This window comes from Nicotiana tomentosiformis, chromosome 6 (genome assembly GCF_000390325.3).
Source record: "Nicotiana tomentosiformis chromosome 6, ASM39032v3, whole genome shotgun sequence".
NCBI classification, from domain to species: Eukaryota; Viridiplantae; Streptophyta; class Magnoliopsida; order Solanales; family Solanaceae; genus Nicotiana; species Nicotiana tomentosiformis.
The window spans coordinates 125,985,600-126,057,688 of NC_090817.1; the positions used below are offsets into that span (position 1 = coordinate 125,985,600).

A 72,089-nucleotide genomic window follows, 5' to 3' on the forward strand; every position below is an offset into this window, starting at 1 on the left:
CAATTTTGTACAAAAGTGCTCTGATTGATTGAGTTGGCAATTTGCTACGTACAATATGCTCTGATTGGTAGGGCTAGCGGTTTTCTACATTCAACATGCTTTATTAAGTTGAGCAGACAGTTTGCTATATACAATATGCCTCATTTGCGCCAGCATCCTGTTTCCGAGATACCTGCAAGGATTTGAGAGTTTTTAGTTATATAAGGAAAAAATTGATTAAGGAAATAGGGACGATAGTTATGAGAGAGTAGCGGATCTGTCATTGCCCCAGTACGTTCCGACGCTTTTTTATATCCTGTTGGTCCTGCATTCAAAGAAACATTCTTAGCAGGGGGGTGTTGGTTTGTTTCTACCATAGTCTTGGCTTTTCCATGGTGTTGATGAGGTTATGCTATGAAGTTCGGTAGGTGGAGCGAATTATGATATCTTTAGAAAACATTTTGAAAAAATCTTTTGTTTTATGGATAATGTCGTCGTTCCGGATTATGACATGTTTCGGAAGTTCCTCAAACACGAGCGTTGTTTCTTGAAGTCTCTATCATGTTGATGTTGATCCTTCATGATGCTTCTGATGATGTGGCTTCTTACTGCTGCGATTGCGTCCTAATCTGAACCAATGCATTACAAAGGTGTTCCTAGGGTTATGACCGAACCTTTCAGGTTGCCTACATATCCAAAATGGAATCAAGTTTGAACGATGTTCATGGGTAATGATAAAGAAAATATGATGGAGATGACCGAGCTTGACTCGGGTAGCCTATGTATCCAAATTGAATCATGTCAAAACGTAGTTCGATTAACATAGATCCAAAATGATGAGATTGAAAATGAAGTGGCCGAGTCTCACTCAGAGTGCCTATATATCCAAATGGAATCAAGCCAGAACGTAGTTCAATTACAAAAGATGACTGAATCCGTTTAGGATTGCCTCTGTATTCCTTCCAAAGGAAATAAAGTCATGGCATAGTTTCGCGTACATACAAAACGATATTTGGATAAGGGGGGAGAGAGAAAAACTAAACCCTACGTGGGTTGTCTACGTATCCCCCCGTGGGAAGTCTGGTTGAGCGTAGTTCGATTACAGCCAAAACCTAACTCTATTGTCTTCAAACGTAGTAGCTCTTGATTGTATCTAAGTTGATAGGCTTCGTGCTGACTCTTCTGTTCATCTCTGCCAAGACCAGAGCTTCTCCCGACAACACTCGATGAACCATGTAAGGACCTTGCCAATTCTGTGCGAACATTTCTTTGGCTTCTTCTTGGTGAGGGAATATTATCTTCAAAACCAACTGCCTCGGTATAAATTGGTGACGCCTAACCCGTATCCACTCTGCATTGTCTAACTTGGCTTCTCGAATGACTCTTAAAGACGGTATCTCGACCTCTGTAGGTATCACAACTTTAGTGCCATATACCAACATGTATGGCGTTGCCTTAGTGAATGTCCTCATGGTGGTCCGATAACCCAATAAGGCAAAGGATGATTTCTCGTGCCATTGCCTATGATTATCCACTATCTTTTGCAGAATCCTTTTGATGTTTTTGTTGGTTGCTTCAACTGCTCTGTTCATTTGCATTATGTAGGCTGTAGAGTTACGGTGGACAATTCTAAACTTCTCGCAAATTTCCCTCATGAGATCACTGTTGAGGTTGGCTGTGTTGTTAGTGATAATTGACTCGGGTCTCCCAAAACAACAGACTATGTTGTTACAGACAAAATCTGCCACTTCTTTCTTCGTGACGACTTTGTATGTAGAAGCTTCGACCCATTTGGTGAAGTAATCAATTGCTACCAAGATGAAAAGATGCTCGTTTGACGCGGCAGTCTCTATTGGTCCAATCACGTCTATGCCCCAAGCGGCAAATAGCTAAAGCGAACCCATTACATTCAACTCATTGGGCGAAAACCGGATAAGATCCCCGTGGATCAGGCATTGATGACACTTATGCACATAGCGAATATTATCGCTTTTCATGGTCATCCAAAATTATCCAACTCTCAAAATCTTTTTGGCCAAGGAGAAGCCATTCATGTGGGGTCCGCATGTTCCTGCATGTATTTCTTCTAGCAATCTGATTGCTTCCATGGCATCTACACATCTTAACAGACCCAATTCTGGGGGTCCTCCTGTATAGGACTTCCCCGTTGAGGAAAAAGTGATTTTCCAGCATTCTGAGCGGTCGCTTTTGACTATTAGTAGCATTCTCGGGATACTTTTTTGTTTCGAGGAACCTTTTGACATCATAGCACCACAGTTTACCATCTGTCTCTTCGTCTACATTAAAACAATATGCATGTTGATCCCTGATCTCTATCTCAATAAGGTCGATGTAATTCTTATCCGGATGCTAGAGCATGTATGACAAGGTTGCGAGGGCGTCGGCAAACTCGTTCTGAACCCTAGGAATGTGTCTGAACTCAATCTTTGTGAACTTCTTGCATAACTCTTTTACACAGTGAAAGTATGGAAGGATCTTGACTTTCTTGGTAGTTCATTTTCCTTGAACTTGATGTATCAATAGATCAGAATCCCCTATGACCAAAATCTATTTGATGTTCATGTCGATTGCCATCCCGATTCCAAGGATGCATGCTTCGTTCTCGGCCATATTATTGGTGCAAGGGAACCCTATCTTTGCTGATGCCGGGTAATGTTGTCCTGATTCTGAAATGAGTACTAACCCAATTCCTACTCCTTTGAAATTTGCTGCTCCATTGAAGAACATTATCCACCTTATGTATTACTCTATGATATCTTCTCCGGCGAATAACACTTCCTCGTCTAGGAAGTATTTAGTGAGCGGCTCATATTCTATGTCCACTAGATTTTTTGCAAGGTGGTCGGCTAAGGCTTTTCCTTTGATAGCCTTTTGCGTTATGTACACAATGTCAAATTCGCGGAGAAGAATCTGCCATTTGGCTAGTTTTCCTGTAGGCATGGGATTCTGAAGATATACTTGATCGGGTTGAGCTTGGATATTAAATGCGTGGTGTATACTGATATGTAATGCCTCGATTTCTGGGAGCTCCAAGTCAAGGCGTAGCATGTGCGCTCTATCATAGTGTATTTGGCCTCGCATGGTGTGAACTTCTTGCTTAAGTAGTAGGTGGCCTTGTCTTTTCTTCCGGTTTCATCGTGTTGTCCCAACACGCATCCAAATGCATTATCCAAGACCAACAAGTATAACAATACTGGCTTCCCGGGCTCGGGAGGAACCAACATTGGTGGATTTGACAAATATTCCTTAATTCTGTTGAAGGCTTTCTGCCACTCTTCAATCCATTTTGTAGCGGCATCCTTTTTCAGCAGCTTGAAGATGGATCCACAAATTACTGTAGACTGGGCTATGAAATGTTTGGTGTAATTCAGCCTACCTAGGAAAATCATCACATCCTTCTTGCTCTTGGGCGGTGGCAACACTTGAATGGATTTGATCTTTGAAGGATCCACTTCTATCCCTTTTCTGCTTACGATGAATCCTAGCAATTTTCCAGTAAGGACTCAAAATGCGCATTTTGCAGGATTCAGCTACAAACTATACCTCCACAAACATTCGAAAAACTTCTTCAAGTCATCCAAATATTCTGAACTCTTTTAAGACTTGATCATGATGTCATATACATATACCTCGATCTCTTTGTGAATCATACCATGAAGGAGGGTTGTCATGGCCCTCATGTAAGTAGCGTCAGTGTTTTTGAGGCTGAACGGCATTACTCTGTAATAGTAAACTCCCTAAGGCATAGTGAATGTTATCTTTTCTGCATCTTCTTCGTGCATCAGGATCTGATGGTACCCGGCGAAACAGTCCACGAACGACTGCATCTCATAGTTCACGCAGTTGTCGACGAGGAAATGAATATTCTGTAAAGGTGAATCGTCCTTCGGGTTGTCCTTGTTGAGATCTCAATAATCCATAGATATCCTGATTATTCCCATCCTTCTTTGGTACCAGGGCGATATTTGCCAACCATGTGGGGTGATTGGTGACCCTCACTACGTTCGCCTCTATTTGCTTGGTTACTTCTTATTTTATCCCCAAACTCAAGTCAGGTTTGAATTTTCTAAGTTTTTGTTTGACTATGGACTAGCATGATCAGTGGACAATCGATGCGAAACAATATCAGCGCTAAACCCAGGCATGCCATCATACGACCATGTGAACACGTTGATGTTCTATTAGACGATCTCGACCAATTCTTCTTTCTGCTATACTTCTAGATGGATGCGGATTCAGGTTTCTTTTACATCATTTTTGCTTCTTAGGTTGGCCACTTCTATGTATTCAAGGTTAGGCTTTTTCTGGCGTTCCAGTTGTTTGATCTCTTGTGGGAGATTATCTAGCATCATGCTTTCGCCATATTTCTCATAATCTGGATCGCTTTGCTCTAGGGTTTTGTTACATTCATAATCGCAGAATACAAGTTTTTATTGTTTTTATTACTGAAAAGAAAAACTAAGTATAAATGAAGTGATTAATAAATTTGCAAAAATTTAAATTAAGCATTTCTTTTTATTTCATCAAAAGAGGAACGTCTGAGCGTTCAAAGAGGCGAATGGCAAAAAAGTATAGACACGGTTCAAGCCTTAATTGACTGTGTGCTCTTTTCAAATGTTTTACAATTCCACACTACCAAGACTCCCGGTGAACCAAAGACAAGATGGCGGTCCAATTTTTCAAGTCCTCTCCTTGTTCGACATCCTGAATGGTCGGTGTCTTGGTATCTAGTTTATCACAGCATTCCTCGATCATGGTCATGAACAACCTTCCTATTTCATGGACGATGTCGTCCTCTAGCGTTTAGCTCTGACCCGTACTAGAAACATGCTATGGCACAAAAGCCTTCTTCCCGAAGCTACCAGTACAAGTCTTCCCAGTCGGAGGCTGATACCCTATGCTGACTCTACCTTTTTGCCCACTTGGGTCAATTGACTCTGTTATCCCGCCTGATCGGGCTCCCATCCCGGCTCCTGGTGTATATCTATTTTTCATCATTTCTCTTATGGCCATCTTTGATCTATACGGTGACTACATTCCTAGATTTTGCTCGGTCTCTTCTATTTCCATTGTCTACACAATCTCAACTGCATGGAAAGTGACCCCATCTAATCCCTCTATGAACGGGACTGCATGTTCCAGATAAGCTGATTGGCTTCATTCACCGTGGATAATAATCTCTTGACAACCCCATTCGAACTTTATACACTGGTGTAGGGTAGATAGGACTGCCCCTTCCATGTGTATCCAAGGTCTTCATAGCAATATGTTGTATGAAGATGAAATATCCATCACTTGGAATAGTATGGGAAACTCAACTGGTCCATTTTGCAGACCAAATAAATTTCTCCAATGACGACCTTCTTTGACCCGTCAAAATCTCTTTCCCTCACATGAATTTCCTTTACTACTCTCAGATGGATACCCAACTATCGTAGGGTAGAGAGGGGGCATATATTGACTCCTGATCCTTCATCAACAAGTACCCAGGACACCACCTTATCTCCACATTTGACAGTGATACGTAAAGCTTTGTTGTGACCCACGCCTTCTATAGGAAGTTCATGTCTTCGTAAAGTGATCAAATTTGCTTCGACTATTTTCCCAATGGTTGCTGCCATAGCCTCACTGGTGGTGTTATTCGGCATGCTCAGCCCGCTTAACACATTCATAAGGGCGTCTTTATGATAAGCGGAACTTATCAATAAATCCATGATTGATATTTTTGTCGAGTTTTTCTTCAGTTGTTCCTCCATAGAGTATTCTTTGGTTGACATCTTGTTCAAGAATTCTGCGGCCTCTGGATCTGTTATATTCCTTCTTTGAATCTAATCCCTTCCTAGATTCCCTCAGTTTACATCCTTAGGAGCGTAACACCTCCCCGACCTGGTCATTCCATGAGCCACTGCGGAATCCACCGTCTTGGCTTTCCCTTTCTGTTGATATATCAACAGAACTGTCTTGTATTTCAGATCCTCTCCATCCCTGTAAGCTGTGATGGGCTATTGTTGGTAAGTGTGGACCATCACCGTAGGTTTTAACTGTACTATGATCATCAGAGTCTTTCGAGGTGGGACCCTTGTAGCCTTAGTGTTTCCTATTTTGACAATGGTTCCTTTCAAGTCATACTCTTCATCCAAGGTGATCATATTAGTTCCTTCATTCAAGTGATTTAGAAGCAGGTTGCAGTTCACATTGGGCGGAGCTGGGGTTCGTTGAATGGCTCCACTTTTGATCCGTGACTCAATTTTATTTTTCAATCTAAAGCAATCCTCAGTATCATGCCCCGTTATGTTTGAGTGGTACACGCACCGTTTGGTTGCATCAAAGTATTTTGAGGGATACTCAGGAGCCCTTCCTTCTACTAGATATATCAAACCTGCTCTCCTCAGTCCTTCCTTCTAATATGGTTGTGTGTTGTACAGGAGCATAAGCAAATGGGTGTGGGGAATGGGGTATTTGGAGAGTAAGAGGTGTTTCCATGATATGGATTGGACTGGTAATAGGGAATGATTGTTGATACCTCTTTCTTATTCTTCTTTTCGCTGCCTATTGATCCTAATTGGTTTGCTTTGCTAGCTGCTTGCAATGATGCGGCCATAGATTGTTCCTTTTTGGACTTTGTACCTTTCTCTAAAAAGTCTCCCATTTTAACAAGTTCAGGGAATTTTTGTCCCATCATGCCCATCATTTTCTTAAAGTAGATCCCTTCCTAAGACCTGATGAAATACTTAGTCAACTCACTGTCCTCTAATGGGGGTTGTGCTCAGGCTGCCTCTGACCTCCATCGACGTGTATATTCTTGGAATGATTCGGACGACTTCTTCTGCAAGTTTACTAGTGCGAACCAATCGGGAGTAATTTCAGTGTTGAACCGGAAGAAATTTATGAAATCCTCCGCCATATCATGCAACTCCCTCCAGTTTCGGGGATCATGGCGAGTGTACTAAGTAAGTGCTTCCCCTATCATACTCCTTGTGAACAACTTAATCATTAACTTGTTGTTTATTCCTACTCCAACTAGCTTATCACAGTAGGCTCTCGAGTATGCATGGGGATCACATGTCCCATCAAATATATCAAACTTTGGATGTTTGTAACCTATTGGCATGTCCACATTGGGATGGATACACAGATCCTCATAGTCTAGACTTTCGCTCCCTCGAGCGACCTGAAGGTTCTTCATTTGTTTTCTTAATGCTCATAATTGCTCAGACACCGATTCCTCCTTCTTATACTTATCTTTCCTCTCCATTTCAGAATATTGATTGACATTATAAGGCATCATGACCGTGACAGGCACTTTGAAGGTGGGTTCTAAAACACCATACACGGGAGGAGCATATGACTTATGTGTTGTGGTATGTGCCGCGGGTATGTGCTGATTTTTATTAGTGGTGAAGGTGACTCCATCACGAGGAGGGGTGTGAACTATGTTGGTGGTAATTGGTGGGTTTTGTGGCATTTGAATATAATTTGGTATGTAAGGAGTGTATGGAAGGGTTTGGTGGATTTTCATGGGTTACTGGAGATATAATCTGGGTGGTAGGGGCTGAAGTCGGGGTATTGTTGGCTTGGCGAGTAGTGGAAGGAAAGTGGTCGGGGATTGAATCTAGACAAGAAAAACGGGGTGGTTATGAGAGCATCGTCATGGCCAGATGTGCCAATTCCCGAATGTTTTGTACTTCCTCCCTCAATGATTCCATCTCTCGGGCCATCTTGACCACATGTTCGTTATTCCTCGTATCATCCTTCTCTCCCAATCACCTCGGGATATCAGCCATTGCCAGAGCGTGCTCGCTCAGGTTGTTTGCTCCAAACATCTTTCTTTTTTATCTTAAATTGTATGGTGGTCCCGCCAGTTTTGGGTCAACACAAATCAACTTTTCTTTGGGGAATAATAATAAAGTAAGAAAAAAAAAAGAAAAAAAAGAATAGAATCTTGTTTCCGTAGTTGCGCAAGTAATGGGCACACAGAGCAACTAGTTCACGTATATAGGCAAGTGCGTTTTCCTAAACTTCGCGGGACCTCTCTTTGCTAGAGGTAGGCCTAAGTCATGAATATTTGACAAACAATTAGATTTGACACATTGATATCCGAAGCAAATTTTGTTTTTATTGATATTATTTGGATTGTAATAGGCGGGAGAAGAGGTTACATCATTATTTCCAACATTCATAGAATTACATGGGCTAAAGCAAACTTGCCCTTAGGGAAATGAGAGAATTCAGGATAAAGATACAAAGTGGGAAATGGGTGAAATCAACTAACTTCTAGTAACCAACCATGGAATAATTCCCCATATCTTCTACTTCTTCTAGTTCTTCCTCAGGGTCTTCTTCAAATTCTTCTTCATCATCATTGAACTCAGATTCTTCCTCTAGATCTTCCTTCAGTTCTATCTCAGAATAAATCTGGATACACTCAACTACTCGGTCATCATCCTCGGCGGGTGGCAGCATGTGATCAATTGACCCCGGGACCATTTGATTGTGCATGGAGGTAGTCACGAGGTAGTGTGGTAAGATCTTATGATAGATTTGCAAAGTTGCCACTGCATCCTCCAGGCAGGCTATTCCTTCCTGCTTGGTCGGGCTAGCTCATCTTCTACATTGATCCAGATATAATATTCTAGAGTGCACCACGAATTTTTACCCATTGGCATTGTGACTTGATCATTCCACTCCTCCTGAAGCCTCCTTATCCTTGGTATCAGGATCTGCTCGTTGTATTCGTCCTCATAGAGCGCTATTCTCATCTACAGAGGATCATCCTGAATCAACCCAAAATGCCTGAGAACTCGTAGGGGTGAGTATGGCTGGATGCCCTCAAGTCCTATCAACTCGATAAAATACTTCTGAGGAGTCCTTAGGATTGCCCTTCCGCCCAACCATGATAGCTTCCAATTGACCCATTCTCCGCTTAAGTTGGTCAACATCTCTCTCCACTTTTCTTGTCTGTGCGGGGAAACCCAATGCCTCATTCTTTCATTGTGACTTCGAAGTATCTCTGCTAACACCATGGGTACCAAAGTGGCTTGACGGGTACCTCGGAATGTTGCCAAAACCACGTGTAGAAAATTGATATCGTCCTCTTTTTTGTGGGAAAATCAACAGTCCCAACAACGCTAAAGAGTATGTTATGGGTCTGAGACTATCCCACGTTTCTTGATCACACTAAAATTCTCCTAAGCACCATTCATAGCTTTAACGATATTCGAACCTGTCGAACAATTGGTCCAGGCTAATCCATCCATCTTCGATATTTCTCAAACCCTGACTGTTTTCCAGACCAAAAGCATCAAGAAACCTATAACCGGGCATGGTGACTGGTAGTATCGATTTTGCTTCCGGTAAATGGTAGCTCCATGAAACATGTAACTTCTTCTAATATTGGCACTAACTCACAATCAGTGAACCTGAACACTACTTTGGCCGGTCCTAGAACTCTATCAGCAAGCGAGTAAGCACCTTATCATCTCGGATGTTTAGCAAGGTAGTCAGTGCTCCTTGATGTGTCCTGATTTCGTCTCCATGGTCTCAGCAGATATTCTTCCACCATTGCTTCAGCTTGTGTGGTGCCCCAATCACCATATTGATCTAAGAGATGTTTTGCTTGATTTCCATTTCTTGAGTGGGTAGATAAAATGGGTTTGATAAGTGTTTGCTTTTGATCTTAAGTGTCTCGTTGTGATTGGTTCGTCTTTTCACATAAGTTAGGTTGTAGGGTGCATGACCAATTGACATTGGGGTGGCTTTCCTAATTGTGTCTCGATGCCAAGGACCGACTCACCTAAGGTTTATGCAATTTGACCTATGTTTGCTAGAGTAGAGTGTTTCCTAATTTGAATTGGACTGAATACTGTGAGAAGTTATGTCAATATGACCTGACAAATCCATTATGTGAAACTAAAGAATTTTGAAAGAAGGTTCGGAGGTGTATAAAAGACAACCCTCGCGTGCCATTGTATGTGATAGTGTACGACCAAGACTCGATAGGAAAGAGTGTGATGATAGTATATATACAGCGGTAACAAATAGTGATGTTAGCAATAACAGTTTAAAATATGCAGGTAAGCACAATAACGAGCAAGTAAAGCAGGTAGGCATACAATTGCAAATTAAACACAATTAAAGCAGTGTACAAATAATCCTAAATTCCATGTTTAGTCTAAGTCTGCTAAGGTTAGAACCTAAGTATGATATCTTATGTAGAGTCGCCATATTGTTGCACCCTATTTTGCACGAGTCAAAACAAGATTCAACTTGTGGTTTCCTTATTGATGATAAATGAGAGTCTCTACCTAATATTTAAAGATATACTAGGGTACCTATTTAATTACTACGGTCATTTCTTTATTAGTTTTCTAACCGGTGAGATTTTGGGTAAGGGTTCTTGTTCTTCTAAGGGGAAGGTGTTAGGCACCCCTTACAATCTACCTGACGTAACTCCACGGGACTTAGACTAGGTGTAAAAGATTAGTTGTATATACTCTACTTAACTAGTTGTCATGCCCCGACCTCGGGGAGCGCGACCGACGCTCAACCGAGATACCTCGGTCAAGCGAGTCTACTTGATGCCTTTTACCTAACCTTACCCATGAATGATTTAAGAATTAGTCGCAAGAAATATACATGATAAGTGTCAAGTGCTCCACATTCTTTTTCATTACTCAAAGGATATTCATTTTACAAATTCCAAAATATTACAAGTTCATAATTACGAGGGACAACATGTTTGCCAAATACCAACAATTCTATTCCATTACCCAACATCGTACACCACCCACAACATATCTACAGAGCCTCTAAGTACAATAGGAGAGTAGTATAGGAGTGCCGGTGTCAAGGCCCCGGCTATACCTCAAAACACAAAGGGGAATATTCTCAACACCTCAGTCCGGGGATTTACCCCTTAATCACACCTACACCAGCATGTGTAGTTTCAGGGTTAGGTTGTTCCAACCTACCCTTCCTCGGTGACTAACGATACTCCTAAAAATATTTTTGTTTTGCACACAAAGGAAACAAAAATACAAATACATTCACCTCATAACCTTCCAGACCATATATAGCTTCATTAGTACTTTCAACCACTCACAACATCATTATTTCATTGTCTCTCTTTGTTATAGATATGATTCTTCATTCATGGCACGGTACCCGTATCTCATATTCCACACTTTCATGGGTCATCATCATAAACATCAACATATAGAACATGCGGGAAATCATAACTCTAGGTTCATTAGTAATGAAGGCTTTAAACACAATGGATATCTTTCCACAGAAATGGAGCAAGATGAGTAGCAATCGAAGTATAAGTTAAAATCATAAACGAGTGACACACCATTTGTTCCTGAAATATGTTTTCCCTTGTGAGGGCGATACAAAATTTCATCTTATGAGTATGTAAGAACTCAAATCACATTGAAAATACTTATAAAAGAGAGCATGGTTATTTATGACTGAAATATTGGTTCGAATCATAGGTATTAGTTTAAAACAACCGCATTTGAACATGACTTGAGTACATAAGCTTTTAGGCAAATCTATTTTCGTAATCAATTTGGAACAGTTGAATCAAGGCTCATTTCATAATCTTTTACATATCATTTCATTTCATTGGCACTATTAGCCACAAGTATAACTTTCATTCTTGGCACAGTGGCCACACTTTATATCTCCAACTCACTTCTTTCACTATCAAGCATATTTACAGATTATCAACAATAATAGCATTTGAAATCAAGGCCTTAAATATATATATATATATATATATATATATATATATATATATATAATACGAGTCTTAGGCGCATTGAGTTTTCTTTCAAAGTTAAGCATAATAGACTCTCATTTGATACACGAGTTGAAGTCATAACATTTTAATACATAAACCATACTTAACACATTCTCGAAGAGATCATAATAAGGTAGGAGCAATTGCTACACATTTTGAGTGTATGCATCTTTCAACACAATGCTTATTTGGGATAATCGAATTTATTAGGAACAACTCGGGACATAGGAATTAGGAATTTGGGCCAACCATACTTGAAACTTATGGGAACATCATGGAATTCGATTCTAAGAGAGAAATTTAGCCAACATACCTTTCTTGAGATTTCCTTAGATTACTACAACATCCCAATACTTCTAGCAATATCAATCTTTAGGAAGATAGCGAAAATCGGACAATAGTTAGTAGGATTCTCATGACATAAGTCTCTTGGGAATTTTGTCAAACATCTATTATGCAAAATCGACTACGAATCTCTACAATGGTAATCCCTTCCTCCCTTAACCAATTTCAAGAAGAAACTACCCAAAATAGTTCAACAACCCCACATACTACAATCTATTGGCACATGCATGGCCTATCTCCAACCCCACAACATAATTAAACCCATAACCTCTTGCATGGAAGCTTAGAAGAAGGACTTACCAAGATAGATGATGGCCTAGTGAGTGGCTTCCACAATTCATGAAGATTAGGACAATAATGGATGTTTAGAATGGCTAGGGCTTCTCCATCTCTCTCTCTCAAATACTCTCACTTCTCTCTAAAATCGTCAGATATATGCTCCAAAATGATCCCCAAAGGCTTTTAATCAAAATGGGGTTGGGTTATAAAAATAGATAATGGACCCTCCGAACTCAACTCTGCGGTCGCAGAATGGACCGCATAACAGATATGTGGCCCGCAAAATAGACCGCAAAAGTGATGCCAAAAATTGGGTTGGCCTGGATCAGTCTGTAGCCAAATCTATAGTCTATAGACCAGTTATGCGGCCGCGAAATGGACCGTAGAATCCCCCCTCCGAAATTCTTCATGCCAAATCTGCGACGGATGTGTGGACCGCAAAATAGATTTGTGATCGCATAATGGACCACAAAACAACCTTCAAAACCTCAACAATTTTTCTGCTCAACTTCGCGATGATTATGCAGCCGCATAATGGTTCTGCGGTCGCGAAATTAACTGCAGAATTGCCTTCTTCTGCCAAAAATTTCCATCAACTCCTCAGTGCATTCTTCAACCCTAAAGGTCCGTACCGCGGCGAGTAATCACTACCTTCGTACACATCAGTCTACATTGGTACCACAAAACCTTAAATTCCTTGGCAAACTTTTACGGCGTCTAAAGTCCTTCCCCACTTAGGATCATTCGTCCTCGAATGAGGAGTAGAATCCGGCCCAAAATACCTAACATAACATATCTCTTCTCTCACATATCTCAAGCTCCCAAATTTGACTAACTCCCAAATATTTCAGAAATTGCGGCAGAGTTTCCCTTGTAATTCGGCCTATCCACCTGTCACAGAATAACCAAAACCACCCTAACAACACATCCACAACTCAACAAAGCATCACAATATATATCAATAACACTAATCTCAACATTATAGGCATTACATCATCAACAGTGGTATCTTGACATGAACTGTACATATTTAAATCATAACACATAGAAGGTACCTTTTGAATCACAACCATTTAGTTGTACAAACAAGTGATAATATTTTCTTTCCACAACAACATCGACCTTCGAGGTGACCTCCTCGACTCATAGACTTCGCCGTAGCACTTTAACGGAGGCAATCCCAATTTCCGAACTTATCTAATAAGGATGACAATTAGGTACCTCTCATAAGCCAATTACCCATTAACTTCACCTTCAATAGCTTCCACCGGAATGACAGACAAAGGATTCCAACAACATTCTTTGACGTAGACACATGAAACACCGTGTGCATGGAGAACAATGATAGGGAAACATCAAGCTCATAGTTTGACCTATTTCCTTCAAGATTCCATAAGGCCTAATGCGACTACACCTAGTTTACCTTTACTAACAATTCACATAATATCTTCATGGAGAAAATCTTGAGAATAACCCGTTCACTTTCTTCAACTCTAAACCTCTACGTCGAACACCCAAACTAAACCTTTGGCGACCTTCAACAATTATTCTACGATGCGCTAGCATGAATATGACCATAAAGTTTCTTATTCAATATGTTTGATCATGGGATGATGCTTCTTCTTTGACATGTTTTAACCTTCAACCCCCATAGGTTTACTATAAATAGGAACAACGAGGTTTCGAGTTTGAGCTAGAATTATTCTAGAATCTATCAATGTGCTGAGCAGGGGCATTTCAGGAGGTTATATCCTAAGAGATATGAATGTTACTACCAATAATACTAACATGGTTAATCATTGTGATGACATCATTGATTTGAAAAATGAAGCATAGAGTTAACTAGTACACATTGATAATGTGGGAACCATGTACATGATCCTGAGATGTAAAAGAAGTGAGTCATTTTAGACATGTGATATATAGGAAGACTATGAGTTATGAAAGGGACAATAACAATTGTTTTATTCCATATGTGCCTTGTTCGGCAATAGCCAAGTACGTGATACCAATTGCCTTCTTGAGTGTAGGGAAAATTGGTTTAACTCGAAATGAGAAGATTCTTGCACCCTGAATGTGATAGGGGTTTCAAAATACATGAAGTTGCCTTACACTCTTAACAGTATCTTACACAAGGAATCTATCATGGCACCACAAAACCTTAAATTCCTTGGTAAAATTTTACGGGGCTTACACTAATGTTAGAGGTACGACATACTCTATATCTAATTTAGAACCTAATACTTGAAAAGAGGATGGGCGGTTTTTAAAAGGATATAGGTTTATAAATTTCTTGAAAATAATGTTTTATATATATGATTGAAATAGTTTTGGAGTATGGTATATAGTGTTTGCATTTATAAAACTTATAATATGTGGCCAAGTTATAAAGCACTATGTCTTTAAATGAATATGGCTATTTGGGTAACTCAAATAAGGGTATTGTAAATGTGGGTCTAAGATATACCTTGGTTTTCAAACTCATTTTTTACGCTTTGAAGAAATTATTTAAAAGCCTTTGGCTAGGCCGCAACATTTGTTTAATTTGTAAAAAAAGCTCGATTTTAGAATGCCAATTTTTAGATTCCGTTTTTGGTTTAGAATGAGAAGATGGTCATACTTTGCTAAAGCTGTTTGGTTTCAAAAAGATTTCATAAAATTGTTAGTAGAGATTAATTGTATAAAGAGTATAAGATTAACGAATTAATACTATCTACTACTAAGTCTAATGCTTCTTTAATCCTATGTCTTTTAGGGCTTGCCTAGATTATTTACATGATTCAAAAGAAATAAAATAAAGCATTCAATCAAATATGATAAGTGTCATATACATGTGAGAAATAAGAATAGTAAAATTTAATAAAGCAGTAAGGGAAGAGGATAGACTCTGGTATGGGCTTGAAAAGAAGCAGGCCCAGCAAATAGCAGGAATGGGTAGTATCAAGATTCAAACTCCCAAATGCACATGTACAGGACTTGGGCCTGAGTTCTTTGAGAAATCAGCAAGCCCAATCGTAATACATGTTCAAAAAGATATAAGGTCATTAGATATGTTGTTCAATGTGCATAGTTATGCATGAAATAACTAATATGGGCCAACGACAAATTACATAGTTAATAAGCAATATAGAATAGGAAAATTAGTGCGGAGTCACATATGACAAAGTGATTCACAATGAAGCCTTTTGTTGTCATTAAACACTAAACCTAAAGGGAGTAATGAATGTCAATAGATTAGAGGCTAAGGGTAGAATTTCATTCAAGGCCAAAGCACTCCTTGGATCCCTGACACTTCAAAGTTCCTAAGGGTCTTAAGGCACAGGGCAGTGCTTGTGTCAGGGAGAGTAACCTAACCAAGAACTAAACTCTACTCCGAAATACCCCTAATTACTCACACTCACTCTTCCCTATAGGTTTAGGTACCAATGAGGCACTCAATGTAAATCCCCATACCACAGTGATACCACACCATAGGACTATATACATTTCTCATAACAACCAATATAGAGTACTATAAGATCATAAAACAACTAATTCCCATTGTTGTAACCACATTTCTCAGCTAAGTATATCAATAACATGGCATGATAGAAATGATCAAAAGAAATCATGTTCAAGCACACAAGAGGATTGTCAGAATACTGTTAGAAACCCAAACACCCTAAATAACATGTTCTAAGAATAAAGGGAGGACCATAGTTCAAACCTATAGAGTCTCTGGGCATAGAGACATTCTCTTGACAGCCTTCAGTTAGATTAGTCAAAGATTGGTTTTAACTTAAGTCTTAACTTCTATCATACACACAGGTTAACAATTTCAATGGAAACTTCTAAAGAATGTTAACATATATGTAAGTTAGCAGTTTTAGTTAAACTTCTAAGGAGTATTAGGAGACAAATTAATAACTACAATTAGAACTTCTAAAAGGGTATTAATAGAGATACAAAATAACAACTACAATTAGAACTTCTAAAAGGTATTAACAGAGATACAAATTAACATCTACTATTAGAACTTCTAAAGAGTACTAATAGAATCTAAGGCAAACAGTCATGTCTCATTCTAAAAAATGGCATAATCACTTCTTTATAAAAGCTCTCACCTTCATACTAATTTCTTTCGAGGACAAAGCATGTTATGATACTCAAATAGTTGCAATAGAATATTCACTTAAAGTTCACAAACTAAGTCTTGTTCATTCAGGTGAGATTAGTGAAGTTCTAAGGACAACATGCACATGTATATGATTAGGAGAGACAAGCAGAAGTATTTGTAGGAAAAATAAGTGCAGAGTATCCAGGGGAACACCTACAAGATAGATTTAGCAGGGATCATACTATTATAAAGGTGTTAACACAATCAAATTAACAACATTACTTCATGAATTTCAGAAAAGGGGAGTGATTATATTAAGGATCTTGTTAGGCAAAGCAAGTGAGGTATTTCAGATATAATGAAACTTAATGTCTGCATTTCAGCACAACATATGAGTTATCAGAACATAAACATGTCCATAGCATATATTAAGTATAGGGTAACTTTCATGATACACCCAGGAGTGGTACAGGAATCCAACTAGCTTAGGACATGCTTACATAGACAATCATGAGTTTGATCAGATGCTTAATAATAGAAGAGAAAACTGATTTAAAGGTCTTTAACTAGTGTATGACAAACGAGTGCACATTTTTGTTTTAAGTCTAGGTTATTAAGTGAATCATTATAAATGAAAATAACACTCAAGGAAGATTAGTATAATGGTCATAGTTGTACTAATAGAACATCAAGGAAGTCTGAAAATAGATATTAGGAACATTTTAGATGTTCTTTATATGTTTTCAAAGTTAACTAGTAGATATGAAGCATAAGATGTTCATTAAGATTAGCACATAGATCTATTTCAACAATTTAAGGAACTAATAATTCCAGGATCAACTTATCAACCATATATCATTAGCAATGTACAAAAAGAGTCATCTATAGCATTTTATGACTAACATCATTTAGAAAGAGATAATAAAACAAATCATGCTTGTAAATTTAGATGATTAAAAAGTAGAGTTGAGGTTTTACTAACCTCCTTTAGTACAGCAAACCAAACAAGTACTTTAATCTAGCTATTTGGAAAGCCAAAGTGTCAAACCCCAATCAATAAGCAATCTCAGAACCAAAAAAATAGAGAAAGCATAGATTGAATTAGAACTCGAACTTTAATTGAAAATTTTCTAAACGATACTATAGTGTATTAACTTTCTTCCAATATTAGGTGTTGTTAGGCTTGTTAGGTGATATCATTTAAGGCTCCCATTTATAATGGCCATTAAAGCCTTTAGGGTTATATTAGATTCAAGTTAGATAGTGGAGAGTGATGTTTACAAGGTGATGCAAGCACAGGGAAGTGAAAATCAGAGAAACAGAGGGGGAAAATCAATGAGAGTTTTACCTGAGAAGGGGGAATATGACCGTTGATGGCAAAACCCATCGGGTAAAGCCCTAATGTCTAGAGGTCATTGTATTTGACCTCTGGACCTCAAATAATCATGATGAGGTTCTGAGGTATGCTCATGCATCCTCCAATTTAACAGAGCACGAGGGAAATCTGGAGATTCGAAGTTGCATCTTTGAGTCTTAGGGTTTTAGGTTAGGGATTTCAAATTCGTGTGATGAAACAAGAATGAAATCGGATAGGGAAGACAAAGGAGATGATTTCCTGATAGATTCATGACCCTACACGAATTTGTGCAAGGTCTTTTGATTGATTTGAGCATCTGAGGTTGAGAGAAAAGGGAGAGAAAGGAAAAAGGGGGCGACCTAGTCTTTGGGGGAAATGATTAGGGTTTCGCGGATTAGGGGTGGTCTCTAGGTTTAATATAGGGAGATTGGATCTGGGTCATTAATCTCTTAGATCAACGAGCCTAATAATTTGGTATGTAGCATTGTTTTGGGGAATTTTTGTGGTCGTTGGATCCTTGTGATCAAATGTCTAGGATTATATCTCTGGGTATGTTAATTTAAATTGGAAGTGCGGTCAAAGATCGTGGGTCGTTGATCATAGAAACAGACGGACCAGATCAATTTTGTTTTTTTTATGTGTTGGAAACAGGTGATGTGGCAAGATCCGATTAGTTTAAAAGGAATGAAAAGGATTGCCAAGGTGGATTGGAGGGGTTGTTTGGACTGGGTCATTTTTGTATTGGGCAAGAATTGTCATGACCCAAAAGCCAGTCTGTCATGATGACACCTAACCCAACCTGCTAGGTAAGCCAAATAACAATAAAACATAACATAATGATAATAATAAGAGTAAAAATGAAATATCAGAATTTTATACATCTCCCCAAGGACTGGTAGTACTAGTCATGAGCCACTAAGACTTAGATTTTACAACAAAAAAACTGAACTAAAATAATTATAACATCTGTTTGGATTGTACATGAACAAAATGCGAATCTAAAGCTGCCAAGGGGAAGTGATATCCATAACTGGAACGCGGGTACATCTTCAATGCCAGCTCCTGCATGTCATACATAGCAGCAACAACTCCAAGATCCGCACACAAGGTGTAGAAGTATAGTATGAGTACAACCGACCCCATGTACTCAATAAGTATCCTAACTAACCTCGACGAGGTAAAAGAAGCAAGAACTATAGATGATACTCACTAACACCTGTGCAGTTCATAATTTCAACAAGTATAGAATAGATACATGATCAAAATAGGAAATCTCCGGTAAAACCACTTTGATGTTCACAATTCTTTGTTTTAAAATGTTTGTCTCAGTTAATAATCCATCCAGCATAAAAGGAAGATATGCAAGTAAAATCAGGTAAACAGTTGAGGAACTTTCAAGTAAAGATGAAATGCAATAACCAAATATTAGTCTGTTGTAGCGCGCAACACGATCCAATAACCATAAGCTAATAAGGCCTATTGCGGTGAGCAACCCAATCCAATAATAGTAAACAGCTCTCCCAGAGCTCACATAAACCAAAAACTCGTCGGTTTCTCACAATCCGCGTGTACACCATCAAGAGAGAAACATGAGAGGGTGTGTAATGACTCGGTCGGTCGTTTCGAGAGTTATAGCCCCATCTCCCCCATTTCCCCCATTTCTGCTTCTTTTGTGCTTTACAGATGTATTATGTCTTACCAGGTTGGTTGGTTCGGGTCCGGAGTGATTTTGGAGTGAATTGAGACACTTAGTCTATTAATTGAAGCTTAAGTTGGAAAAGTCAACCGGATGTCGACTTGTGGGAAAACGACCTCGGATTTGAATTTTTATGGTTTCATTATCTCTGTTAGGTGATTTTGGACTTAGGAGCGTGTCCAAAATGTGATTTGGAGGTCCGTAGTAGAATTAGGCTTGAATTGGTGAAAGTTGAAATTTTGGCGATTTTGGTCGGCAGTGAAAATTTTGATATTGGGGTCGGATTGGATTTCTAGAAGTTGGAATAGGTTCGTGGTGTTATTTTTGACTTGTATGTAAAATTTGAGGTCAATTGGATATAGTTTGGTAAGTTTCGACGCCGTGTGGAATTCGAAAGTTTAGAAGTTCTTTAGGTTTGAATCCGGGTGTAATTGTTTTATTTTGATGTGGTTTTGAGGGAATCAAAGGTTCGACTAAGTTTGCATCGGGTTATAGGAATTGTTGGTATAATTGGTTGAGGTCCCGAAGGCTTCGGGGTGATTTCAGGTGGTTAACGGTTTGATGGGAGTTGAGGAATTGCAGTTGAAGCTGCTGCTACTGGTATAACCGCACCTGCGCAGTGGGAACTACAAATGTGAGCCCACAGAAGTGAAGGAAGAGCCGAAGATGCGGCTAAGAAGGATCTGGGCAGACGACGCAGGTGCGATGGCATTCCCGCACCTGCGATGGTCGCAGAAACGGATTTAGGACCGTAGGTGCGAGTTTGGACCGCATGTGCGATGTAGCGCAGATGCGGTCACTTAATCGCATGAACAGAGGAAAAGTTTAGGGATTTTTCCGTAGAAGCGGGGCTTTGATCGTAGATGCAGCTCCGCAGATGCAGAAATGGAGCCACAAGTGCGATAAGTCTGGGCAGAACCTATAAATAGAACACTTCGAGATTTTTCACCATTTATATCACTTTTGAGCACAGATTTTGGGGATTTTGAGAGAGATTTCAGAGTAATCACTGAGGTAAGTTCCTTGTGCCTATTTATCTTCAATAATGGTGTTTCTCCACTGTTTTTACACCTAGTTGGAGAGTGTTTGAGGTGAGATTTGGGATATTAGGGCATGGGAATTGGAGAGTGAATTTTGGGGTTTTGGAGGGGCAATTGAGGTCGGATTTTGATAAATTTAGTATGGTTAGACTCGTGAGTGAATGGGCTTTCGGGTTTTGTGACTTTCGTCGGGTTTCAAGACATGGGCCGGGGGGGAGGGTTGAGCCGATTTCGGATTTTGGACTATATTTTAGTAGTTTTCTTGTGAAATTGATCCTTTTAGCCAATATTGATTATCTCGTACTGTTTGTGGCTAGATTCGGGGCATTTGGAAGACGATTCGAGAGGCAAAGGCATTTTGGAGTAGGATTTCTGCGTGGTTGAGGTAAGTAACAGTCTTAAATCTAGTTTTGAGGGAATGAAACCCCGAGAATTGGTATGACATGAATATTTGGAGGTGACGCACATGCTAGGTGACGGGCGTGCGAGCGTGCACCGTGAGGGATTGTGACGTGGTCCATCCCGTGAGACTGTAAAGTCAAATAGCCATTGTTATTACTTATTTTTCCTTGTCTTTGAGAAATTGACTGCCTTTCATGTTATAAACCATGCTTACGCCATATGATATCACTGTTGGGACCTGCAGCGGTCGAAAACTTGTTGAATTGACTGCTAATTGAAGTCTTGTACCCATTCACAGTCTTACTTGTGTGTTATATCTCTGTTCCCTCTCATTTCTTGTTGATAGTTATTGTATTCTCTGTTTGTGCTAATTATTATGATATTCTGTGAGCCCGAGGGGCTGGAGAGTTTAGTGACTGAGATAGGGCCTGAGTGCCGAGCTGTGAGTTGTGAGGTATATGGATCGGGTTGCACGCCGCAACAAGCTTTCGGGCTATATATATATATATATATATATATATAATTGGATCGGGTTGCACACCGCAACAGTATTGGATTGGGTTGCACGCCGCAACAATATTGGATCGGGTTACATGCCACAACAGAGCCTTCGGGCTATATATATATACAATATTAGATCGGTTGCATGCCGCAACAATATTGGATCGGGCTCCACGCCATAGAAATATAGCGCTTGGGCTGAAGGAGCCCCTCTGGAGTTTGTACACCACAAGTGAGCGCATGTACCTATTGAGAGTGTGTATTGAGGGTTGAGAGCCGAGAGTCATGTGCAGACTCAGGTGTGTACAGTTCTGGCGGTCGCTGAGTTCGTGCGCGAGCTAATTATCGGAGACTTATGAGGTAGCTGCCGGCGTCCGCAGTCCTTGTTTCTCCTTTCATATTATCTTTTCTCTCTTGTATTGGCATTTGGCACAGACTGTAGTAGACTCTGTTTCTAGATTGGTTGTCAGATGCTCATGACTCAGTGACACCCCGATGTCGGGCTATTATTCCGCACTTATGTTTTATTTGGGTTTTACCCCGTTTATATGAAAAACTCCCGTTATTTTAAATGTCTTAAATTCATTTCTGTTAAATCTTTTTGAAAGTGTTTTGGAAAGGTCGGCTTGCCTAGTATCACGATAGGTGCCATCACGACGGGTTAGGTTTTGGGTCGTGACAAGTTAGTATCAGAGCCTAGGTTACATAGGTCTCACGCGTCATGAGCGGATTTAGTAGAGTCTTGCGGATCGATAGGGAGACGTCTGTACTTATCTTCGAGAGGCTGCAGAACCCTTAGGAAACTCCACATTTTTGAATTTTTGTCTTGCGAATTTGTTGATTCTAGTAACTAAACATCTGTTGTTTCATTCTCTCACAGATGATGACGACTCGAACTACCGGGCAAGATGGACAGCCACCAGTACCACCAGTCAGGGCCGCAAGAGGCCGAGGTCGCGGTAGAGGCCACGGTAGGAGCAAAGGTGCAGCCCGCACAGCAGCTGGGGCTGTACCTCCAGATCCACCAGTTGTCCCAAATCAGGACCAGATTCCAGTTGTTGATGCATCAGCTCAGGCACCACCTATGCCTATTGTGATTCTAGTCCTTCAGGAGGCCTTAGCTCAGATTCTGACCGCGTGTACCAGTCTTGCTTAGGTGGTCACTGTTCTGGCCGTAGCAGCAACTTCTCTGACCGGGAGAGGCGCTCAGACTCCTGCCGCCCGCACACTAGAGCAGGTGATACAGGTATTCCAGACACGGGGGGTGGGACACCACCAGCCCAGCCGGTTGCAGCTACTCAGGACTATGTGGTTCCTGCTATGCCTGAGGATGAGCAACATAGATTGGAGAGGTTTAGGAAACTCCAGCCTCTTTCTTTCAGTGGTGCAGAGGGAGAGGATGTGTAGGGTTTCTTGGACAGGTGTCAGAGGATACTCCATACAACATGTATTCTGGAGACCAGTGGGGTCTCGTTCACTACCTTTAAGTTCTCTGGGGCTGTATTTAGTTGGTGGGAGGCTTACGAGATGAGTAGGCCGGTCGGCGCAGTACCCCTTACTTGGCAATAGTTCTCTGTTATCTTTCTGGAGAAGTTCGTTCCTCAGTCCTGCAGAGATGAGTTGCGCAGACAGTTTGAGCAGCTTCGTCAGGGTGATATGTCTATGACAAAGTATGTGATGCAGTTCTTGAAGTTGGCCCGTCACGTTATCTGGTTGGTTCCCATGGACAGGGAGAGGATCAAGAGGTTTATAGATGGCCTCACTTATCAGCTGTGATTGCTTATGACCACAGAGAGAGTGTCTGGTGCTACTTTTGATGAGGTTGTCGACATTGCTCGTCAGATTGAGATGGTTCGTAGTAAGGAGAGGGTTGAAAGGGAGGCCAATAGGCCTCATGGACAGGGAGGATTTAGCGGTGCTCATTGTGGGGGTCAGTTCCAGCACGGTAGAGGCCGTCCTTTTAGACATGCCCAGACGGCTCATCTAGGTCACCGTGGTGTATAATCTAGCCATGGTTCTCACAGTTATCAGTAGGGTCGTTCATCTCTCGGTGCCCTCCCAACGCAGAGTTCGTCATGTGCTCCATCGGGTCAGGGTTCGTCTATGCCAGGTCCTTCTGCCAGTTATCCCGATGCTTGGGGCTCCATTCAGTCCCCTGCACTATTACCGCGGAGTTGCTATGAGTGTGGGGAGTTTGGTCATATGAGGAGAATGTGTCCCCGTATAGTGGGAGGTCCAGCTCGGCAGAGGAGCCAGTCTATATCATAAGCACCAGCCCCTCCACCACCCGCTTAGCTAGCCCGGGGTGGAGCCCAGTCAGCTAGGGGTCGCTCGAGAGGGGGAGGCAGATCTGGGGGTGGCCAGGCTTATTTTTATGCCCTCCCTGCCATACCAGATGCCATTGCTTCAGATGCTGTGATTACAGGTATTGTCTTAGTTTACCACATAGATGCCTCTGTATTATTTGACCATGGTTCCACTTATTCATATGTTTCCTCGTATTTCGCTCATTTTCTGGATATGCCCCGTGAGTCTTTAGTTTCATCTGTTTATGTATCTACTCCTGTGGGTGATACTACTATTGTGGATCGCATATATCAGTCATGTATGGTGGCTATTGGGGGTCTGGAGATCAGAGTGGATCTTTTACTGCTCATTATGGTCGATTTTGATGTGATATAGGGTATGTATTGGTTGTCTCCATGTCATGTTGTTCTAGATTGTCACGTGAAGATCACGATGTTAGCGATGTCAGGGTTGCCGAGAGTTGAGTGGAGCGATTCTATAGACTATGTTCCTAGTAGAGTGATTTCATACTTGAAGGCTCGGCGGATGGTTGAGAAGGGTTGTCTATCCCATTTGGCTTTTGTGAGGGATGTTAGTGTAGACACTCCTGCCATTGATTTTGTTCCGGTGGTGCATTATTTTTCGGATGTGTTTCTTGCAGACCAGCCGAGCATGCTGCCACACAGGGATATTGACTTCGGTATTGATTTGGTGCTGGGCACTCAGCCCATTTTTATTCCACCGTATCATATGGCAGCGGTAGAGTTGAAGGAGTTGAAGGAACAGCTTCAGGAACTCATTGATTAGGGGTTTATTAGGCCTAGCGTGTCACTTTAGGGTACACCGATTCTAATTGTAAAAAAGAAAGATGGTTCTATGAGGATGTGCATTGACTACAGGCAGTTGAACAAGGTCACAGTCAAGAACAAGTATCCTTTTCCAGATGGTCGGATGAGTGCGAGGAGAGCTTTTAAAAGCTCAAGACTGCATTGACCACGACTCCAGTTCTAGTTCTGCCATCGGCTTCTGGTTCTTACATAGTGTATTGTGATGCCTCGCGGATAGGAATTAGATGTGTTCCGAGTAGGAGGGTAGAGTGATTGCTTATGCTTCGCGCCAGTTGAAGACCCATGAGAAGAACTATCATGTCCATGATATTAAGTTAGCAGCTATTGTTTACGCCTTAAAGATTTGGCAGCAATATCTGTATGGGGTCTATTGTGAGATTTACATTGATCATCGGAGTTTGCAACATCTGTTCAAACAGAAGGATCTTAACTTGCGTCAGCGGAAATGGTTGGAGCTTCACAAGGACTATGATATCACCATTTTGTACCATCCCGGGAAGGCCAATATGGTGGCCGATGCCTTGAGTCGTCGGGCGGAGAGTTTGGTGAGTTTAGCATATCTTCTAGTAGCAGAGAGACCCTTGGCATTGGATGTTCAGGCCTTAGCTAGCCAGCTTGTTAGATTGGATATTTCGGAGCTGAGTCGGGTATTGGCTTGTGTGGTCTCTAGGTCTTCTCTTTATGATCGTATGAGGGAGCATCAGTATGATGACCCCCATCTGCTCATCCTCCAGGATAGGGTTTGGTGAGGTGATGCTAGAGATGTTACTATTGGTGATGATGGCGTGTTGAGGATGCAGGGCCGGATATGTGTGCCCAACATGGATGGGCTTCGGGAGTTGATTCTTGAGGAGGCCCACAACTCGAGGTATTCCATTCATCCGGGTGCCGCGAAGATGTACCAGGATTTGAGACAGCACTATTGATGGAGGAGGATGAAGAAGGATATAGTTGGGTTTGTGGCTCGTTGTCTCAACTGTCAGCAGCTTAAGTATGAGCATCAAAGACCGGGTGGCTTGCTTCAGAGGTTAGAGATCCCAGAGTGGAAGTGGGAGCGAATCATCATGAATTTCGTAGTTGGTCTCCCACGGACTCCGAGGAAGTTCGATGCTATTTGGGTGATTGTGGATCGGCTGACCAAGTCCGCGCACTTCATTCCAGTTGGTACTACTTACTCTTCAGAGCTGTTAGCTGAGATTTACATCCAAGAGATTGTTCGCCTTCATGGTGTCCCAGTTTCCATCATTTCAGATAGAGGCACACAGTTTACATCGCTATTTTGGAGGGCCGTGCCGCGAGAGTTGGGTACTGAGGTTGAGTTAAGCACAGCCTTTCACCCTCAGACTGACGGACAGTCCAAGCGCACTATCCAGATATTGGAGGACATTTTACGCGCTTGTGTCATTGATTTTGGGGGTTCATGTGATCAGTTTCTGCCGCTCGTGGAGTTTGCATATAACAACAGTTATCAGTCGAGCATTTAGATAGCTCTGTACGAGGCTTTATATGGGAGGCGGTGTAGATCTCGGGTGGGATGGTCTGAGCTGGGTGAGGCTAGGCTCTTGGGTACATACTTGTTCCTGGGTGCATTAGACAAGGTAAAATTGATTCAGGAGCGGCTTCGCACAGCGCAGTCTAGGCAGAAGAGCTATGCTGACAGGAAGGTCCTTGATGTGTCTTTCATGGTCGGGGAGAAGGTTCTGCTAAAGGTATCACCCATGAAGGGTGTTATGAGGTTTGGGAAGAGGAGAAAGTTCAGCCCTCGGTTCATTGGGCCATTTGAGGTATTTCAGAGGATCGAGGAGGTGGCTTACAAGCTTGCCTTGTCACCTAGATTGTCGAGTGTGCATCCAGTATTTCATGTTTCTATGCTCCAAAAGTATATTGACGATCCGTACCATGTTTTGGATTTCAGCACGGTTCAGTTGGATGGTGATATGACTTATAATATGGAGGCGGTGGCGGTGGCCATTTTGGAGCGGCATGTTCGGAAGTTGAGGTTAAAGGATATAGCTTCAGTAAAGGTGCAGTGGAGAGGTCAGCCTGTGGAGGAGGCCTCTTGGGAGACCGAGCAGGAGATGCAAAGCAGATATCCACACCTATTCGAGACTCCAGATATATTCTAGACCCGTTCGAGGACGAACGTTTATTTAAGAGGGGGATGATGTAATGACCCGGCCAGTCGTTTCGAGAGTTATAGCCCTATTTCCCCTATTTCTGCTTCTTTTGTGCTTTATAGTTGTATTATGTCTTACCGGGTTGGTTGGTTCGGGTCCGGAGTGATTTTGGAGTGAATTGAGACACTTAGTCTCTTAATTGGAAACTTAAGTTGGAAAAGTCGACCGGATATCGACTTGTGGGAAAATGACCTCGGATTTGAATTTGCATGGTTTCGTTAGCTTACTTAGGTGATTTTGAACATAGGAGCGCGTCCGTAATGTGATTTGGAGGTCCTTAGTAGAATTAGGCTTGAGGTTAATCGGACGTGGTTTGGTAGGTTTCAGCGTCGTGTGGAATTTGGAAGTTTAGAAGTTCTTTAGGTTTGAATTCGGGTGTAATTTGGTGTTTTGATGTGGTTTTGAGGGAATCAAATGTTTGACTAAGTTCGTATCGGGTTATAGGACTTGTTGGTATAATTCGTTGAGGTCCCGGAGGCCTCTGGGAGATTTCGGGTGGTTACTGGCTTGATGGGAGTTGAGGAATTACAGCTGAAGTTGCTGCTACTAGAGTAACCACACCTACGGAGTGGGAACCGCAGGTGCGAGTCCACAGAAGTGAAGGAGGAGCCGCAGATGCGGCTAAGGACGATTTGGGCAGAGGACGCAGGTGCGATGGCATTCTGGCACCTGCGATGGTCGCTAAAGCGGATTTAGGACCGTGGGTGCGAGTTTGGATCGCAGGTGCGATGTAGTTCCCGCACTTGCGAAGAGCTCAGATGCAGTCACTTGATCGTAGGAGCGGAGGTAGAGTTTAGGGATTTTTCTGCATAAGTGGGGCTTTGCCCGCAGATGCAGAAATGGAGCCGCAGTTGCGAGAAGTCTGGGCAGAACCTATAAATAGAACACTACGAGATTTTTCACCATTTTTATCATTTTTTAGCTCGGATTTTGGGGATTTTGAGAGACATTTCGGAGTAATCACCGAGGTAAGTTCCTTGTGCCTATTTATCTTCAATAATGGTGTTTCCCCACTGATTTTTCACCTAGTTGGTGAGTGTTTGAGGTGAGATTTGGGAGATTAGGGCTTGGGAATTGGAGAGTGAATTTTGGGGTTTTGGAGGGGAAATTGAGGTCGGATTTTGATAAATTTGGTATGGATAGACTCGTGAGTGAATGGGCTTTCGGGTTTTGTGACTTTTGTCGGGTTTCAAGACGTGGGCCCGGGGGGGCGGGTTGATCCAATTTCGGATTTTGGACTATATTTTAGTAGTTTTCTTGTGAAATTGATTCTTTTAGCTAATATTGATTATCTTGTGTTGTTTATGGCTAGATTTGGGGCATCTGGAAGCTGATTCAAGAGGCAAAGGCATTTTGGAGTAGGATTTATGCGCGGTTGAAGTAAGTAATAGTCTTAAATCTGGTTTTGAGGATATGAAACCCCGAGATTTGGTATGATGTGAATATTTGGAGGTGACGCACATGTTAGGTGACGGGTGTGTGAGCGTGCACCGTGAGGGATTGTGACTTGGTCCATCCCGTGAGACTGTAAAGTCGAATAGCCATTGTTATTACTTGTTTTTCCTTGTCTTTGAGCAATTGACTGCCTTTCATGTTAGAAACCATGCTTAGGCCATATGATATCGCTATTATGACCCGCAACGGTCGAATACTTGTTGAATTGACTGCTAATTGTTGTCTTGTACTCCGTCACAGTCTGACTTCTGTGTTATATCTCAGTTCCCTCTCCTTTCTTGTTGATACTTGTTGTATTCTCTGTTTGGGCTACTTATTATGATATTCTGAGAGCCAGAGGGGCTGGACAAGTATAGTGAGTGAGATAGGGCGTGAGTGCTGAGCTGTGAGCTGCGAGCTGTGAGCTATATGGATCAGGTTGCACGCCGCAACAAGCCTTCGGGCTATATATATATATATATATATATATATATATATATATATATTATTGGATCGGGTTGCACGCCACAACAAAGCCTTCGGGCTATATATATATTATTAGATCGGGTTGCACGCCGCAACAATATTGGATCGGATTGCATGTCGTAACAATATTGGATCGGGCTGCACGCCGCGACAATATAGCGCTTGGGTTGAAGGAGCCCCTCCGGAGTCTGTATACCACCAGTGAGTGTAGGTACCTATTGAGAGTGTGTATTGAGGGCTGAAAGCCGAGAGTATGAGTTGTTGAGATGAGTTGAGTGACTGCTGCCTTGAGAGGCTGTACTTTCTTTTATTTATTGTTGCACTTAGTTGTTATCTGTTGTTGTTGTGAAATTTCTGGAAGATTCATATCTGTTTTACTTGAGCTCAAACTGATTTGACTTATACCACCGGATTTGAAAGTATGTTCACTCTTTATTGAAAACTTTTGAAATGAACTGTATTTTTATAGCTCGTCACTGCTTCTCAGTTCCTTATTTAATTATGTTACTTGCTGAGTTGGTTGTACTCATGCTACACCCTGCACTTCATGTGCAGATCCAAGTGTGTACGGTTCTAGCGGTCGCTGAGTTCGTGCGCGAGCTGATTATCGGAGACTTACAAGGTAGTTGCTGGGGTCCGTAGTCCTTCTTTCTCCTTTCGTATTATCTTTTCTCTCTTGTATTGGCATTTGGCACAGACTGTAGTAGACTCTGTTTTTAGATTGGTTGTCATATGCTCATGACTCAATGACACCCCGATGTTGGGCTATTATTCCGCACTTATGTTTTATTTGGGTTTTACCCCGTTTTTATGAAAAACTCCGATTATTTTAAATGTCTTAAATTTATTTTTGTTAATTATTTTTGAAAGTGTTTTGGAAAGGTAGACTTGCCTAGTATCACGATAGGCACCATCACGACGGGCTAGGTTTTCGGTCGTGACAAGTTGGTATCAGAGCCTAGGTTACATAGGTCTCACGAGACATGACCCGGTTTAGTAGAGTCTTGCGGATCGGTACGGAGACGTCTGTACTTATCTTCGAGAGGCTTCAGAACCCTTAGGAAACTCCACATTCTTGAATTCTTGTCGTGCAAATCTGTTGATTCTAGTAACTAAATATTTGTTGTTTCATTCTCTCACAGATAGTGAGGACTCGTACTATCGGGCAGGATGGACACCCACCAGTACCACCAGCCAGGGCCGCGAGAGGCCGAGGTCATGGTAGAGGCCGCGGTAGGCACAGAGGTGCAACCCGCACAACAGCTGGGGCAGTACCTGCATCAGGACCAGATTCCAGTTGTTGATGCATCAGCTCAAGCACCACCTATGACTATTGTGATTCCAGGCCTTCAGGAGGCCTTAGCTCAGATTATGACCATGTGTACCAGTCTTGCTCAGGCGGTCTCTGTTCTGGCCGCAGCAACAACTTCTCAGGCCATGGGAGACGCTCAGACTCCCGCCTCCCGCACACCAAAGCCGGTGGTACATAGATTCTAGACACCAAGGGTACCACCAGCCCAGCCGATTGCAGCTGCTTAGGACTATGTGGTTCCTGCTATGCCTGAGGATGAGAAACATAGATCGGAGAGGTTTAGGAGACTCCAGCCTCCTTCTTTCAGTGGTGCAGAGGGAGAGGATGCATAGGGTTTCTTTGACAGGTGTCAGAGGATACTCCGTACAGCATGTATTCTGGAGACCAGTGGGGTCTCGTTCACTACCTTTCAGTTCTCTGGGGCTGTATTTAGTTGGTGGGAGGCTTACGAGATGCGTAGGCCTGTCGGCGCAGCACCCCTTACTTGGCAATAGTTCTCTGTTATCTTTCTAGAGAAGTTCGTTCCTCAGTCTTGCAGAGATGAGCTACGCAGACAGTTTGAGCAGCTTCGTCAGGGTGATATGTCTGTGACGAAGTATGCGATGCAATTCTTGAAGTTGGCCCGTCACATTATCTGGTTGGTTCCCACGGACAGGGAGAGGATCAAGAGGTTTATAGATGGCCTCACTTATCAGCTGTGATTGCTTATGACCACAGAGAGAGTGTCTGGTGCTACTTTTGATGAGGTTGTCGACATTGCTTGTCAGATTGAGATGGTTCGCAGTAAGGAGAGGGTTGAAAGGGAGGCCAATAGGCCTCATGGACAGGGAGAATTTAGCGGTGCTCTTTGCGGGGGTCAGTTCCAGCACGGTAGAGGCCGTCCTTTTAGACATGCCCAGACGGCTTGTCCAGATCACCGTGGTGTATCATCTAGCCATGGTTCTCATAGTTATCAGCAGGACCATTCATCTCTCGGTGCCCTCCTAACGCAGAGTTCGTCATGTGCTCCATCAGGTCAGGCTTCTTCTATGCCAGGTCCTTCTGCCAGTTATCCTGGTGCTCGGGGCTCCCTTCAGTCCCCTGCACCAGCAACGGGAAGTTGTTATAAGTGTGGGGAGTTTGGTCATATGAGAAGAGAGTGTCCCCGTATAGTGGGAGGTCCAGCTCCGTAGAGGAGCCAGTCTATATCATCAATACCAACCCCTCCACCACCCGCTCAGCCAGCCCGGGGTGGAGCCCAGTCAGGTAGGGGTCGCCCTAGAGGGGGAGGCAGATCAGGAGGTGGCCAGGCTCATTTTTAGGCCCTCCCTGCCAGACCAGATGACATTGATTCAAATGTTGTGATTAGAGGTATTGTCTCAGTTTGCCACAGAAATGCCTCTGTATTATTTGACCCTGGTTTCACTTATTCATATGTTTCCTCGTATTTCGCTCATTTTCTGGATATGCCTCGTGAGTCTTTAGCTTTATCTGTTTATGTATCTACTCCTGTAGGTGATATTATTATTGTGGACCTCTATATCGGTCATGTGTGGTGACTATAGGGGGTTTGGAGATCAGAGTAGACCTTTTGTTGCTCAGTATGGTCGATTTTTATGTGATATTGCTCAGAGGACGCATGTGCAATGGCATTCCCGCACCTACAATGGTCGCTGAAATGGATTTAGGACCGCGGGTGCGAGTTTGGATCACAGGTGCGATGTAGTTCCTGCACCCGCGAAGAGCTGAGATGCAGTCACTTGATCGCAAGAGCAAAGGCAGAGTTTAGGGATTTTTCTGCATAAGCGAGGCTTTGCCCGCAGATGCGAAAATGGATCCGCAAGTGCGAGAAGTCTGGGCAGAACCTATAAATAGAACACTTCGAGGTTTTTCACCATTTTCATCATTTTTGAGCTCGAATTATCGGGATTTTGAGAGAGATTTCAGAGTAATCACCGAGGTAAGTTCCTTATGCCTATTTATCTTCAATAATGGTGTTTCCCCACTGATATTACACCTAGTTGGTGAGTGTTTGAGGTGAGATTTGGGAGATTAGGGCTTGGGAATTGGAGAGTGAATTTTGTTGTTTTGGAGGGGCAATTGAGGTCGGATTTTTATAAATTAGGTATGGTTAGACTCGTGAGTGAATGGGCTTTCGGGTTTTGTAACTTTCATCGGGTTTCGAGATGTGGGCCTAGGGGGCCGGGTTGAGCCGATTTTGGATTTTGGACTATATTTTAGTAGTTTTCATGTGAAAATGATCCTTTTAGCCAATATCGATTATCTCGTACTGTTTGTGGCTAGATTCGGGGCATTTGGAGGCCGATTTGAGAGGCAAAGGCATTTTGGAGTAGAATTTCTGTGCGGTTGAGGTAAATAACTGTCTTAAATCTAGTTTTGAGGGTATGAAACCCCGAGAATTGGTATGATGTTAATATTTGGAGGTGACGCACATGTTAGGTGACGGGCGTGTGAGCCTGTACCGTGAGGGATTGTGACTTGGTCCGTCCCGTGAGACTGTAAAGTCGAATAGCCATTGTTATTACTTGTTTTTCCTTGTCTTTGAGCAATTGACTTTCTTTTATGTTAGAAACTATGCTTAGGCCATATGATATCACTGTTGGGTACCGCAGCGGTCGAAAACTTGTTGAATTGACTGCTAATGGTTGTCTTGTACTCAGTCATAGTCTTATTTGTGTGTGTTATATCTCAGTTCCCTCTCATTTCTTGTTGATACTTGTTGTGTTCTCTGTTTGGGCTAATTATTATGATATTCTGTGAGCCTGAGGGACTGGAGAGGTTAGTGATTTAGATAGGGCCTGAGTGCCGAGCTGCGAGCTGCGAGCTGTGAGGTATATGGATCGGGTTGCACGCCGCAACAAGCCTTCGGGCTATATATATATATATATATATATATATATATATATATATATATATATATATATATATATATATATATATATATATATATATTATTGGATCGGGTTGCACGCCGCAACAATATTGGATCGGGTTGCACGCAGCAACAAAGCCTTCGGCCTATATATATTATTATTGGATCGGGTTGCACACCGCAACAATATTGGATCAGGCTGCACGCCGCAGCAATATAGCGCTTGGGCTGAAGGAGTCCCTCCGGAGTCTGTACACCTCCAGTGAGCATAGGTACCTATTAAGAGTGTGTATTGACGGCTGAGAGCCGAGAGTATGAGCTGTTGAGATGAGTTTAGTGATTGCTGCCTTGAGAGGCTGTACTTGCTTTTATTTGTTGTTGCACTTAGTTGTTATATGTTGTTGTTGTGAAATTTCTGGAAGATTCATATCTGTTTTACTTGAGCTCGAACTGATTTGACTTATACCACCGGATTTGAAAGCATGTTCACTCTTTACTAAAAACTTTTGAAATGAACTATATTTTTATAGCTCGTCACTGCTTCTCAGTTTCTTATTTAATTATGTTACTTGCTGAGTTGGTTGTACTCATGATACACCCTGCACTTCATGTGCAGATCCAGGTGTGTACGGGTCTGGCATTCACCGAGTTTGTGAGCGAGCTGATTATCGGAGACTTATGAGGTAGCTGCCGGTGTCTACAGTCCTTGTTTCTCCTTTCGTATTATCTTTTCTCTCTTGTATTGGCATTTGGCACAGACTATAGTAGACTCTGTTTCTAGATTGGTTGTCAGATGCTCATGACTCAGTGACATCCCGACGTCGGGCTATTATTCTGCACTTATATTTTATTTGGGTTTTACCCCATTTTTATGAAAAACTTCGGTTATTTTAAATGTCTTAAATTTATTTATGTTAATTGTTTTTGAAAGTGTTTTGGATAGGTCGGCTTGCCTAGTATCACGATAGGCGTCATCACGATGGGTTAGGGTTTTGGTCGTGACAGGGTGACTCTAGGGGGATCGATCCATATCCACACGCAAGAACGGCTAATTCAACTTGCTGCCAGCCCGGCATGATCATAGGCTCAATATCATAACTCGCCCGGCGTGGTCACAGTCATAACAGTATAATCCGCCTGGCGTGGTCACAAGAATAACAACACAATCCACCTGGCATTTCACAGGCATAACAACACAATTCGTTCGGCGTGCTCACATGTATAACAATAGAATCCGCCTGGCGTGGTCACATGCATAACAACACAATCCGCCTGGCGTTGTCACAGGCATAACAACATAATACGACCGGCGTAGTCATAGGCATCCAATCAAATCACATTATACAGGAGCAAATAAACAAGTATACATGTATGAAATGAGTGAATAACAAATCACATGCTCATGGACTTATATAAATGACATTCTAAGTGTAGGCATGTGCAAGTGTACTATCATAGGATTATATTTATCAGTCATTCATGGATTGAGCACGTATGTGGCCTCAAACATGGTGCAAATAGTTCACAACAATGTCACAAATGTGCGAAGCATCATAGTTAAAGGTTTAACAGTCAAATTCTAGGCTTATGAGAGCCTGAGCATAACCCGAACATGAATTAATAACCCTAGTGTACGCACATAGGTTCATCCCCACTCATGTGCGTACCCAATAGAACTAGTACCTCAACCGAGTTTAAATAAGATACTTACCTCAAACAAGCCAAATCCAATACCGAGCAAGCCAAACAATATTCTAGAAATGCCATCATGCACGTACCGACCTCCAAACATCTCGAAACTATCCAAAATAACTCAAAAATATCAACTAATGCTAAAGGAAACAAACCCAATCGATAAAGGTCGAATCTTTAATCAAAAGCCCAAAGTCAAGCAAAAAATTAACAAAAGTCAATGTCGGGCCAGCCTTGGATTCCGAATCCAAGCTTACCCGAGTGAAGCCTGAACTAATACAAGCTCACACGAATGAAAACCGACTCAATAGGAGTCTGATAGCTCAACCAATTTGCCAAAACATCGCTCTTGGATGTTCATAACCCAAGAGTCCAACCCACACTAGTTGGGTCCCATATCTCCCGATATACTCCTCCAAAACTCGTCAAATTCAAGTATGTTATTCTCCTAATATAGGAGAACAAAACCCCAAAAGAAATCGAGAAATAAACGCCTCTAACTCATTTTTAGTTTTTAAAATTTAGGACATTACCCTAGGTCAATTTAAAAAATCAAATGGGTTTTCAATTAAAATCATGGATTAAAGCTTAAACCAAGAGAATGAATCAAAGTTAAATACTTAGCTTATCACTACAGGAAAATAGGTCTTTAGCGATGGGAAATTCGGTCGTTAAAACTCCAAATCCAGTCGTTATCAGTCAATTACAATAGGATAAAAACTGGTCATCACCGGTCGTTAGTGCCTCTCTCGTTAAAGGTAAACGACTGGATTTTGATTCCATCGTAAAAACTCTTTTAACGATGGAAAGGAATCCAGTCGTTATACCAAGATTAGCGAGGGGATTTTTCCATCGTTATATGTCGTCCCAGTCGTTAAAAACTTCACTAACAGTAACTAATTTTCAGTCGTTGTTAGTATTTGGCGGCCGAAATTCCATTCGTTAATTGTATGTACTTTCAACGACATACTCTTTAAAAACCAAAATTTCTCTTCGCTAATATGAAATTTTAAGTAATAAATATATTACACGCATTTGAAATCATACAAAGAATGAAGTCAATATTGACATAAAACATCTTTTTTAATTATAGAGAACTAATCAAAGTAGCAATAATATTACATCCACATTGCATGATCCTTGTTTTCAATTCCTTAAAGAAAACAAAAAATTAAAGAGAAAGTAAAATAGTAGTTTGTACAGATGACGACTACAACTCCTAATAAAACAAAATAGATTTCCCTTGTTCTTCAACAATTCTAGCTGCTTCAACTTGCTCGGAACTATCTTTATGGAAAATTCTTCAAACTTCAGGCCCTTTATCTGTTAAAAAAGGTTCATATTAGTTGAGTAAGAAAACAAGATTTAAGATGGGTAAGTTTCTACCACACAGTAAAATATAAAACCACGAAGCGAAGAGCATCTCAAAGTACTATGAACTATCAGTGCTTCTTACAACTACATTACTAAATCCAACATTAAGCGTATCATGAAACGTATTACAAATGCTCGCCAACAGTATAATAGCCACAACATTGGGAGCAAATGATACAATACAAAAAAGTATTACTGTTCCCTCCTTTTTCACAATCATGTTTAGGAAGAACCTTAGAAGAAACTAATTATCTTTAACAAGAAAGAAATGCTTAAGATTGAATTATTGGTTATTTAGGACTTCACAAGTTACTGTATTACATAACCAAAATGATCATGTATTTTTGCCCAGTAATGATCTCCCTCAACATATCAAAGGCTCTTATCGGATAGACAACATGCAGGTAGTCACTTTTGGATATAAGCATAGAATAAACATCTTCGATGAAAGTTGACACTTCAGTTGATAGCCTATCTACTGTATTTTGGTAAGTCTGTTAGATAGGCTTAAAAGTTTTGGGTAGTGTTGACTGGGCTGGTCCAGTCACACTAAAACTAAGGGTAAGGATGTTTAATCCACCTCATTTTTGTACAACTATTTTCTATCAATGGCAGGGTCTCGCCACCATACGGCGATGTTATAATTAAAAACAAAACTTCAACCATGAGAGCAATGTGCAGAAGAAAACTAATAATGAGGCAGAAGCTAAGGCTGTGGTGGAGGCTCTTAGATATTGTATTGAACATGGCTATGTTCTTATTGACTTGCACACATATTCAATAATAGTGAAGAATGCATTAGAAGGAGAGTGGGTTGTTCCTTGGTCTGTAGCAAGAGAAGTGGAGGAGATCAAGCAACTAATGTCAAAATGCAATTTTACAATTTCCCATACACTTAGAGAAGGCAATAGATTGGCAGATCACCTTGCTAATTATGCACTGGATGTTGGCCCTACTGAATAAAGCTGTTTTGGTGAATTGGATATTTAAGGAAGGATGATCGTGAACGATGATAAATCTCAATGTCTATATCTCAGAATTAGAGTTGCTGGAGCTAGGAAAAAGAGGAAAAGAGGGGCACAATGGGGAGCAAAACTACTGAATGTAACAGAGAATCTGAACAATGCTGGGCAGAAAACTTTCTATGCAGTCTTTGGCAATACAATTCAGGCACATTGCATACAAAGTGGGATAAAATATCAATGCATCATGCTATTACACCAAACCAATATGGAATACAGGCAAAGGTTTCAAGGGGAAGCAGAGAGATGACACACAAAAATGATCGCAAATATAGTGTACTGGTTCGTTGTTGTACAGTAAACTTACTGAACAGTATGCAGGGCAAAACTATTTTTTCCTACATATGCAAGAGCTACTGGGAGGAAGAATGGTAGAAAGCTTACGAACCTGTTAAATATTAATTTCAGCTTGTACTTTGTTGACTTGAAGATGGTGCTGATGAAGGTTGATCAACCAGTAAGCTTATAATATGTGCATACTAAGAATCTATGTCGTCCATACGTATTTCTAGTGATTCTTTTACTTTTTTAGTTGCATTCAGCTCGGTCTGTAGTGATTCTTTTTCTTTTCGATGCATTCAGCTCAGCCAGTATTGCAGCCTTTGAGGAGCTACTGCCTTTCAACTCCTTAGTGGTTATACTACCCCCTAATCCAACCACATGACTCTTGTTTTGAGGTCCGAAGCATCTTTCTACTACCTCGATATTCGTAAGAGATGGCTCAGATTGTACCAGTTCTTGTATCTCAGCCTATAAAATACAAGAAAAATTAAAATAATAAAATACATCAAAATAAAATGAAGGATGTAAAATGAAGTTCATCAATAAACATACATATTTTTTACTAGCTTCAGGTTCTACAAGCGTGTCATTTTTCTTGTGAGTCTCAAAGAAGATAGTCGCCATGTTCGGTGGATTACCGTCTTTGCCTCCCTTCACATTTAAATAAACAAGTCAAACAAAGACGAGTTTTTTTTATAGGATTGCACTGTACACTTACCAGTTCGTAAATAATTTCTCTAATCGGCTTCTATCCGTACGATGAGGCATTCTCAACTTAGATCTATTGATCGAGTTTCTAATACTTGTTTCCTATATTAAGAACAAACCATTGAAATCATGAACTGTTACTTAAAATAATAAGAAGTTAAAAGTAGTTATGAAGTCTTACCTCAAAGTTTTCACTTAAAAAATGTTCCTTGACCAACCATTCCTAATTACTCTTGTCTACCTCATCCGGGACATCTTTTAGTGCTTCATGCAATGGCTTATACTTCACATACTTGTGCAATGATCCTCTCCAATTGGTCCATAACTTTCTCATATGATTTAACACATGATCTCTTTGATGATTCATGTCATCACTGTCAAATTTGTCCTAAATATTTTGCAAAATCATTAATCAAGAAAGTAAAAAATTTCATGTAAATTAAAAAAATGGATGCAGTCCACATTATGGCATATTCAATGTTTAGAACACGTACTAGGTTCAGATAAGATCTCTAAGTTTTATCAACGAACCTAACCTCTGTAATAGTTACATTTAGAGAGGAAAACAAATTGTGTATGCACAGAGACAAGAAATGTGACAGAAATCAGGATGCTTTCAAAAGAAAATCCGGAAAATAGAACATCAATAGTAAATGGTGGAGGAATCCCACCACTTGTACAACTACTGTCCTATCCAGATTCAAGAATTCAGGAACATGCAGTGACGACGCTTTTGAACTTATCGATTGACGAGACAAATAAGAGACTTATATCTGAGGAAAAACCTATCCCATCCATAATTGAGATACTGAAGAATGGAAATCTTGGTGCTAAAGAGAACTCTGCCGCAGCATTGTTTAGCTTATCTATGATGGATGAAAATAAACAAACTATAGGTTCATTTAACGGCACCCCACCATTGATAGATTTGTTAATAAATGGGACAATCAGAGGTAAGAAGGATGTAATAACTGCACTCTTCAATCTGTGTTTTATTGAGCAGAATGTGAGCTTGGCGACTAAAGCTGGGATTGTAGCACCGTTGTTTCAATTATTAGAGAACAAAAACTTAGACATGGTTGATGAGGCCCTGTCTATACAGTTACTTATTGCAACACATCAAGATGGAAGGCAAGAAATGGGAAAACTTTCTTTCATTGAAACACTAGTTAATCTGATCAGAGATGGCACTCCAAAGAACAAGGAATTTACAGTGGCTATGCTTCATAGGTTAAGCCTACACAATTCAAATCTTATGCTCGCAGCGCTTTAGTATGGTGTATATGAGCACTTAGTCCAGATTGCTGAGAGTGGGACTGATAGGTGCCAAAGAAAAGTTAAATCTATACTACAGCTTATGAGTAAACCAGAGCAGATTCCATGACAATCCAAGCCAAAATGTACATGTAAGATACAACCATGTAGTCTACCACATACTAGTGATTAGTTGTTCTTGTATACTTTTGTAAGAATTCAATTTTTTTCTTTTTCCCTTCTTGGATAGTTTAGGATAGTAAATTCTGTTTAGTTTATGTTAATACATGATCTCTTTTCCTATTAAAAAAAAAAAAGAAATGTGAGAGTTGACACCTTTTAATGATCCAGACCCTAGTATAAGTATCAATGACATGAAATTACAAGGAATGGGCAGACAACACTGGAAATTCACGACACAACTGCCCAGTTTTTGGATAGAGTTAATCATGTGCGACTGGACTTATTGGCAGGCAAAAGAGGGACTAAAGACTGCATTGAGGAGTCAATCCTCTGTGTATCTCACTAATACTAATTCTCAGCATTGGGGACTCACAAAGAGTTCATCATATTCATGCTGGAACTCATAAGAGTTGAATACCAAACAGTGCTGGCTCGCCTATGAGCATAGTAGCTAGACAGTTGAGGCAATGAAGAATACAGCCATTTGGGACTTTCTAAGGGAGAAACATCTGCACTTAGGGGCATCATACCTTTGTGTCAATAAGACATACAGGGGCATCATACCATTGTGTCAATAAAATACAGCTTAACTCTCACACCAGAAGAATTACTCAAGAGGAACAACTACTGTCCAGGTGCTCGATGATTAGCTATGACATGGGATTTTGGTGCTCAAAAATGGGATCGATGAGTGCATTCTGGACTGAAATCTCAGTGCACTTTATTACCCCCATATACCGAACAAAGTTGGTCTCAGAATTTTGCTCGAACTCACAAGAGATCTGCAGCAAACTATGCAAACTCACTCATGCGCACAACTGCTGGTATAAAGATTTCATATTTTACAGAGCAGTTGCGGTGGATCACAAGGTGCTACAGCTGGTACAATGCATTTGTATTAATCATATACAACACAAAGGATATAATGATCATGGTTTCTTGAGCTCATCACCACAAATCTGGATAATGCAAGATGCAAAAATTGCTCACTACAATCGACGAAGGCTGCCCAGGCAGCGTTACTGTGTAGGGGAATTATTTGAGGATAACACCACTTCCACAGGGCTAGTTTTTAATCATGATGTGTACACAGATGAAGCTCAGGTTGATCGACGATATCTGAGATGTAAAGATAGAAACGACATTTTACTGGAAAATCAAGGCCACACCAAGGCATTAGGCTTTGCGATTGTAATTGATATTCATTATGCGGATGATCATAGGACTCACACACTCAAGGAAGATGCAGATGCTGGTTTGGACATTAATTTAGAAGATTCACTGGATTCATTATGTTCAAAGTTGGGGCAGTAATGGTGATACAGAAAGATCTATTTGAGATTCTTTTTAAAATTCTAACTAGCATCTTAATTAGATAACACTTCATAGTCATAGAAACACACTCTCTAAGTTAGACACAGAGATTCAAGAAGTGATCCTAACAAGGGATGCAGTGAAAGACAACTTATAAATGCAAACCAGCTTATAAATCAAGATTCAGAGGAAACCAACTTACAGAGAAAATGTTCCTTTGTTTTCCAAGTTCAAATGTTATTATTTTGATGTGGTGAAGGTTAGAAATTTCAATTAGTAAGGATAAACCTGTCCCACTTTATGAGCAAACACTTAAACCTGCCCATGTTATGACACTCTTTCCATTTTAGGAAGTTTCAATTTGTTTTATAAAGAAGAAGTTTCAAAATCTGAACTTTGATATGATGCCTTTCCAATCAAACTATTCTTTCAACCATCAGTTAATATTTTTCTTTTACTATCACTAATGCAATGAGTCAAATTAACATCTTAAACAGTGTGTCTAGTCAAATACCATGACATATAATACCATTACATTTCAGGATGGTGAAAATAATTGAATGTAAAATGCAACAGATCATTTGTGGTATTAGCATTGATTAGAACTGCTTTAACAAAAATTTTCAGCCACCATCAGCATATCTACCATAGACCATAAACAGAGTGGGAACCGTAACAGAAATTTCAAGTACTTTCAATTAAAATATTGCTTTATAGTGCTTTAAATGCTTACCGTAACAGCTTGCCACATGTGTTCCAGCTTATCTTCTCCGATGTCCTTCCATGAATGTACTTGCAACGGACACATATTACGATCAAAAACTAGGAGGCATAAGATTATTACTATTATGTGCTAGCTTATTCTGCTCAAAAGATGTTGAGTTGTGATTTTTACTTTCCCCAACAAGATTTCTCTTTCCAACACTTCCTTTTGTCGAGGCCACAGATCTAACGCTTTGCCCGCGTCCCCTTGCTAAAGCACCAGGTTGACTGTAAGTGTCTCGTACATTCTTCGAAGTAGCTCCAACTTTTGAAGATTTTGATTTGAGTAAAGCATAAAATAACTTCCAATCTTATAACAAAAAAAAGAATAATTAAAACTTGAGACCTTGCATCATTTCAGCTTCTTGAGTGAAGGGAATATCTTCTTCCATCATATCAAAACCAGAAGGCATAAGATTATTACTATTATATGCTAGCTTATTCTGCTTAGAAGCCCCTAAGTTGTAATATTTAATCTCTCCATACAGATTTTTATTGCCAACATTTACTTTTGCAGAGCCCAAAGATCTAAAGCTTTGCCCTCGTCCCCTTGCTAAAGACGCAGGTTGAATGTATGCAAGATTTACATTCTTCAAAGCTGCTCCTGTTTCTGCAAATTTTGATTTATGTGAAACATAAAACCAATACCAGTTCAATAAGAAACAAAACAAAAAAAATTAAAACTTAAGAGACCTTGCTTCGCTTCAACGTTTTGAGCGAGGGGAGCATCGTCTTCCACCGAAGCGAAACCAGGGGGCACAAGATTATTAGTATGTGCAAGCTTATTCTGCTCAAAAGTTGTTGAGTTATGATTTTTACTTTCGCCAATCAGAGTTCTCTTTTCAATACTTATTTTTACAGATCCCAAAGATCCAAAGTTGTGTCCTCTTCCCCTTTCTAAAGCACCAGGTTGAATATATGCATGATGTACATTATTTGAAGTTGCTCCCATTTTAGACTTCTGAAATTTTGATGGATTCATGTCAACCTAAAATAAGATAAAAGTATAGAGTAATTGTTAGCTGAGAAAGATAAAAAAATCATTAAGAACAGTAATAAAATTATTTATCCACAAGTAATTTTCCATGCCAATATTATCGATAAAAGAATTAACCGTGTTAAAATTAGAAAATATAGATAAAATACAACAAGGTTGAACTTGTAAAACCACAGATTTAACGAGATATTGCAGCCAATTTTCTTACAACAAATATTCTACTAGTAATAATAAGACAAAAGTATGAGCCTTGAAAGAAGTCTGAGCATGATAAATTTGTAACTAGTGTTGGCATTATTGTAAAAGAAAAATATAAAATGACATTTATAATGAATCAACAGTATGCCAAATTATGCATTATTTTTTTTATAAGGTAGAAATTTTATTCTGAATGTACCACTTGGTACCAAATGAGTACATCAGATTGGAGGAAATATCCATAACAGTCGTTTATATTTTTAATCCTAGCAAGTCTAGAAAATCCATGAACTGATTCATATTAACTATCAGTTCCAGTTATCCTAGAAAAGTAAGAAGCAAGAGGCCGCAGGAAATAAATGTTAACAACATCCACTATAAAGGTTAAAAACCTTCATGAGTTCTTTTCCTTTTTATTTGTGTAGAATTCTCTAAATTCCCCAAATCATCATCCTTTTCTTGCAAAATGTCAAAAGTATCACGATGAAGAACTTTTCTTGCAACATGCCAGCCTTTATTTGAAGGATCATCGACATAAAATACTTGTAATGCTTGGTTTGTTAATACAAATGGCTCATTAGTTTTTAATAATCGCTGAGGATTAACACTCACAAAGCCATATTCATCAATTTTAACTCCCTTTTCTTCGTCATACACATCAAACCATATACATCTAAACAAGATCACTCTTTTTCCTCCAATAAATTGCAATTCAAGAATCTCAGTGAGTTCTCCATAATAATTAATATTTTTATTCTCTTCATCTGTCTCACCAACTACAACCACCCCGCAGTTTTGAGTTCTCAAACCCCTGTCATAGTCTTCCACATGAAACCTATATCCATTAGTAATGTAACCTTTGAGACGTCTCACATATGGCAGGGGACCACGTGACAAAGTGTAACGACTCGGCCGGTCGTTTCGACAGTTATAACCCCATTTTTCCTATTTCTACTTTTTTTTATGTTATTCAGCTATATTATATTATATCGGGTTAGTTGGTTCGGGTCCGAAAGGAACTCGGAGTGAAATGAGACACTTAATCTTATAATTGAAAATGTTGAGTTAGAAAAGTAGACCGGTTATGGACCAATATGTAAACGACATCGGATTTGAATTCTGATGGTTCCGTTAGCTCCGTTAGGTACTTTTGGACTTAGGAGTGCATTCGGGATGTGATTTGGAGGTACGTGGTAGAATTATGCTTGAATTGGCGAAATTGAAAATTTGGCGATTTCTGTCGGCAGTGAAAAATTTGATATCGGAGTCGGAATGGAATTCCGGATGTTGGAGTCGGCTCGTACTGTCACTTGTGACGTGTGTTCAAAATTTGAGATCATTCGGAGGTGGTTTGGTTGGTTTTGGCATAGGTTGCCAAATTTGGAAATTTAGAAGTTCTTAGGCTTGAATCTGAGGGTAATTTAATGATTTGATGTTGTTTTGAGTGATTCGAAAGTTTGACTTAGTTGGTATGTTGATATATGACTTATTGGTATTTTTGGTTGAGGTCCCGAGGGCCTCGGAGTAATTCCGGGTGGTTAACGGATTTGTTCAAGGTGGAAAATACAGCTGGAGCTGCTGTTCTGGTGTGTCCGCACCTGCGGATTGGAAACCGCAGGTGCGATGATCGCAGGTGCGTGGAAGGCTCGCAGATGCGGATATGGTCGCAAATGCGAAGAATGGATCGCACATGTGGGCTCGCAGGTGCGAGGAGACTGCCGCAGGTGCGAAGTCTGGTCAGTTAAGTGGAATGCGCAGGTGTGCACCGGTGTCCGCAGATGCAGAAGCGCAGGTGTGAGAAAGGGTCTGCAGGTGCGGAATTCCTGGGCAAAAACCATAAATAGAACCCTTCACGAATTTTCGTCATTCTTCACAATTTCAACTCGATTTTTGGAGCTTTTGGAGGGGTTTGAAGAGGGAATCAAGGGGATTTCGTTGAGGTAAGTTACTTGAGCCCTAATATTTGTATATATGATGATTTTCCATTATTTTAATCATGGTACTTAGTGAAAATGAGGGGTTAGGGCTTGGAATATTTGGAGAGTAATTTAAGGATTTGAAGGACCAAACAATGTCGGATTTTGATAAATTTGGTATGCTTAAACTCGTGAGTGAATGAGCTTTCTAGTTTTGTGAATTCTGTTGGATTTCGAGACATGGGCCCGGGGGCCGGGTTTGAGCCAATTTCGGGTTTTGGTCTAATTTTGTAGTTTTTCTTGTGGAATTCATTCCATTAGCACGTATTGATGGTATTGTACTGATTGTGAATAGATTCAGAACATTTGGAGGCCGAATTCAGAGGCAAGAGCATTGCGGGTTAGAGATTTGACCGATTTGAGGTAAGTAACGATTGTAAATCTAGTCCTGAGGGTATGCCACCCCGAATTTTGTATCATTCTACTATTTTTAGTGATGCACATGCTAGGTGACGGGCGTGTGGGCGTGCACTGTTGGAGATTCATGACTTGGTCCGTCCCGTAGCAACTGTAAAGTTGCATACTTTGTTGAAACTATATGATACTTATATGTTTTAGAAAGAATTTCTCTAAATTGGGCTGAATGCCATGTTTGGGCCTTGCGCCACTGTTGTTTGGATAATTAGGGGCTGTTTCTTACCATCCTCTAATTGTTTTCGATTAAAAATCTATACTCAGTCATGTTTATACTTGTTTACCGCATAACTCAGTTTTATGACTCTATTTTGATGCATATAAATGTTTTGGGCCGAATGCCCTGTTTTACTGAAATGCCCAAGTGGCTTGAGAGGTTTATGACTGAGTGAGGCCGAGGGCCTAATTTGTGAGGATGAGTGTGGATCGGGGCTGCCCGCCTGCAGCATATTTATGACTGAGTGAGGTCGAGGGCCTGATTTGTGAGGATGAGTGTGGATCGGGGCTGCCCGCCTGCATCATACTTTATTATTATAGAGCTTGGGCTGAAGGAGCCCCTCCGGAATTTGTACACACCCCCAGTGAGTGCAGGTACCTACTGAGTGCGAGTGCCGAGTGTTGAGTGCCGAGTGCTGAGTGACTGGGAGGCATGAGTGATTGTGAGGTATGCCCGAGTGGCAAGAGTGATTGTGAGGTATGCCCGAGTGGCAAGAGTGACTATGAGTTTTGCCCGAGGGGCTATTTATGATTTCATCGTTTTGCTCACCTTTGCATTAAGCCTTTGTTTGAAAAACTATTGGAAAAATATCTTTAAATAATTTTTTACTGGAACCGAGTTAAACGAGATGATTTGATTCAACCACTGATTTTTTAAAGCATGCTGTACTTTACTGAGATTTCATGATATGGACGTTATATGTTTTATTGCTCGTCACTACTACTCAGTCTTTATTTATTGGTGTTACTTACTGAGTTGGTGTACTCACATTACTCACTGCACCTTGTGTGCAGATTCAGGTGTAGCTGGACATGGTAGCGGTTATTGAGTGTTCTGGTTGCAGATTTTCTTGAAGATAGCAAGGTAGCTGTTTGGCTATCGCAGCCCCTGATCTTCTCCCTCTTATCTTCCTCTAGTTGTATTTAGGTATTTCTAGGCTGGGTTAGCCTTGATATTGTTAGACAGATTGTAGTAGATGCTCATGACTAGTGACACCCCGATGTTGGGCTTTTCTTTTCCGCACTTTTGTTTTTCTTTGATTTGAACTCTTTAAATGAAGGTTTTATGTTAAATAATATCGAAATTATCTTGGAAATGAAAATATCGGTTTTGTTTGGAAATGAGTCGGCTTGCCTAGTTCCACGATAGGCGCTATCACGACAGGTTAGGTTTTTGGGTCGTGACAGATTTGTATTAGAGCCTAGGTCACATAGGTCTCGCGAGTCATGAGCGGGTTTAGTAGAGTCTTGTGGATCGGTATGGAGACGTCTGTACTTATCTTCGAGAGGCTGCAGAACTTTTAAGAAACTCCACATTCTTGAATTCTTGTCGTGCGAATTTGTTGATTCTAGTAACTAAACATCTGTTGTTTCATTCTCTCACAGATGGTGAGGACTCGTACTACCGGTCAGGAGGACCAGCCACCAGTACCACCTGCCAGGGCTGCGAGAGGCCGAGGCCGCGGTAGAGGCCGTGGTAGGGCAAAGGTGCAGCCCGTACAGCAGCCGGGGCAATACCTGCAGATCCACTGGTTGTCCCATATCAGGACCAGGTTCGAGTTATTGATACACCAGCTCAGGCACCACATGTGCCTATTGTGATTCCAGGCCTTCAGGAGGCCCTAGCTCATATTCTGACGGCATGTACTGGCCTTGCTCAGGCGGTCTCTATTTCGACGGCCGCAGCCACTTCTCAGGCCAGGGGAGGCACTCAGACTCCCGTCGCTCACACACCCGAGTAGGTTATTCAGGGACTTCAGACACCAGAGGCACCACCAGCCCAGCCGGTTGCTGTTGCTCAGAATTATGTGGTTCTTGCTATGCCTAAGGATGATTAGCGTAAGTCGGAGAGGTTTGGGAAACTTCAGCCACCACCTTTCAGTGGCACAGAGAGAGAGGGTGCTCAGGACTTTTTGGACAGGTGTCAGAGGATACTCCGTACTACTGGTATTTTGGATACTTGTGGGGTCTCATTCACTACCTTTCAGTTTTCTGGGGCTGCACTCAAATGGTGGGAGACTTACGAGAGGCGCAGGCCTGTTGGCGCAGCACCCCTTACTTGGCAGCAGTTCTCCGTGGTCTTTTTGGAGAAGTTCATTCCTCGATCTCGTAGAGAGGAGCTGCACAGACAGTTTGAGCAGCTTCGCCAGGGTGATATGTCTGTAACACAGTATGAGATGCGGTTATCTGAGTTGGCCCGTCATGCGATCTGGTTGGTTCCCACGGACAGGGAAAGGATCATGAGGTTTATTGATGGTCTCACTTATCAGCTACAGTTGCTCATGACCAGAGAGAGGGTTTTGGGTGCTACCTTTGATGAGGTTGTCAACATTGCTCGGCAGATTGAGATAGTTCGCAGTCAGGAGAGGGTTGAGAGGGATGCCAAAAGGCCTCATGGTCAGGGTGGATTCAGCGGTGCTCCTTTTGGGGGTCAGTTCCAGCACGGTAGAGGTCATCATTTCAGACAGGCTCAGTCAGCTCGGCCATTTCATCGGGGTGCATCATCTGGCCATGGTTCTCACAGTTCTCATTAGGGCCACTCATCACTTAGTGCCCTTCCAGTTCAGAGTTCGTCCCGTGCTCCACCTGTTCAAGGCTCTTCCATGCCAGGTTCTTTTACCAGTCATCCTGGTGCTATGGGTTCCCTTCAGTTTCCGCCACAAGCACCAGGGAGTTGTTTTGAGTGTGGGGAGCTTGGGCATATGTGGAGGCAGTGTCCTCGTCGTCATGGAGGTCTATCTCAGCAGATGAGTCAGCCTCCGACTACAGCACCAGTTACCTCACCACCCGCCCAGTTAGCTCGGGGTGGAGGTCAGTCAGCTAGGGGTCGCCCTAGAGGGAGGGGCAGATCAAGGGGTGGTCAGGCCCGTTTCTATGATCTCCCTGCCAGACCAGATGCTATTGCTTCAGATGCTGTGATTATAGGTATTATCTCAGTTTGTCATAGAGATGCCTCGGTATTATTTGATCCTGGTTCCACGTATTCATATGTTTCCTCGTATTTCGCCCATTTTCTGGATATGCCCCGTGAGTCCTTAGTTTCATATGTACATGTATCTACTCCTGTAGGCGATACTATTATTGTGGACCGCGTATATCGATCATGTGTGGTGACTATTGGGGGTCTGGAGACCCGAGTGGATCTATTGTTGCTCAAGTATGGTTGACTTTGATGTGATATTGGGTATGGATTGGTTATCTCCATGTCTTGCTGTTCTAGATTGTCACGCTAAGATGGTGACGTTGACTATGCCGGGAAATCCGAGGGTTGAGTGGAGCGGTTCTGTAGATTATGTACCAAGTAGGGAGATTTCATATTTGAAGGCTCAACACATAGTTGAGAAAGGTTGCCTATCTTATTTGGCTTTTGTGAGGGATGTTAGTGCAGAGACTCCTGTCATTGATTCTATTCCGGTGGTACGTGATTTTCCGGATGTGTTTCCTGCAGACCTGCCGGGCATGCCGCCTAATAGGGATATTGACTTTGGTATTGATTTGGTGCCGGGCACTCAGCCCATTTCTATCCCACCATATCGTATGGCACCGGCGGAGTTGAAGGAATTGAAAGAACAGCTTCAGGAACTCCTTGATAAGGGGTTTATTCGGCCTAGTGTGTCACCTTGGGGTACATCGGTTCTATTTGTGAAGAAGAAGGATGGTTCCATGAGAATGTGTATTAATTACAAGCAGTTGAACAAGGTCACAGTCAAGAACAAGTATCCTTTGCCTCGTATTGATGATTTATTCGACCAGCTTCAGAGAGCGAGGGTGTTCTCCAAGATCGATTTGAGGTCCGGTTGTCACCAGCTGAAGATTCGGGATTCAGATATTCTTAAAACAGCTTTCAGGACCCGATATGGCCATTATGAGTTCTTGTTGATGTCTTTTGGGCTGACCAATGCCCCAGCAAAGTTCATGCATTTGATGAACAGTGTATTTCAGCCCTATTTGGACTCATTCATTGTTGTATTCATTGATGACATCCTGGTGTACTCTCGTGGCCAGGAGGAGCACGCTCAGCATTTGAAGATTGTATTACAAAAATTTAGGGAGGAGAAGCTTTATGCAAAGTTCTCCAAATATGAGTTTTGGCTCAGTTCAGTAGCATTCTTGGGGAACGTGGTGTCCAGTGAGGGTATTCAGGTGGATTCGAAGAAGATAGAGGCAGTGCAGAGTTGGCCCAGACCGTCCTCAGCCACGGAGATTAGGAGCTTTCTTGGTTTGGCGGGTTACTACCGTCGCTTTGTGGAGGGATTTTCATCTATTGCATCGCCCTTGACCAAACTGACCCAAAAGGGTGCTCCATTCAAGTGGTCGGATGAATGTGAGGAGAGCTTTCAGAAGCTCAAGACTACTTTGACCACAACTCCAGTGTTAGTTCTGCCATCAGCTTCAGGTTCTTACACCGTGTATTGTGATGCCTCGAGGATAGGCATTGGTTGTGTTTTGATGCAGACGGGTAGGTGATTGCCTATGCCTCGCGCCTGCTTAAGACCCATGAGAAGAGCTATCATGTCCATGATCTTGAGTTAGCAGCCATTGTTCACGCCTTGAAGATTTGGCGTCATTATTTGTATGGGGTTCATTGTGAGATCTATATAGATCACCAGAGTCTGCAGTATCTGTTAAAGCAGAAGGATCTTAATTTGCGTCATCGGAGATGGTTGGAGATTCTTAAAGACTATGATATCACTATTTTGTACCATCCGGGGAAGGCCAATGTGGTGGCCTATTCTTCGAGTCGTCGGGCAGAGAGTTTGGGGAGTTTAGCATATCTTCCAGCAGCAGAGAGACCTTTGGCATTTAATGTTCAGGCCTTAGTGAGCCAGCTTGTCAGATTAGATATTTCGAAGCCTAGTCGGGTATTGGCTTGTATGGTCTACAGGTCTTCTCTTTATGACCGTATCAAGGGGCGTCAGTATGATGACCCTCACTTGCTCGTTCTTCGGGACGGGGTTCGGAGAGGTGATGCTAGGGATGTGACTATTGGTGATGACGGCATGCTGAGAATGCAGGGTCGGATATGTGTGCCTAATGTGGATGGGCTTCAAGAGTTGATTCTTGAGGAGGCCCATAGCTCGCGGTATTCCATCCATCCGGGTGCCACAAAGATGTACCAGGATTTGAGGCAGCACTATTGGTGGAGGCGGATAAAGAAGGATATAGTTGGGTTTGTGGCTCGGTGTCTCAACTGTCAGCAGGTTAAGTATGAGCATCAGAGACCAGGTGGCTTGCTTCAGAGATTAGAGATCCCAGAGTGGAAGTGGGAGCGGATCACCATGGACTTTGTAGTTGGGCTCCCATGAACTTTGAGGAGGTTCGATGCTATTTGGGTTATTGTGGATCGGTTGACCAAGTCCGCGCACTTTATTCCAGTTGGTACTACTTATTTTTCAGAGCGGTTGGCTAAGATTTACATCCGAGAGATTGTTTGCCTACATGGTGTCCCAGTTTCCATCATTTCATATAGGGGCACTCAGTTCACATCGCAGTTTTGGAGGGCCATGCAACGAGAGTTGGGTACTCAGGTTGAGTTGAGCACAACTTTTCACCCTCAGACGGATGGGCAGTCCGAGCGCACTATTCAGATATTGGAGGACATGTTGCGTGCTTGTGTCATTGACTTTGGGGGTTCATGGGACCAGTTTCTACCACTCGCGGAGTTTGCATATAACAATAGTTATCAATCGAGTATTCAGATGGCTCCGTACGAGGCTTTGTATGGGAGGAGGTGTAGATCTCCGGTTGGATGGTTTGAGCCGGGTGAGGCTAGGCTCTTAGGTATAGACTTGGTTCAGGGAGCATTAGATAAGGTGAAATTGATTCAGGAGCGGCTTCGCACGACGCAGTCTAGGCAGAAGAGCTACGCAGATAGGAAGGTCTGTGATATGTCTTTTATGGTTGGGGAGAAGGTTTTGCTGAAGGTATCACCCATGAAGGGTGTTATGAGGTTTGGGAAGAGGGGCAAGTTGAGCCCCCGGTTCATTGGGCCTTTAGAGGTGCTTCAGAGGATTGGGGAGGTGGCTTATAAGCTTGCCTTGCCACCCAGCTTGCCGAGTGTGCATCCAGTGATTCATGTTTCCATGCTCCAAAAGTATATTGGAGATCCGTCCCATGTTTTGGATTTTAGCACGGTTCAGGTGGAGGGTGATATGACTTAAGATGTGTAGCCGGTGGCTATTTTGGATCTACAGGTTCGAAGGTTAAGGTTAAAGGATATAGCTTCAGTGAAGGTGAAATGGAGAGGTCAGCCTGTGGAGGAGGCCACCTGGGAGACCGAGCGGGAGATGCGGAGCAGATATCCATGCCTATTCGAGACTCCAGGTATGTTTCTAGACCCGTTCGAGGACGAACGGATGTTTAAGAGAGGGAGGATGTAACGACCCGGCCGGTCGTTTTGAGAGTTATAACCCCATTTTTCCCATTTCTACTTATTTTTGTGTTATTCAACTATATTATGTTATATCGGGTTAGTTGGTTCGGGTCCGAAAGGAAATCGGAGTAAAATAATACACTTAGTCTCATAATTGAAAATTTTGAGTTAGAAAAGTGGATCGGATATGGACCTATGTGTAAACGACCTCGGATTTGAATTCTGATGGTTCCGTTAGCTCCGTTAGGTGATTTTGGACTTAGGAGTGCGTCCGGGATATGATTTGGAGGTCTGTGGTAGAATTAGGCTTGAATTGGCGAAATTGGAAATTTGGCAATTTTGGTCGGCAGTGAAAATTTTGATATCAGGGTCGGAATGGAATTTCGGAAGTTGGAGTAGGTTCGTAGTGTCACTTGTGACGTGTGTACAAAATTTGAGGTCATTCGGATGTGGTTTGGTTGGTTTTGGCATCGGTTGCCGAATTTGAAAATTTAGAAGTTCTTAGGCTTGAATCTGAGGGTAATTTGATGATTTGATGTTGTTTTGAGTGATTCGAAGGTTCGACTAAGTTGGTATGTTGATATATGACTTGTAAGTATTTTTGGTTGAGGTACCGAGGGCCTCGGGGTGATTCCGGGTGGTTAACGGATTTGTTGAAGTTGGAAAATGAAGCTGGAGCTGCTGTTCTGGTGTGTCCGCACCTGCGGATTGGGAACCGCAGGTGCGATGATCGCAGGTGCGTGGAAGGCTCGCAGATGCAGATATGGTCGCAGATGCGAAGAATGGATCGCACATGCGGGCTTGCAGGTGCGAGGAGACTGCCATAGGTGGGAAGTCTGGTCAGTTAAGTGGAATGCGCATGTGCGCACCTGTGTTCGCAGAAGCGGAAGCGCAGGTGCGAGAAAGGGTCCGCAGGTGCGGAATTCCTGGGCAGAAATCATAAATAGAACCCTTCGCGAATTTTGGTCATTCTTCACAATTTCAACTCGATTTTTGGAGCTTTTGGAGGGGTTTGAAGAGGGAATCAAGGGGATTTCGTTGAGGTAAGTTACTTGAGCCCTAATACTTGTATATATGGTAATTTCCCATTGTTTTAATCATGGTAATTAGTGAAAATGAGGGGTTAGGACTTGGAATTTTTGGAGAGTAATTTAAGGATTTGAAGGACCAAACGATGTCGGATTTTGATGAATTTAGTATGGTTAGACTCGTGAGTGAATGAGCTTTCTAGTTTTGTGAATTTTGTCGGATTTTGAGACGTGGGCCCGGGGGCCAGGTTTGAGCCAATTTTGGATTTTGGTCTAATTTTGTAGATTTTCTTGTGGAATTCATTCCATTAGCTCGTATTGATGGTATTGTACTGATTGTGAATAGATTCGGAGCATTTGGAGGCTGAGTCTAGAGGCAAGAGCATTGCGGGTTAGAGATTTGACCGGTTTGAGGTAAGTAACGATTGTAAATCTAGTCCTGAGGGTATAAAACCCCGAATTTTGTATCATTCTACTATTTTTAGTGATGCACATGCTAGGTGACGGGCGTGTGGGCATGCACTGTTGGCGATTCGTGACTTGGTCCGTCCCGTAGCAACTGTAAAGTTGCATACTTTGTTGAAACTATATGATACTTATATGTTTTAGAAAGAATTTCTGTAAATTGGGTTGAATGCCATGTTTAGGCCTTGCGCCAATGTTGTTTGGACCCTTAGGGGCTGTTTCTTACCATCCTCTCATTGATTTCGACTGAAAATCTATACTCAGTCATGTTTATACTTGTTTACCGCATAACTCAGTTTTATGACTCTATTTTGATGCATATAAATGTTTTGGGCCGAATGCCCTGTTTTACTGAAATGCCCGAGTGGCTTGAGAGGTTTATTACTGAGTGAGGCCGAGGGCCTAATTTGTGAGGATGAGTGTGGATCGGGGCTGCCCGCATGCAGCATATTTATGACTGAGTGAGGCCGAGGGCTTGATTTGTGAGGATGAGTATGGATCGGGGATGCCCGCCTGCAGCACACTTTATTATTATAGCGCTTGGGCTGAAGGAGCCCCTCCGGAGTCTGTACATACCCCCGGTGAGCGCAGGTACCTATTGAGTGCGAGTGCCGAGTGACTGGGAGGCAATAGTGATTGTGAGGTATGCCCGAGTGGCAAGAGTGATTGTGAGGTATGCCCGAGTGGCAAGAGTGACTGTGAGGTTTGCCCGAGGGGCTGTTTATGATTTCATCGTTTTGCTCACCTTTGCATTGAGCCTTTGTTTGAAAAACTGTTGGAAAAATATCTTTAAATAATTTTTTACTGGAACCCGGTTTAAACGAGATGATTTGATTCAACCACTGATTTTTTAAAGCATGTTGTATTTTACTGAGATTTCATGATATGGACGTTATATGTTTTATTGCTCGTCACTACTGCTCAGTCTTTATTTATTGTTGTTACTTACTGATTTGGCGTACTCACGTTACTCCCTGCACCTTATGTGCAGATTCAGGTGTAGCTGGATACGGTAGCGGTTATTGAGTGTTTTGGTTGCAGATTTTCTTGGAGATAGCAAGGTAGTTGTTTGGCGATCGCAGCCCCTGCTCTTCTCCCTCTTATCTTCCTCTAGTTGTATTTAGCTATTTCCAGGCTGAGTTAGCCTTGATATTGTTAGACAGATTGTAGTAGATGCTCATGACTAGTGACACCCCGATGTCGGACTTTTCTTTTCCGCACTTTTGTTTTTCTTTGATTTGAATTCCTTAAATAAAGGTTTTATGTTAAATAATATCAAAATTATCTTAGAAATAAAAATATCGGTTTTGTTTGGAAATGAGTCGGCTTGCCTAGTTCTACGATAGACGCCATCACGACAGGTTAGGTTTTTGGGTCGTGACACAAAGTGAGCAAATCTTCCATTTTCATACAGTTATTACATTTGTACAATTCTACAACCTATCAAAATCAATTATATAATTTAATTAGCAAATACTATATAAAAAAATTATGTTTAAAAAAATAACAATAGTATATAACTAGTACTAACCTTTTTTTAACCAACTAATGAACTCCCTATCTGAATATTGTTTAGAGGTATCACCTGAAATTTGTAAAAACTCTCTACAAAAAATTAAAGAATAAAATATTATTTTAATTGAAATCATGGATAAAGTATATGTGAATTATTATGTCGAATCAATACTTACTCAAGAAATGGTAGAATTTCATCACAGTTCTTCAAAATATAAATATGTGCTTGCTCTAATTCATCTGGATTAAGTTTTTCTAATTTTCCATCTCGTAATTCCTTTCCAGGTTGACAAAAAATTGTTAAACCTCCATCAGATTCAATAACACCACCATCATAATTCCGCTCAAGGTGATTGAACTTTGTTTCCATTGTATGGAAATACCTTGAGCATAAAGTCAAACATTCAGTTGCCAAATATTCCTCCGCGATAGAACCTTCTGGGCAAGCCCTATTACCAACTAAAGATTTTAAAAAGTATAGCTATCGCTCCACTGGATACATCAATCGATATTGAATAGGTCCAACAATCATAGCTTTATTAGCTAAATGAATCGGCAAGTGCACCATTACATCATAAAACGAAGAAGGGAATACCTTTTCTAACTTGCCCAGAGTTATAGGAATTCGAGCTGCTATCTGTTCTAACTCATCCATTCTTAAAGATTTTGCTCCAAGCAAGTTGAAAAATAAAGATAACTCAATAAGATGTTCACAAACAGATTTGCAAAGCATACCACGTATAGCAAGTGGAAGTAAATATTGTAGAAGAACATGGCAATCATGATTTTTTAGGCCTGAAATTTTGCGATCTTTACAGTTGACACACTGAGATATATTTGATGAATATCCATCTGGGACCTTTAAGTTCTTTAGGAATCTGAAAAATTTGTTCTTCTCTTCAGGAGATAACGTGTAACATGATGTTGGTAGATCATAGTTATCCCCATTTTTAATTGGATGAAATCTTTCCTTATGTTCATTGCTTGAAAATTCAATCGAGATTTTATGGTATCTTTAGGTTTTCATTTGATATTTAAGATTGTCCCCAAAATATTATCACATACATTTTTCTCAATATGCATCACATCTAAATTATATCGCAACAATAGAGTTTTCTAATAGGGAAGATCAAAGAAAATACTCTTTTTATTCCAATTATCACCCCTACTCTCATGTGATTTTTTAGTCTTCTTCTTTGGATCCTTTGTTAGTGGTAAACCATCTAAATCAGCCAATTGATCAAGTATATCCTCATCGGATAAAATTTTGGGTGGTAGTCTTCGCTCCTTAGTGCCATCAAATGACTCTTTATCATTCCTCCATTTGTGATTAAGAGGAAGAAAGCGTCTATGACCCATATAACACTGTTTTCTACCATTTTCTAACCTAATTGAGGGTATTTCTTTATTGCAATATGGGCAAGCCAATTTTCCTTTTGTACTCCATCCAGATAAATTTGCATAAGCCGAAAAGTCATTAATGGTCCATAATAAAGTTGCATGCAACATAAAGTTCTGTCTAGTTGACGCATCAAAGGTCTCCACTCCAGTTTCCCATAATTCCTTTAATTCATCCATCAAAGGCTGAAGATAAACATAAATTGCATCTCCCGGACTTTCAGGACTAGGAATAAGCATCGACAAAATAAAATTTTCTTGCTTCATACATAGCTAAGATGGTAAATTATAAGGAATAAGTACAACATGCCAAATGCTATACGGAGTTCTAAAACTTCCAAATGGTTGAAAACCATCACTAGCAAGTCCAAGACGAACATTACGAGGTTCATCGGCGAAAGATTGGTGAAGTTCATCACACTTTTTCCATGCCATTGAGTCAGTTGGGTGCCTCATTATTCCATCGTCAACTCTTTTGTCATGATGCCATGTCATTAAAGATGATATCTTTGAGGACATAAACAACCTTTGGAGTCTTGGCTTTAAGGGAAAATAACGTAAAATCTTGTGTGCTATCTTTTTCCCACTCTTAAATTTAGTTTATCCACTATGTTTATCCTCTTTCCATCTAGACGCTCCAAAAACTTTGCAAGATTCAAGAAACTTGTCATCCTTCCAATATAACATACAATTATTCTTACACGCATCAATCTTCCTGTAAGAAAATCCAAGATCCTGAATTATCTCCTTTCCCTCATAATATGAATCTGGCAAGTTTGATTCGTTAGGCAATAGATCTTCCTTCAACATCTTCAACAACATTGTAAATGACTCATGACTCCAATACCCAATACCTTTGATATGAAGTAATTTAACCATAGTAGAAAGTTTAGAAACTTTTGAATTTTGGTACAATGGTTGCTCAAAATCCTTTAAAAGCCTATAAAAAATTTTTGCTTCAAGATTTGGTTCTTCCTCAAGAAAATCATCACCATCAGTGTTCGTATTGTCTGCATCAAAATCAGGGTATAAATCTCTTAGGATTCCATGTATTTCATCCTCACCATCAGCTTCTTCAATGTCATCATCTTCTACATCTTCTGGAGTTGATTGTGGCTCGCCTAACTTTTCTCCGTGGTGATACCAAAAAGTATAATTTTTAATTATTCCATATACTATTAAATGTGACTTAACCATCTCATGTGTTTTCGAAGATGTGTTACAACATTTGATACATGGACAGCGTATTACACGCGCTTCACTTAATCTTGTAAAAGCAAAATCCAAAAAGCTGTCCACCCCAAGCTTGTAAGCATTACCAAGTCGGTCATGGACAAGTTCCATCCATTTCTTATCAGGTGCCATAATCTGGTACTTGTGTAATATATATATGTATATATGATTAAAATATACGTATTAGCTAGAAGTAAACATTTATTCTACAAGCCAACAAATAAGCAAATACTTCAACTTGTATGTAGTACAAATGTATACTAAAGCAAAATCGATAATAATTATCGTATCAGCTTTTAAATCCTTAATTCAAATTGAAAAATCTAAAGTAAAAGCAAACAGAGGTTACATATGTGAGCTTTCTAAGTATCACAGCCACGATCAATCATATATTATAGTAAAAGTAGGAAGCTCCTAGCGTCAAACTTGAATTACCAAAATGCCCATAAAAAATTGAATACCCATTTTATCCTCAATCAAAAACATTGTATACTTTATAACAAAATTCTACCATAATAAATTTATAAGCTACTAAACGTTTTTTCATGTGCAACGTAAATAAGCATTGAAAATGAAAATAGTAACAGAACTACGTAGGTAACATTGATTCAAGCAATCTTGAAGGATATATAATTACTACTTATTTATTGTGATTAGTGATGGTAAGTCATATAAAAAGTAATTTTAAACTCTATATAGTAAGGAAATAAAAGATATTGACAGGCTCAGTCTCTTCTCCTCCTCCATTGTTAGAATTACTACGTTCAATGATGACCATCTCCTTTTACAAGTTATCTGAATGTTCTAGGATTGGTCTAGGATTGGTCTATATGGAGTGAAGAAAAGCAAGTAATTAGTGCAAGAGACACTACTGGGGAGCAATATGCGCTATGATTTTGGCGTTGATTCACCACAACCTTTGCACTTCTAAACTAAGTTTCTGTATACAATAGGAAGATCAATGTTCATTTTTATTAACTGAAATTTTCCCCCAGCTTGCTGTATCAGTTTTTAGAGGACTCTTCATAAACAAGATAAGTTTTGGCCCGTCTCTTTAATGAAATGTCTTTTCTATTCAGCAGACAAATAAACCTCAAACCTCAAGAATTCTCTGTTGGACAAAGTGCCTACTCAACATACATCAGTTTCATCGATCAAAGCAGTGCCCCTAATAAGAAGGTATACCCAAAAATAAACTAACTAGATATCTTCTTATCTTCTAACGAAATTCATGTTGCATTTCTTTAGCATCACTACATTTTTTTATTACTGCACTTCTTTAGCATTTTATCCAAGCCAATATTTTTTGTCAATTAGTAAGTTTAGCATCTACTATATAGAGTTCTGAAACAAATATGATTTTACTCTTTTTTCATACAGGCAATGCAGAGTCACATGTAATCAAATGATTCAATTGAATTCGCTACGCCGAAAAATTATACTGTGCAAATAGGAGATAATTTTTTTGTACATATATAAAAGTTTGAATTATGTGTAAATTCGGAATCCCCTTATAAGAATTTCTAGCTGCAACGCGTATAGGACCTCTCTCGCAAACTATAACAGATTAAGAATCCAAAAAGTTTACCTATCGTGCATTGAAATAAGAAGCATAAAATGGCACAGAAAGAAGAAGATGAGAAAAACAACAACTTTGATGGAAAGCAGTTGGTTCTGTGCATTGAAAAATTGCAAGAAATATACTGAAACAGAACAATGATCATATAAATCTGAAAGGCATCGATGTAACTATATATCTGAAAAATATACATGTAATTCTAATAAGAAATCCAATATTTAAAAAGCATAGAGATAACAAAAAGACCCAATTTCACAATAATTACAACTATAAATTTAGCGACTTGAGTTTACCTTGACGAGAAGGAAAATGGAACCCAGCTATTAGCGTTGACACAGATTCACCACAAAGCACACAAATTATAAGCTACGTACAGCAAGAAGACCAAATCTTTTTGTGATTATTTGTTGAGTTTTGCTCTGTATATATATAGTGTTAATCACTTGAGAACTTCGCTGATCGAGTAGCGGGCAGTTGCAGCGAGCGCCCTATTTGTTCGTGATTCTTTGCCTCTTCTTTGCTGAACTTGGTGTACGTGTTTTGGGATAACATTAGAGTGAGAGAATATAGGGTGTTTTTTATTAATTTGGGGGATATGGGCGGACAGTTGGTTGAGGAAAAAAAATGAGGGAATAATTAGCGCTTATTTTTCATTTTATTCAGATTTAACGAGGGGATTGACACAATTTGAAAGACCGGAAATTATTCCCTCGTAAAAAATACAGTAAGAAAAGATTTTAACGACCGGAATAAATATTGGCCGCTATAAGCATATATATAACGACCGGATTAATTTCCTTTCGTAAAGAAGTGGTCGTTAAAGACCTCTTTTTCCTATATGGTTTAGACCGTACCCCATAGAAGAAACTTGAAGAACATCCTTGAATTCCCTCAATCCCAAACTTTCAAGATGAGAAAAACTCCAACAACACTAATAGCCAAAAATACGTTCAATCTCGTTTCTTGTGCCAAACGATTTTGAAACTCGCTTGTGATGCCTTAAGTGGATTTCTTATGAAAGTCCAATCAAGTTAGGCTTTTGAATAACTTGATTTGACCTTATAATGAAGGAAATATGTTGGTTTCAATATTTGAAAATAGTACAAATTTTTAAATATTAATTCACTGGCAATTTGGTAATTAGTCTGAAAAATCTAGCAACCCAATTCTTAGTAAAATGACTATAAATTCCTCATACGATGTAAACACTTGATGATTTCAGTTGCTATAGTTTCAAAATTACGATACGGATATAATAGTTTAGTTGAAACACGAATGAAAGACCGTTTGCTCAATAAGGTAACCTTTATGCTCAAATCGATGTTGAAACACCATATAACCCAAACTTATTCAAAACTCATCGGAATTTAACCAAACTATGTGGACATGTCCAAAATCATCATAAAAATTTATTGGAATAATTAAAACTCGATTTCGAATTCGTTTACCCAAAAGTCAAACCTTGATCAACTCTTCCAACTTAAAGTTTCCAAAATGAGAATCATTCTTCCAAATCAATCCTGAACCGCTCGAAAACCGAAACCAAACATACACGCAAGTCATAATATATAATATAAAGCTACTCAAAGTCTCAACCCACCGAATGGAATGTTGTAGCTCAAAACGACTGGTCGGGTCGTTACAAGAATTAATTTAAATAATGGCCATTTTGTGTTTAATTGAAGAATTGAAAATATAGCCTTTTAACCCCTTTAAAATTAATTTAAATGAATTTAATTATTTTCAATAAACTATAGTAATATTATAATAATCAAATATACTACTAATTATTGCTATTAACTATTTGTAAAATACTTTGTTTTCAAATTGTAACACAAATTTTGAATTATTAACATAGTAATCTAATTAATTAGAAATTAAGGAGTAATTCATTAAAGTAATTATAAAGCCTATGTGATGTATATAGAAGCTATTTTAATAATCTTAAAATAGTAAGCATGATATATTTATAATTATTATAAAATTAAATTAATAACGTCAAACTACTAATACTTAATTAATTTTGTAAAACAATTGACATTATCGATAGAAAATATTTTCAAAAGATTTAGTGCAAATTATTAAGTATAAAATAAATTAATTTTAAAATAGAGAGTTAAAATTGGCCGTCAACAAGTACAATCGACCCAATACAATTAATAAGTAACAACACTAACCTTAGATAGAAAGTATTAACGACCTCAAAACAACAATCCAATACCAATAACTGATAACAGTTCAGAATATAAAGGATAAACCGTAGAAACAGTAGCTCAATATATTAACAAGTTTTGCTTGTCCACGTTTCAGTAATTTAGGTATGCTTTCAAGTATAATAATTAAATACCAATACATCTAAAGCACGTCAAATATCTGGTAGCGTGAGGAAAATGCATATATATGCCTACATGTCAGTATACATGTAAATCAACAGTAACACAGTGGATCAATCAAGAATATTTACACTTAGCACTGTACGGATGCTTGGCAAAACTGCCCATCATCTCGCACATATATGAAACACTATGCCTGCACCCACTGCTGCCATATCAGACTCCGGAGGGGCGGATCTTACCCAAGCGCTAATCATAATCATTTAGCCCAATATTGAGGCCTGGTGCACGTGTCACCCTAAAATAATAACACTTAGCCCAAGGTGGGCCTGGCGTACACGTCACCTCAAAATCAATACCAACCCGTCTCTAAGGCCCAAACTCAGTCATTTACCATTTAAGTCTCAGGTAAACACATTTCAACTACTCAGTTTAACAGAATTACCCTAAGGCGGCATCAACAACATATGAGGAATCAAATAAGAAGTACTGAGACAGAGAAATTATTCACGGATTTAGTATCATGGCTGAGAACATGTGTGTAAATAAGGTACATAACTCAGAGACAACAAGAATAACTCTATCATGTTTTAAACAGTTAGCACATAGCCAAGACATAATGTCTAACATGATTCACCCAGTTCAAATAATCAATCAAGTAGAGGAAACGCGGGGATAATATGATATGATTGCAAAACAAACTCGGTATTAGCCTAAAGGCCTCCCCAACCCATGAACAAATCGGTGCATGCATACACGCCCGTCACCAAGCGCGTACGTCACCCCAATATCCTTCACATAACGTAGTCCTTATGGTTAAATACCATCAAATCCAAGTTTAGATGTGTTACTTACCTCAAAGTGCGCAACTCAATGCTCCAACAAACCCTTGCCTCATGAATCGGTCTCCGAACTATTCAAAGATAGTCACAAACAACTTAATATAGTCAATACAAGCTACAGCCAACACCCTCTCAAAAATCACCCCTAGCCGAGCTCCCAAAGTCCAAATGAGAGATATCACAAAACAATTCGTTTAAATCCTTCTGCCCTGGAATCTCGCATCTGCGGACTCAGCAGCCGCATCTGCGCTTCTGCTTTTGTAGAGAAATCTTCGCTTCTGTGGAGTCCACTAAGTTCTCGACCTAGCCCACCTGCGGTTCCCTCCTCGCACATGCGGGAGCGCTTATGCAATCGCTTCATCACTTTTGTGCTACCGCAACCGCGAAGTCCTTCCGCTTCTGCGATCCCCAGTCCTTCAGTCAAAATCTTCTTTTGTGGAACCTCTTGCGCAGGAGCGCGTCCGCTTATGCGAATTCTCCTCCGCACTTGCGCTCCTAGGCTGCCTTCCCATCTCCTACATATGTGCTTTCATAGCCGCTTCTGTAGCTCCGCACCTGCGGCCAAAACCTCGCAGGTGCAGTTACACCTGAACAGATGTCAACCGAAATTGCATAAGTCCAATTCTCACTCGGATTTCAATCCGAATCAAACTTGAGGACCCCGGTGTCATGCCCCCAATCTGGGGAGGCGTAGCTGGCATCCGATGTCGTATTGGCCCGAGCAAACCACTCTGTAACTCATGATTATTTGACGAAAACTTGAACATACGTAGGTCGAGTTGGATGAATTCATTCTTTCTCTAATTATCATGGGCCAACATGGCCATAATTCATAATGTATAACTGTAAGTGGGCAAACTCAATATAAGCAATCCATCGTACTTAAAATATGAATACACACGGGCCGTCAAGGCCTCTGACATACTGTACACAATGAACCTCTGTCTACAAAGCCTCTAAGAGTATTCGACATCAAATGGGGCATGACACCGGCCTACCCATAGGTTTATAGCAAAACTCTGACACGATGACTTATAGACTCGACTGAACTATGAATGAAATGGAGTCTTACCTGTCACTAAATGCTAACCTCGTCTACTATGAGGGCTCATCAAACTGATTACCTATACCTGAAGGCATGAATGCAGCTTCCACAACAAAAAGGATGTTAGTACGAATAATGTACCGAGTATGTAAGGCAAAACTGAAACATAACAATAAGACAACATTAATGAGAGAGATATAAGAATCAACCTGATTCTCTGAGGTGCCACTGTATATACATACTAATTATACTTAAACACACACACACACACACACATACACACACACACACACACACACACACACACACACATATATATATATATATATATATATATATATATATACACACACATACACACACATAATGTCTCTTTGGGACTATTATCCATATCGTAACATGATTGCCTAACTAATCAGCTGTAACTGCCTGACTAACCGTAGCGCGGTGGTAAATGTGTAATTGCCCCACCGACCGTAGTTCGGTCGTAAACGCATGATTGCCCGACCGGTCATAGCTCGGTGGTAAATGAAGATACATGACTGCCCAACCGGTCGTAGCTCGGTAGTAAATGCATGACTGCCCAACCGGTCGTAGCTCGGTAGTAAATGCATGACTGCCATACCGACTGTAGCTCGGTGGTAAATGAAGATGCTTCCCAACCTACAGTAGCTCGGTGGTAAATGAAGATGCATGACTGCCCAACCGGCTATAGCTTGGTGGTAAATGAATGACTCCCCGACCGGCCGTAGCTCAGTTGTAAATAAAAAATGCATGACTGCCCAACCGGTCGTAGCTCGATGGTAAATGAAGATGCATAAAACAATACAATACGAACATTAACATCTTTATCATATGCCTCAATGGAGACTTAGGAACATACTGACATGCTTTGAATATCATTTTGCAGGAATGAATAACGTAGACATCCTTAACTTCTAAGAGTAGAACCATTTATAGAATAACATTACGTTTACGTATCGTTACTTGGATTATGCCAAAAGAAGGAAGGATTAGCCTTAACATACGTGGTCTAACCCCAATGGCTCAAGATCTCAACTCGTATCAGCTTCACGATCTATACGATAACAAGAATAATACTATTGTCAACCATACAAAAAATTATCTTAAATGCATAACGGAAGATAACCTATCCTACAATGATATGGACAGTATTTCCCATGTTCGTATCATTCCCTCAAGCCTACCATAGGAAGGGTAATACAACAACACAACCAGCAACTCCTACAACAAATTTTACAACCCAAACAACGATACAACGAACGAAAAGCTCGGCTACGATTATCCATACTTCTCCAATCTTTTCTTTCCTTCAAAATACATATCAATGACTACACCAACTATATACTTAAGTTACTCCAACAATTTCCAGCGACAACACAACTTAAAAAATTACCAAATAGTCTATACAACAACAACAACGTCAAAATACGATTTCTTGCTATTAACTCCCTAATTCTCATCCCACAATTTAGCTATTACCTAGACGAATTTAAATACATCAAGGTTATTTGCTAAGAAATACTCTTATTCCTCTTTACGTCATGTAGAAGAAAGTTCGGATTAACCAACGTGCCAAAACGGAACAACGAGTTCGAGGTGGTGCGCAAAACCTGTATATTGATCTTGTGAAAAATTGCATTATACTTCCTTATAAATGCAAGTGTCCTTGCTGCTATAACAATAAATTATCTTACATTACAGCTAAAAAATTATAAGTTACCATTTCAACATAGTTGTTTGCCTTCATAAAAGCCAAGAAAGTGATATAAGGTCTTAGGTAACCTTTTCCTCTTTACATGTATCATCCCTAGGTCAACCTTTCATTACATTATGACACCACATACTTTTTTGCATGTACGGATATATAACACTTACTTCCACTTTTACACATCCCACTTGGCTTATGTCCACATACTACTTATTCAATAGTCCTAATTAATTTTTAGTCTTACACTACAATCTTCCATTTAACCAACTACACATATAATTAATTTATGGATCTCATTTCACTTAAATACTAATATACTTTATATACCTTACTATCATGGTCATGTGGTATAGCACTAGTCCACAAATATGAGGTATTATAACTTGGACTATTTTTTCATTTTAAAATGTCAAACTTCGACGAAACTCATTTTCTTCGATTTCTTTACCCTCTGACCTTCACAACTCTTATCGCTTGTTATAAATAGAATAAATACTTATAACCTCAAAAAATAATCTTGTCATTGAACTTATATAAATTGTCTTACGACTAATCCAACGTATAAAAGTACGGGATATAACACCTGGGACCCCACCCAAACATACAAAACACATCTCAAAACATGTTACGAACCTAGTAGAAGTCTCAAATCACATCAAACAACATCAAAATCACGAATCGGACCCCAATTCAAGCCTAATGAAACTAATGAATTTTCAACTTCTAAAACCGATGCCGAAATGTATCAAAGCAACTCCGATTGATCTCAAATTTTGTACACAAGTCATAGATGACACAACGGACCATTCCAACTCCCGGAACCAAAATCAGAGCCCGCTATCAACAAAGTCAACTTTCGGTCAACCTTCCAAACCTTCAATTTTTCAACTTTCGCCAATAAGTTAAAATGACCTATGGACCTCCAAATCAATATCCGGACATACGCCTAAGTCCAAAATCACCACACAAAGCTACAAGTACTATCAAATTCATTCCGGAGACATTTACACAAAAAGTCAATATCCGGCCAACTCTTTCAACTTACTTCCAACATTGGGACTAAATATTCCAATTCACTCTGAAACATCCCCGGAACCAAATCAACCTCCTCGGCAAGCCATGTAACCACAAGTGAACACAAAATAAGCAATAAATGGAGGAACAAGGCTACAATACACAAGACATCCAGTGGGGTCGTCACATTCTCCCCATCATAAACAATTGATCGTCCTCGAACGGGTCTAAAATCATACCTGGAGTCTCAAATATATGTGGATATCTACAGGGCCTCTTTCCCTCCCGCTCCTCATGCTCAATCCTATGAACAAACTCCAAGCGCCTAGAAATCTCGACCACCTGGTCAAACCTAGCATCCGCCTCGGCCTCTTTGGAGAAAAATGTAGGCCATAATTGAGGCCATCAATGAACCTCCTAATCCTCTCTCTCTCTCTCTCTCTCTCTCTCTCTCTCTCTCTCTCTCTATGGGAACCAACCATATAGCATTACAGGTCAAATACGCGAATCTCATCTCATACTTAGTCACAGGCGTATCTCCCTAGCGAAGCTGCTTAAAATATCTACGCAACTCCTCCCTAGGAGTCTTTGGGACAAACTTCTCTAAAAAGAGAATGGATAACTCATGCCATGAAAGTGGCGCTGCTCCAACCGTCCTGCTCAACTCATAGGACTGCCACCATCTGTAGGCTGTCCCAGTCAGCTGAAAGGTGGTAAATTCAACCCCACTGGTCTCCAAAATACCCATTGTGTAAAGAATCCGCTCACACCGGTCTATGAAATCCTGAGCAATCTCTGGATGCTCCCCGTTGAACTTTGGTGGCTTAAGCCTCCCAAACCTCTCTAGTCTCTTCTGCTCCTCATCACTCATATGTGGGCCAACCTCGGCCCGAGCATCAACAAATGGCTGGGCTGGTAGTACCCCCGCTGTTTGGAATCCCTGAGCTACCTTCTCTAGAGTACGGGCGATAGGAGTCTGAGTACTTCCCCCTGGCCTAAGAAGTGACTAGTGCAGCTAGAACTGAGACTGCATGTGCCAGGCTCGTGCACACAGACAAAATGTGGACTTAGGCCTCCTGAAGGCCTAGAATCACAATGGCCACAGCTGATGAGCGAGTTAGTCCCATCGGCTCAATAACATCTGGTATCTACTACTTAGTTGGAGCAACTAGTGGCTCCATAAGTGCTTCTCTATCTATTGTAAGAGCCATACCTTGGCCTCTATGTTGACCCCGGCCTCTCAGGGCCCTAACTGGTGGTACTGGTGGCTGTCCGCCTGATCCGGTCGTACGTGTCCTCACTGTCTATGAGAGAATGGAAGAGTCAAGTTTAAAAATTCGGAATTTAAACAAATTCGCATGACAAGAATGCAAGAAAGTAAAGTTTCCTAATAGTTTGGTAGCCTCTCAAAGATAAGTAGAGACATCTCTATACCGATCCACAAGATTCTACTAAACTTGCTCGTGACTCGTGAGACCTAAGCAACCTAGTACTCTGATACCAACTTGTCACGACCCAAAATCCACAAACATGATGGCACCTAACCCAACCTTCTAGGTAAACCAACAATCACATGATATCAATGAAAATGAAATAACATGGTCTACTAACTCAACAACGGAAGAATATCATAAGAATATTTAAGAATAAAGTCATAATGCTACTACAACCAACCCCAAAATCTGGTGCCAACGAGCACATGAGCACTACTGAATAATAAGGTATAAACAAAATCCTCTAATACAACTATATGAGTGTAAGATAGCAAGACAAGATAACAGAAAGAGGAGTTCAAGGGTTGAAGATGATATGGCAGCTACCTCACAGTCACCCCAAAGTTGGCAACGACTCAAGCCTGAAAATCACCTTGACCAGATGTACCTAGATCTGTACACGAAGTGTAGAGTATAGTATAAGTACGACCCACCAAATATACTCAATAAATTATAATACTAACCTTGGGTTGAAAGCAGTGACGAGCTCAAAACAAAAATCCAATACCAATTCCAATAACTGATAATGATTCGGAATATAAAGGATAAACCGTAGAAATGGTAGCTCAATATTATCAACTTCAGCTTGTCCATATTTCGGTAATTTAGGCATGCTTTCAAATATAATAGTTAAATCCTAACACAGGTAAAGCATGTCAAATATCAGGTACCTTGATGAAAATTCATCTCTATGCCTACATGTTGTAAATCAAAAGTATCATAGGGGATTAATCAAGAAGATTTACACTTAGCACTGTATGGGTGCCTGACATAACTACCCATCATCAAGCACATATATGAAATACTGTGTCTGCGCCCACTGCTGGCATGTCAGACTCCAGAGGAGTAGATCCTTCCAAAGTGCTAATCATAATCATTTAGCCCAATAGTGAGGCCTGGTGCACGCATCGCACCAAAACAATAACACCTGGCCCAAGGTGGTCCTGGCATACACGTCACCTCAAAATCAGTACCAACCCAGCTTTAAGGCCCAAACTCAGTCATTTACCATTCAAGTCTCAGGTGAAAACATATTAAATACTAAGTTTAACAGAATTACCCTTAAGCAGCGTTAACAACATGTGGGGAATCAAATAATAAGTACTAAGACAGAGATATTATTCACGGATTTAGTATCATGACTGAGAATATGTGTGTAAATAAGGTACATAACTCTGAGACAACAAGAATAGCCATATCAAGTATTAAACTATTAGCACATGGCCTAGACATGATGTCTAACATGATTCATAGTTCAAATAATCAATCCAGTTGAGGAAACGTGGGGATAACATGATGTGGTAGCTAAATAAGCCTGGTATTAGCCTAAAAGCCTCCCCAAGCCATGAACAAACCGGTGCACGCACACATGCCCGTCACCAAGCGCGAATGTCACCCCAATATCCTTTACAAAACATAGTCCTTAGGGTTAAATACTCTCAAATCCAAGTTTAGATGTGTTACTTACCTCAAAGTGCGCAACTCAATGCTCCAAAAAACCTTTCCACATGAATCGGTCTCCGAATGACTCAAATGTAATATAAGCGATACGAATCGATTCCATACGATAAAGCTAAGATCTTTAACCAAAATAAAAAAAGTCAAACTCCATAGGGGCGGATCCTGCCCAAGCGCTAATCAGAATAATGTAGCCCAATAGTGAGGCATGTTGCAAGCGTCACCCCCAAAATAATAACACTTAGCCCAAGGTGGTTCGAGCATACGTGTCACCTCAAAATCAGTACCAACCAGACTCTAAGGCCCAAACTCAGTCATTTACCGCTCAAGTCTCTGGTAAACACATTTCAAATACTTAATTTAACAGAATTACCCTTAAGCGGCATCAATAATGTGTGAGGAATCAAATAATAAGTACTAAGACAGAGGTCACCCTAGAAGGGAGGCCAAGCCAGGCCAGATTCCATGCTTTTTCGGGTAGGATAGAGGCGGTCGCATCAGACGCAGTCAAAACAGGTATTGTTTCGGTCTGTCATAGGGATGCCTCAGTTTTACTCATTGATGATTTTGAGGCACTACTTCTATGGTGTGTCTTGTGAGGTATCCACAGATCATCGGAGTCTAAAATACTTGTTTAAGAAAAAGATCTGAACTTGAGTCAGCGGAGGTGGTTAGAGCTATTAAAAGACTTTGATATCACCATTTTGTATCATACCGGGAAGGCCAATGTGGTGGTCAATGCCTTAAGTAGAAAGTTTAAGAGTATGGGTAGCCTTAAATATATTCTAGCTGGAGAGAGACCCTTTTGCATAGGATGTTCACACTTTAGTCAATCGGTTTGTGAGATTGGATGTTTTGGAGCCTAGTCGGGTTCTTGCTTGTGTGGTTTCTCGGTCTTCTTTGTATGAGTGCATCAGGGTGCATCAGTATGACGACCCCCATTTTCTTATTCTTAAGGACATAATACATTATGGTGATGCCAAAGAGATTTCTATCGGAGATGACGGGGTGTTGGGGATGCAGGGCCGGATATGTGCCCAGTGTGGATGGGGTTGCATGAGTTGATCCTTTAGGAGGCCCACAATTCCCGGTAATCCATTCATTCGGGTGCCGCTAAGATGCCTCAGGATTGAGACAAATCTATTGATGAAGAAGAATAAAGAATGATATAGTGGAGTATGTGGCTCGGTGCTTGAACTATTAGCAAGTAAAGTAGAAGCATCAGAGACCGGGCAGTTTTCTTCAAGGACTTGAGATTCCCGAGTGAAAATGGGAGCGTATTACCATGGATTTTGTTGTTCAACTCCCTAGGATTTTGAAGAAATTTGACACAGTATGGGTTATTGTGGATAGGCTGACTAAGTCGGCACATTTTATTCCAGTGGTGACCACCTATTCTTCAAAGCAGCTGGCTTAGATCTATATCTATGAGATTGTTCGATTTCATGGTGTGCTAGTGTCCATTATCTCCGATCAAGGCACATCGTTCACATCACATTTATGGAGAGTTGTACCGCGTGAGTTAGGCACACAGGTTGAGTTGAGTACATCATTTCACCCCAGACGGACGGGCAGTCCGAGTGTACCATTCAGATATTGGAGGATATGTTATCTGCCTATGTTATGAATTTAGGGGGTTCTTGGGATCAGTTTATACCTCTTGTAGAGTTCGCCTACAACAACAGCTACCAATCTAGTATTCAGATAGTTCCTTATGAGGCCCTATGTTGGAGGCGGTGCGATTCTCCAGTTTATTGGTTTGAGCTGGGTGAGGCTAGGTTGTTGGGCACTAATTTGGTTCGGGATGCCTTGGAAAAAGTCAAGTTGATTCAATATTGACTTCATGCAATACAGTCTAGGTAGAAGAGTTATGTTGATCGGAAGGCTCGTGAAATAGACAATATGGTGGGATAGAGGGTTTTGCTATGAGTTTGACCCGTAAAGGGTGTGATGATATTCGAGAAGAAGGACAAGTTGAGCCCTTGGTATATTGATCCTTTTGAGATCCTTGAGAGAGTGGGCGAAGTGGCCTACAAACTTGTATTGCCACCCAACTTATCGGCAGTTCACTCGGTATTCCGTGTTTTGCAGTTCACTCGGTATTCCATGTTTCCATGCTCTATAAGTATTATCGCGATCCATCCCATGTACTAGATTTCATCTCAGTCCAATTGGATAAGGATTTGACTTATGTTGAGGAGCCGGTGGCTATCTTTGACAGACATGTCCGAAAGTTGAGATCAAAGAATATTACTTTAGTAAAGGTTTAATGAAGTGGTCATCCGGTCAAGGAGGCAACCTGGGAGACCGAGCACGACATGCGGAGTCATTATCCATGCCTATATTCCACTTCAGGTATGTCTCTATGCGTATTCGAGGATAAACATTTATTTTAAGAGGGGGAGAATGTAACGACCCGACCGGTCATTTTGTGTATTTGAGCCTCGTTTCCTCTTTTATGCTTCACACATTTGTATTTGTGGTTTTATGACTTAGGGGTGGGTTAGTTTCATTCCCAGAAGGTTTTGGATTGATTTGGACCCTTTGGTTCTAAGTTTACAATCCTAAGATGAAAATATTGATCAAGATTTGACTTTTGATGGCTCTGATAGGTTGAATTCGGATGTTCCTAGGTTGATTTGTCTTGTTTTGCCGAAAGTTGGCAATTTGAGGTTTAGAAGTTTTTCCAAGTTTGACTGTAGGCTGACTTTTTGGCTGAAATTACTTTAGTGAAGGTTCAATGAATGGGTCATTCGGTCGAGAAGGTGACTTGAGAGACTGAGCACGACATGCAGAGTCGTTATCCACACCTATATGCCACTTCAGGTATGTCTCTATGCATCTTCGAGGACGAATATTTGTTTTAAGAGGCAGAGAATGTCACGACCCGACCGGTCATTTTATGTATTTGAGCCCCGTTTCCTCTTTTATGCTTCAAACATGTGTATTTGTGGTTTTATGACATATGGGTGGTTAGTTTCATTCCGAGAAGATTTTGGGTTGACTTGGACCCTTTGGTACTAGGTTTAGAATCCTAAGATGAAAATGTTGACCAAGATTTGACTTTTGATGCCTCTGATAGGTTGAATTCAGATGTCCCTAGGTTGATTTGGCTTGTTTTGCCGAAAGTTGGAAATTTGAGGTTTAGAAGTTTTTCCAAGTTACCGTAGGTTAACCTTTTGGATAACGTGTTTGGAATTTGGTTTTGAGAGTTGAAATAGGTCCATTTTGCTATTTGGAACTTGTCATTAAGAT

General features: G+C 40.7%; 2 protein-coding genes across 9 annotated transcripts; one reads left to right on the plus strand and one right to left on the minus strand.

Annotated features, from left to right (window-relative positions):
• The first annotated feature begins 23,301 nt into the window (after positions 1-23,301).
• Positions 23,302-31,234, plus strand: LOC138894722 (uncharacterized). The gene is made up of 2 exons (XM_070179450.1): positions 23,302-23,449; positions 30,780-31,234. The coding sequence occupies exons 1-2, from the start codon at positions 23,302-23,304 to the stop codon at positions 31,232-31,234; spliced, it is 603 nt and encodes a 200-aa protein (XP_070035551.1).
• A 4,456-nt stretch (positions 31,235-35,690) lies between these two features.
• LOC104108753 (uncharacterized) lies at positions 35,691-59,469 on the minus strand. 8 transcript variants are annotated; one of them, XM_070177781.1, is made up of 9 exons: positions 59,211-59,469; positions 42,219-42,513; positions 41,872-42,135; positions 41,497-41,736; positions 38,194-38,400; positions 38,019-38,114; positions 37,857-37,951; positions 37,411-37,772; positions 35,691-35,949 (listed from the first exon to the last, which is right to left on the minus strand). In XM_070177781.1, exons 2-4 carry the CDS (start codon positions 42,505-42,507, stop codon positions 41,579-41,581), a joined length of 711 nt encoding a protein of 236 aa, XP_070033882.1. In that variant the 5' UTR covers positions 42,508-42,513; positions 59,211-59,469; the 3' UTR covers positions 35,691-35,949; positions 37,411-37,772; positions 37,857-37,951; positions 38,019-38,114; positions 38,194-38,400; positions 41,497-41,578. The 8 variants fall into 8 exon arrangements, 3 of the variants coding, with proteins under 3 accessions (XP_070033882.1, XP_070033883.1, XP_070033881.1); XM_070177782.1 differs by lacking the exon at positions 59,211-59,469 and adding an exon at positions 40,440-40,568 and having other exon boundaries at positions 42,219-42,535; XM_070177780.1 differs by lacking the exon at positions 59,211-59,469 and having other exon boundaries at positions 42,219-42,533.
• Between the last annotated feature and the right edge of the window lie 12,620 nt (positions 59,470-72,089).

Bases quoted from the DNA above. Each gene is read 5' to 3' on its own strand.
- LOC138894722 (XM_070179450.1), top strand. From the start codon at position 23,302: ATGACCACAGAGAGAGTGTCTGGTGCTACTTTTGATGAGGTTGTCGAC. The intron at 23,450-30,779 runs GTCAGTTCCAGC...TTATGACCACAG, and splicing joins TAGCGGTGCTCATTGTGGGG to AGAGAGTGTCTGGTGCTACT.
- LOC104108753 (XM_070177781.1), bottom strand. From the start codon at position 42,507: ATGAATCCATCAAAATTTCAGAAGTCTAAAATGGGAGCAACTTCAAAT. The intron at 42,136-42,218 runs GTCTCTTAAGTT...CAAAATTTGCAG, and splicing joins AAACGTTGAAGCGAAGCAAG to AAACAGGAGCAGCTTTGAAG. The intron at 41,737-41,871 runs GTCTCAAGTTTT...CTGGTGCTTTAG, and splicing joins AGAAGCTGAAATGATGCAAG to CAAGGGGACGCGGGCAAAGC.